The sequence below is a fragment of the Oncorhynchus clarkii genome, chromosome 3 (genome assembly GCF_045791955.1).
Source record: "Oncorhynchus clarkii lewisi isolate Uvic-CL-2024 chromosome 3, UVic_Ocla_1.0, whole genome shotgun sequence".
Lineage (NCBI taxonomy): Eukaryota > Metazoa > Chordata > Actinopteri > Salmoniformes > Salmonidae > Oncorhynchus > Oncorhynchus clarkii.
In genome coordinates this window covers 66,468,359-66,540,447 of record NC_092149.1, presented here as the reverse complement: position 1 = coordinate 66,540,447, position 72,089 = coordinate 66,468,359, and the positions used below count along the sequence as shown (strand labels likewise).

The 72,089-nt window shown below is 43.0% G+C and overlaps 1 protein-coding gene across 2 annotated transcripts; it reads right to left on the bottom strand.

Moving 5' to 3' along the window:
- Nucleotides 1-30,554: 30,554 nt before the first annotated feature.
- LOC139401668 (ubiquitin-conjugating enzyme E2 E3-like) lies at nucleotides 30,555-69,229 on the bottom strand. 2 transcript variants are annotated; one of them, XM_071145732.1, is made up of 6 exons: nucleotides 68,919-69,229; nucleotides 67,509-67,716; nucleotides 65,772-65,822; nucleotides 48,231-48,363; nucleotides 34,918-35,065; nucleotides 30,555-31,406 (listed from the first exon to the last, which is right to left on the bottom strand). In XM_071145732.1, the coding sequence occupies exons 2-6, from the start codon at nucleotides 67,703-67,705 to the stop codon at nucleotides 31,309-31,311; spliced, it is 627 nt and encodes a 208-aa protein (XP_071001833.1). In that variant the 5' UTR covers nucleotides 67,706-67,716; nucleotides 68,919-69,229; the 3' UTR covers nucleotides 30,555-31,308. The 2 variants fall into 2 exon arrangements, with proteins under 2 accessions (XP_071001833.1, XP_071001836.1); XM_071145735.1 differs by having other exon boundaries at nucleotides 68,722-69,028.
- Between the last annotated feature and the right edge of the window lie 2,860 nt (nucleotides 69,230-72,089).

Sequence of the window (72,089 nt, the reverse complement as noted above, 5' to 3'; positions counted from 1 at the left end):
CTTTTCCTATATCCCCTCTTCTTGCTTTTCCTATATCCCCTCTTCTTGCTTTTCCTATATCCCATCTTCTTGCTTTTCCTATATCACCTCTTCTTGCTTTTCCTATATCCCCTCTTCTTGCTTTTCCTATATCCCCTCTTCTTGCTTTTCCTATATCCCATCTTCTTGCTTTTCCTATATCACCTCTTCTTGCTTTTCCTATATCCCCTCTTCTTGCTTTTATCTTATAATCTTTTCAAAACAGCACATTTGATCCTTCAGTGTACCATATAGATATTTTATATAGTCTCATTTCAAACTCCTGGTTCTCCAGCTGTCAGATAACCTTTCATTCATTCCTTCTAAGAACACTTAAGCTTTGACAAACCTAGACATAATAAGGTTTTTCAGAGCATTTCTGAAATACACAGGAGTTTGGCATGTCAAATCGAGATTTTCCAGTGATGCTGAATTCCATTTCAGTGAGTCGGCTACTATCAGTATGTTTACTTTACAAAATGGTAATTTACTCCATCCCTCCCCTTTCTGCCATTGACAGAGAGCAGGATCTCTCTCTCTCTAATCATGGACTACAGGAAACGGAGGGCAGAGCACACCCCCCATTCACATTGACAGGGCTGTAGTGGAGCAGGTTGAGAGCTTCAAGTTCCTCCGTGTCCACATCACTAAGGACCTATCATGGTCCAAACACACCAACACAGTCTTCCCCCTCAGAAGGCTGAAAATATTTAGCATGGGCCTTCATCCAAAAGTTCTAGAGCTGCACCATTGTGAGCATCTTGACTTGCTGCATCAAATCAAATTGTATTCGTCACATGCTTTGTAAACAACAAGTGTAGACTAACAGTGAAACGCGTACTTACGGGCCCTTCCCAACAATGCAGAGAGAAAGAGAATAGAGAAATAATAGAGAAGTAAAACATGCAGTAATAATTAAAGTCATAATAAATGGTACATGCCTCGCTCAGGTAATACCTCCCATCCTTTCTAAGCATTGTTGTCGTACTGTTGCCTATACTGCCAGGGATGTCGTCAGTAATCTTGCACCCATTCATGTGAACTCCACTCTTAGATCTGCTATTGTTAGCTCAAAAAATAAGCCCACTGTGGTCTGCTCACCCAGTACATTTACTTGAAATGTGAATTCCATAAACTTGAAAACCCCCTCGATTTTCAAATCATGTAGAGGGCTTGGGCTGTTGCACGATAGCAATCAAAGCCCATGTAAGTCAGTTTATAAAATTCCATCATTGGTTCTTCTGAGTGCCAAAATTGAAAACTCCTTCTGACAGAGCTGGTATAATTGAGTCAGCTTTGTAGGCCTTGCTCGCACACGCTTTTTCAGTTCTGCCCACATATTTTCTATGGGATTGAGGTCAGGGCTTTACGATGGCCACTCCAATACCTTGACTTTGTTGTCCTTAAGTCATTTTGCCACAACTTTGGAAGTATGCTTGGGGTCATTGTCTATTTGGAATACCCATTTGCGACCAAGCTTTAACTTCCTGACTGATGTCTTGAGAAGTTGCTTCAAAATATCCACAATTTTCCTACCTCATGATGCCATCTATTTTGTGAAGTGCACCAGTCCCTCCTGCAACAAAGCACCCCCACAACATGATGCTTTCAAACCCGTGCTTGACAGTTGGGATGGTGTTCTTCGTCTTGCAACCATCCCCCTTTTTCCTCCAAACATAACAATGGTCATTATGGCCAAACAGTTCTATTTTTGTTTCATCAGACCAGAGGACATATCTCCAAAAAGCACAAACTTTGTCCCCATGTGTAGTTGCAAACTGTAGTCTGGCTTTTTTATGGCGGTTTTGGAGCAGTGGTTTCTTCCTTGCTGAGCGGCCTTTCAGGTTATGTCTACAGGTTGGTAATGGTTCACATCAACAACATTATTTCATAACCCTAGACCCACTCCAATTTGCATACCGCCCAAACAGATCCACAGATGATGAAATCTCTATTGCACTCCACACTGCCCTTTCCCACCTGGACAAATGTAATCAAATCAAATCAAATGTATTTATATAGCCCTTTGTACATCAGCTGATATCTCAAAGTGCTGTACAGAAACGCAGCCTAAAACCCCAAACAGCAAGCAATGCAGGTGTTGAAGCACGTTGGCTAGGAAAAACTCCCTAAAAAGGCCAAAACCTAGGAAGAAACCTGGAGAGGAACCAGGCTATGAGGGTTGGCCAGTTCTCTTCTGGCTGTGCCGGGTGGAGATTATAACAGCACATGGCCAAGATGTTCAAATGTTCATAAATGACCAGCATGGTCAAATAATAGGTCTGGGACAGGTAGCACGTCCGGTTAACAGGTCAGGATTCCATAGCCGCAGGCAGAACAGTTGAAACTGGAGCAGCAGCACGGCCAGGTGGACTGGGGACAGCAAGGAGTCATCATGCCAGGTAGTCCTGAGGCATGATCCTAGGGCTCAGGTCCTCCGAGAGAGAGAAAGAAAGAGAGAAAGAGAGAATTAGAGAGAGCATACTTAAATTCACACAGGACACCGGATAGGACAGGAGAAGTACTCCAGATATAACAAACTGATCCTAGCCCCCCGACACATAAACTACTGCAGCATAAATACTGGAGGCTGAGACAGGAGGGGTCAGGAGACACTGTGGCCCCATCCGATGAATCCCCAGGACAGGGCCAAACAGGAAGGATATAACCCCACCTACTTTGCCAAAGCACAGCCCCCACACCACTAGAGGGATATCTTCAACCACCAACTTACCATCCTGAGACAAGGCCGAGTATAGCCCACAAAGATCTCCGCCACGGCACAACCCAAGGGTGGGCCCCAACCCAGACAGGAAGATCACATCAGTGACTCAACCCACTCAAGTAACGCACCCCTCCTAGGGACGGCATGAAAGAGCACCAGTAAGCCAGTGACTCAGCCCCTGTAATAGGGTTAGAGGCAGAGAATCCCAGTGGAAAGAGGGGAACCGGCCAGGCAGAGACAGCAAGGGCGGTTCGTTGCTCCAGTGCCTTTCCGTTCACCTTCACACTCATGGGCCAGACTACACTCAATCATATGACCCACTGAAGAGATGAGTCTTCAGTAAAGACTTAAGGTTTGAGACCAAGTCTGCGTCTCTCACATGGGTAAGCAGACCATTCCATAAAAATGGGGCTCTATAGGAGAAAGCACTGCCTCCAGCTGTTTGCTTAGAAATTCTAGGGACAATTAGGAGGCCTGCGTCTTGTGACCGTAGCGTACGTGTAGGAGTGTACGGCAGGACCAAATCAGAGACATAGGTAAGAGCAAGCCAATGTAATGCTTTGTAGGTTAGCAGTAAAACCTTGAAATCATCCCTTGCATTGACAGGAAGCCAGTGTAGGGAGGCTAGCACTGGAGAAATATGATAAAAAATGTTGGTTCTAGTCAGGATTCTAGCAGCCGTATTTAACACTAACTGAAGTTTATTTAGTGCTTTATCCTGGAAGCCGGAAAGTAGAGAATTGCAGTAGTCTAACCTAGAAGTAACAAAAGCATGGATACATTTTTCTGCATCATTTTTGGACATAGTTTCAGATTTTTGCAATGTTACGTAGATGGAAAAAAGCTGTCCTTGAAACAGTCTTGATATGTTCGTCAAAAGAGAGATCAGGGTCCAGAGTAACGCCGAGGTCCTTCACAGTTTTATTTGAGACGACTGTACAACCGTTAAGATTAATTGTCAGATTCAACAGAAGATCTCTTTGTTTCTTGGGACCTAGAACAAGCATCTCTGTTTTGTCCGAGTTTAAAAGAAGAAAGTTTGCAGCCATCCACTTCCTTATGTCTGAAACAGAGGCTTCTAGTGAGGGCAATTTTGGGGCTTCACCATGTTTCATTGAAATGTACAGGTGTGTGTCATCCGCATAGCAGTGAAAGTTAACATTATGTTTTCAATTGACATCCCCAAGAGGTAAAAGGAACACTTATGTGAGAATGCTATTCATTGACTACAGCTCAGCGTTCAACACCATAGTACCCTCAAAGCTCATCACTAAGCTAAGGATCCTGGGACTTAACACCTCCCACTGCAACTGGATCCTGGACTTCCTGACGGGCCACCCTCAGGTGGTGAGGGTAGGTAACAACACATCTGCCATGCTGATCCTCAACACTGGAGCTCCCCAGGGGTGCGTGCTCAGTCCCCTCCTGTACTCCCTGTTCACCCACGACTGCATGGCCAGGCACGACTCCAACACCATCATTAAGTTTGCAGACAACACAACAGTGGTAGGCCTGATCACCGACAACGACGAGACAGCCTATAGGGAGGAAGTCAGAGACCTGGCCGTGTGGTGCCAGAATAACAACCTATCCCTCAACGTAACCAAGACTAAGGAGATGATTGTGGACTACAGGAAAAGTAGGACCTAGCACGCCCCCATTCTCATCGATGGGGCTGTAGTGGAGCAGGTTGAGAGCTTCAAGTTCCTTGGTGTCCACATCAACAACAAACTAGAATGGTCCAAACACACCAAGACAGTCGTGAAGAGGGCACGACAAAGCCTATTCCCCCTCGGGAAACCAGAAAGATTTGGCATGAATCCTGAGATCCTCAAAAGGTTCTATAGCTGCAACATCGAGAGCATCCTGACTGGTTGCATCACTGCCTGGTACGGCAATTGCTCGGCCTCTGACCGCAAGGCACTACAGAGGGTAGTGCGTCCGGCCTTGTACATCACTGGGGCTAAGCTGCCTGCCATCCAGGACCTCTACACCAGGCGGTGTCAGAGGAAGGCCCTAAAAATTGTCAAAGACCCCAGCCATAGACTGTTCTCTCTACTATTGCATGGCAAGTGGTAATGGAGTCTAGGACAAAATGCCTTCTCAACAGTTTTACCCCCAAGCCATAAGACTCCTGAACAGGTAATCAAATGGCTACACGGACTATTTGCATTGTGTGCCCCCCCCCAACCCCTCTTTTTATGCTTCTGCTACTCTCTGTTTATCATGTATGCATAGTCACTTTAACTATACATTCATGTACATACTACCTCAATTGGGCAGACCAACCAGTGCTCCCGCACATTGGCTAACGGGGCTATCTGCATTGTGTCCCGCCACCCGCCAACCACTCTTTTACGCTACTGCTACTCTCTGTTCATCATATATAGTCACTTTAACCATATCTACATGTACATACTACCTCAATCAGCCTGACTAACCGGTGTCTGTATGTAGTCTCGCTACTTTTATAGCCTTGCTACTGTATATAGTCTTTTTAATGTTTTTTTTTTCTTTACCTACCTATTGTTCACCTAATACCTTTTTGCACTATTGGTTAGAGCCTGTAAGTAAGCATTTCACTGTAAGGTTGTATTCAGCTCATGTCACAAATAAACTTTGATTTGATTTATAGGACTTGTTTTACTGTGGATATAGATACTTTTGTACCCGTTTCCTCCAGCATCTTCACAAGGTCCTTTGCTATTGTTCTGGGATGGATTTTCACTTTACACACCAAAGTACGTTCATCTCTAGGAGACAGAACGCGTCTCCTTCCTGAGCGGTATGACGGCTGAGTGGTACCATGCTGTTTATACTTGCATACTATTGTTTGTGTAGATGAAACAATCCAGGCGTTTGGAAATTGCTTCCAAGGATGAACCAGACTTGTGGAGGTCTACATTTTTTTCTGAGGTCTTGGCTGATTTCTTTTGATTGTCCCATGATGTCAAGCAAAGAGTCACTGAGTTTTAAGGTAGGCCTTGAAATACACCCACAGGTACACCTTCAATTGACTCAAATGATGTCAATTAGCCTATTAGAAGCTTCTAAAGCCATGCCATAATTATCTGTATTTTTTCAAGCTGTTTAAAGGCACAGTCAACTTAGTGTAACTTCTGACCCACTGGAATTGTGATACAGTGAATTATAAGTGAAATAATCTGTCTGTAAACAATTGTTGGAAAAATTGCTTGTTTCAAGCACAAAGTAGATGTCCTATCCGACTTTCCAAAACTATAGTTTGTTAACAAGTAATTTGTGGAGTGGTTGAAAAACTAGTTTTAATGACTCCAACCTAAGTGTATGTAAACTTCCGACTTCAACTGTATATTTGTGTGTATCTGTCCCTCCCTCTTCCCCTTTCTCAATCTAATAGGGAGATGACACAAACAAATGAAGCCTGCAGTGCGAGCAATAAATGCTGCCAATCGAGCACACGATGCCACAGCCCCAGTGGTCAGTAACAGCTGCGATAACGAGGGGAGGGCCGGGGGACAAACGTACATGTGCGTGTGTAAATGTTTGTGCGAGCGAGAGATTGAGAGAGAGAGAGAGAGAGAGAGGAGGAACATATGGACTCTGCCGCCAAACATCAAGCCTGCAAGCAGGGCAGAAAGGAGCATAGAACTCACACACAGACACACACACTGTACCAACAGCTGGATATTGTTAACCAATAAGCTAACTAATAAGCTACAGCTCCTTATCAAACCTAACAAAAAAAATCCATCTTCAAGCACAAAACTAGCTAGACGTAAAATATGTAAAGACTTGATCTAGAAAAAAACAATGTATTATGCTTTATTATTTTAGTTAGAAAAGGGGGTGAATTAGACAGGAAAAAAGTGCCCTCTTTGTTTTTATTTTTCTTGTCACTCCTGTCCTGTGCCACGTAGACGTTCGTGCTCTCTGATTGGCTAGAGTCAAGTTGTCGGCAGCTCCCGAGAATTGTGATTCTTCAAGCGGAAACGGCAGGTTCGTCGGTACAAGGTCAGTAAGCAGCAGGTACGTCTTTTTGTTCTAGCAAGAGAAGGCACTCCTACTGTGTGTGGTAAGTACCTATCAGCAGTCTATCGGCAGTCAGATTCTCTGTGTTTCAGGCTTTACAGCAGCACCCCCATGTCCAGCTACAGGAGTATGGATACAGGTCTTACAGTACCAACATTATCCTAACTAAACCCCTTACCTGAATTCACAGGTCTCAGTCACAAAGGACTTCCCAGGAACTGAGCGATCTGAGCTTTAGACACTTCTTGGTAAGCATTCTCAAAAATATACATTTGAACATGTGCATGTATTTCTACTGTAGTCTCGAAGTCATGTTGGAACAGGAAGTTGTACATTTAAAAAAAATGTTTAATCATAACTGAAAGATAGTATTTTTTTCCTTTATTGAACAAGGAAAATACCATAAACCTTAGCATGCCGCATCACTCCATATGGTTTCAGAATTAAGTATATTTAAGCACCTGCAAATGTAACATTCAAGAATGAGCTTTTTCATATATTACTGTTTCACTGTGTCACAGAAATACTTTTGATTAAACATTATTCTCCCAAAAATGGACAGCATCTGGAGAAGGATGAGATTGAGAACAAGTGAGAACCTTTAGCATTTACTAAATGAGGAAATGCAAACCAAATGTCAGTGTCCCTCTGCATTGCCTGCTTCTCTTCCTTTACACACACACACACACACACACAGTTCCATGGGTCTTAAGGCCAGACCCTAGCCAGAGGAGAGCGCCTCCAGTGTGGACTAATATCTGAAGAGTAGAGCCTCTCACATTGAGGGATGAATAAACTCACTGCCTGGGACTCCTGGGGCTCTGAGCAGCTCTAACAGCTCTAAACGTGGCTCTGTGGGCAATCGATTGACCACTCTCTTTGAAGAGACCCTTCCAGTGTTTCATTCACATGGACATGGAGCTGTTTAGATCAACATGGTCTCATTGGAATATGTTAAAAAATTGTGACATTTGACTATTGTTCTTATACTGTATGTCAATGGACCACTCCCCATTGAAAAAGTGATGCACTATTACTACTAGTAATGCAGTGTGAAGTTGGCTGAAATAGTCTGCTTTAGCCAGGTATCTGCAGGTCAGCATGTGTGCTAGTTCATATCATGATTGGTAATAGAATAGCCAGAGTTGATTCCATTTCAACAACGTCACTTAGGGCATTGAAATCAGGCATAAATAGCAGGTGTTTACTGCTGTAAGATTGCTGCATAGTTACAAAAAGCTCTCTTGAGGTTGATGTGGAGTGGATAACATTATTGTGTTAGATACAAGTTCTCTCAGCGTATACAAAGAATGTTCTCTGCTTTGATCTGCTTTTCATCAAATCTAGATTATACACCACATTTAAACGAGAAACAAATCAAATCAAATTTCATTTCTCACATGCGCCAAAAACAACAATACAACATTACAGTGAAATGCCTAGTTACAAGCCCTTAATCAACAATGCCGTTTTAAGAAAATAACAAAAAAAAGAAAGAGATAAAAGTAACAAATAATTAAAGAGCAGCAGTAAAATAACAATTGCCGGGCTTAGTCGAGGTAATTGAGGTAATATGTACATGTAGGTAGAGTTATTAAAGTGACCATGCATAGATAATAAACAGAGAGTAGCAGCAGCGTAGAAAAGGGGGGGAAGGGGCAATGCAAATAATCTAGGAAGCCTTTTGATTAGATGTTCAGGAGTCTTATGGCTTGGGGGTAGAAGCTGTTAAGAAACCTCTTGGACCTAAAGTTTGCGCTCCGGTACCGCTTGCTGTGCGGTAGCAGAGAGACAAGCAGTCTATCTTTAGGGTGAAGTGAGACAGTATTCCCCAGTACCCTTGGCCTTTTGAAAGACCTCACCCTCTGTCCTCTCTGACTAACTCTCACCTCCAAATTCCTTTTGTAAGGAGGCCGGGTCAGTAGGGCGACAAACACACAGACACACACATACTCACATACATACGCACACACACCTCACCCCAAATTCCTATTCTAAGAGGGCCTGTAGGACCAGTCAAAGGAGAGGACAGCCAGGACCTGTAGCTTCCCTCACAAATTCAGTTTGACAGGGAGATTGGTCTGTGAAATACAACCAGGCTCCGAAAGCACAGGCAGAAATATCTGATAAGTACTGATGGCCAGTCAGCAGAGACATTGAACAGGACAGAAGCTGCTGTTACGACAGAGAGGGGGAGGGAGAGAGAGAGAGAGATTCTACTACATTAACGCTACACAGACTGGACAGAGAATAATTGTAATCGTGTCCTCCTAATGTTAAGTTGCTTAAGACTAGTTGCTCAATATCACATTTGTTAGGTTAAGCCAAGGCATGCTAGCCCCTGTTGCTAGAGAAAGCAATGTGCAATAATCAGAGCCAGAACCTTCTTTCACTTTTCATACATTCCTTTGGTTAATTAACCAAAGAACACTCTGCCATAGGAGTCAATTTATGGAGACATGCTGCATGCTGTTCTTCTCTGTGTCAGAACGGCTCTAGCTCGAAGTGTTGTAAATGGCTGATATAGGCTGTGTGTGTGTGTGTGTGTGTGTGTGTGTGTGTGTGTGTGTGTGTGTGTGTGTGTGTGTGTGTGTGTGTGTGTGTGTGCGCGTGTGCATGTGTGTGTGTATGTTGCTATCTGTCTCTGAGTCTGGTAAGTAACTGACTGATAGAGCGTGTCTGCACATTACAGTATAAATAACTTCACTGGTACATTCATTACCACCTCTGACTAGACTTTGCCACGCAATCACACCACACACACAGCTAATGACAACCACAGCTAATGGTAAACCGTGTCAAAGCCTCGGCTTGATCGGCAGGATCCCTTTACACCTTCCTGTGAAGAGAAGGTGATGAGCTTGAGAACTGTAAGTATCACTAGAACAGAGAACTGAAGTGTGTAAATACACCGAAACGACAAGTCGAGGTGACAGTAGGTGTAAAACTTGCCACCTTACTCTGGTAGACATGTTAGCATTCATCTGTCATCGTTTCTGACATTTAGAGGAGTTAGAAAGAAAAGAGAAAACACTTTTTCTAGCCAAAGAATGCTCAGGGTATTAACACTAAGTATGGTCTTCCTGTCATCGTCTGATTAGCTATCACAGCTCAAACTCGTTGTAAGGAGCTTATAGATCAAATCAAATTATATTTGTCACATGCTTCGTAAACAAAATGTAACGATCCTCTTCGTCTGATGAAGAGTAGTCAAGATCGGACCAAAACGCAGCATGGTAAGTGTCCATGTTAATATTTATTTTAACTAAGAACACTAAGACAAAATAACAAAAATAGACCAACACGAAACAGTTCTGTCTGGTGCAGACACAGAGACAGAAAACAACTAACCACAAACACAGGTGGGAACAGGATACCTAAGTATGGTTCTCAATCAGAGACAACAATTGACAGCTGCCTCTGATTGGGCACCATACCAGGCCTAACACATAGAAGTACAAAACATAGAACAAAACATAGAATGCCCACCCCAACTCACGCCCTGACGGTGACGGTGGCTCTGGCGCCTTCGGACAGACGGCTGGCAGCTCCGGACAGGAGGGCGGCTCTGGCAGCTCCGGACAGGAGGGCGGCTCTGGCAGCTCCGGACAGGAGGGCGGCTCTGGCAGCTCCGGACAGGAGGGAGACTTGGTTCTAGGAGCAGGCACTGGACTCACCAGGCTAGGGAGACATGCAGGCGGCCTCTTCCTTGGCCGAGGCACCGGATGCACTGGGCCGTGGAGGCACACTGGAGGTCTCGAGCAACGAGCCTGCACAACCCGTCCTGGCTGGATACCCCCAAGCCCGGCAAGTGCGAAGAGTTGGAACATGCCGCACTGGGCTGTGCTGGCGAACCGGGGACACCGTGCGCAGGGCTGGTGCCATATAGCCCGGGCAAAAAATAGACCAACACAAAACAGTTCTGTCTGGTGCAGACACAGAGACAGAAAACAACTACCCACAACACAGGTGGGAACAGGCTACCTAAGTATGGTTCTCAATCAGAGACAACGATTGACAGCTGCCTCTGATTGGGAACCATACCAGGCCAAACACATAGAAGTACAAAACATAGAACAAAACATAGAATGCCCACCCCAACTCACGCCCTGACCAAACCAAAATAGAGACATAAAAAAGGAACTAAGGTCAGGACGTGACACAACAGGTGTAGACTAACTGTGAAATACTTACTTACAGTCCGTCCCTTCCCAACAATGCAGAGAGAAAAGTGGAAAAGGATTAGATTTTCTGAGGTCTAGGCTGAGTTCTTTTGATTTTCCCATGATGTCAGACAAAGAGGCACTGCATTTGAAGGTAGGCCTTGAAATACATCCACAGGTACACATCCAATTGACTCAAATGATGTCAAGTAGCCTATCAGAAGCTTCTAAAGCCATGACATAATTTTCTGGAATTTTCCAAGCTGTTTAAAGGCACAGTCAACTTAATTCATTTAAACTTCTGACCCACTGGAATTGTGATACAGTGAATTATAATTGAAATAATCTGTATGTAAAACCATTGTGTCATGCACAAAGTAGATCCTAAACAAAGTAGGTCCTAAACAACTTAGCAAAACTATAGCTTGTTAACAAGAAATTGGTGGAATGGTTGAAAAACAAGTTTTAATGACTCCAACCTAAGTGTATGTAATTTTCCGACTTCAACTGTATGTGTTGTATTGTCAGTGTAAGTATGTGTGAGTGTATGAGTAGAATCCAGTGTGTGCATAGAGTGAAGAGTTAGTCCAAAAAGGGTAAATACAGATAGCTATTTGGTTAACTATTTAGCAGTCTTATGGCTTGGGGGTAGACGCTGTTCAGGGTCCTGATGGTTACAGACCTGATGCTTTTCAGCCTCCTGAGGAGGAAGAGGTGTTGTCGTGCCGTCTTCAGAACTGTATTGGTGTATGTGGACCATGTTAATTCCTTAGTGATGTGGATACCGAGGAACTTAAGGCACTCGATCCACTCTACTACAGCCCCGTCGATGAGGATGGGGGCATGCGTTTCCTGTAGGCCATGATCCGCTCTTTTGCCTTTCTAACGTTGAGGGAGAGGTTGTTATCCTGGCACCACACTTCTAGGTCACTCATTATCATCGGTGATCAGGCTTACCACTGTCGTGTCGTCAGCAAACTTGATGATGGTGTTGGAGTCGTACGCGGCCACACAGTTGTGGGTGAACAGAGTAGTACAAGAGGGGACTAAGCACACACCCCTAAGGGGCCCCCGTATTGAGGGTCAGCGTGGTGGATGTTGTCTATCCTCACAACCTGGGGGTGGCCAGTCAGGAAGTCAAGGATCCAGTCGCAGAGGGAGGTGTTCAGTCCCAGGTTCCTGAGTTTAGCCATGAGCTTGGCGGGCAATATGGTGTTAAACGCTAAACTGTAGTCAATAGACAACATTCTCATGTACAGTACCAGTCAAAAGTTTGGAGACACCTACTCATTCAAGGGTTTTTATACATTTTTACTACTTTCTACAATAATAGTGAAGACATCAAAACTATGAAATAACACGTGGAATCATGTAGTAACCAAAAAAGTGTTTTAGATTTGAGATTTTTCTTTGCCTTTATGACATATTTGCACACTCTTGGCATTCAACCAGATTCACCTGGAATGCTTTTCCTACAATCTGTTGGAGTTCCCACATATGTGGAGCACTTATTGGATGCTTTTTCTTCACTCTGCTGTCCAACTCATCCCAAACCATCTCAATTGGGATGAGGTCGGGTGATTGTGAAGGCCAGGTCATCTGATGCAGCACTCCATCACTCTCCTTCTTGGTCAAATAGCCCTTACACAGCCTGGAGGTGTGTTGGGTCATTGTCCTGTTGAAAAATAAATGACAGTCCCACTAAGCGCAAACGTATCACTGATGGAGTATCGCTGCAGAATGATGTGGTAGCCATGCTGGTTAACTGTTCCTTGAATTCTAAATAAATCAATGACAGTGTCTCCAGTAAGATCCCCCACACCATCACACTTCCTCCTCCATGCTTCATGGTGGGAGCTACACATGTAGAGATCATCCGTTCACCTACTCTGCGTCTCACAAAGACACGGCAGTTGGAACCGAAAATCTCAGATTTGGACTCATAAGAGCAAAGAACAGATTTTCACCGGTGTAATGTCCATTGCTTGTGTTTCTTGGCCCAGCAAGTCTCTTCTTATTATTTGTGTCCTTTAGTAGTGGTTACTTTGCAGCAATTTGACCATGAAGGCCTGATTCACATAGTCTCCTCTGAACAGTTGATGTTGAGATGTGTCTGTTACTTGAACTCTGTAGCATTTATTTCTGCTGCAATTTCTGAGGCTGGTAACTCTAATGAACTTATCCTCTGCAGCAGGAAGACCAACCCTTCCTTTCCTGTGCGGTCTACATGAGAGACAGTTTCATCATAGATCTTGATGGTTTTTGTGACTGCACTTGAAGAAACGTTTAAAGTTCTTGAAATGTTCCTGATTGACTGACCTTCATATCTTAAAGTAATGATGGACTGTCATTTCCCTTTGTTTATTTGAGCTGTTCTTGCCATAATATGGACTTGGAGTTTTACCAAATACGGCTATCTTCTGTATACCAACCCTACCTTGTCACAACACAACTGATTGGCTCAAATGCATTAAAAACAAAGAAATACCACAAATATACTTTTAGCAATCCACACCTGTTAATTGAAATGCATTCCAGGTGACTATCTCATGAAGCTGGTCGAGAGAATGCCAAGAGTGTGCAAAGCTGTCATCAAGGCAAAGGGTGTTGACTTTGAAAAATCTAAAATATATTTTGATTTGTTTAACACTTTTTTGGTTACTCCATTGTCCAGGTGGGAGAGGGAGTGTGGAATGCAATAGAGATTGCGTCATCTGTGGATCTGTTGGGGCTGTATGCAATTTGGAGTGAGTCCAGGGTGTCTGGAATAATGGTGTTGATGTGAGCCATGACCAGTCTTTCAAAGCATTTCAGTGCTACGGCATGATAGTCATTTAGACAGGTTACATTGGCATTCTTGGGCACAGGGACTATGGTGGTCTGATTGGTACATGTACATTTTACAGACTGGGTCAGAGAGAGGTTGAAATTGTCAGTGTAGACACTTGCCAGCTGGAAAGCACATGCTCTGAGTATTCGTCCTGGTAATTAATCTGGCCTCACAGCCTTTTGAATGTTAACCTGTTTAAAAGTCTTAATTGGCAACGGATAGCGAGATCACACAGTCGTCCGGAACAGCTGATGCTCTCATGCATGGTTCAGTGTTGCTTGCCTCGAAGCGAGCATAGAAGGCATTTAGCTTGGCTAGTAGGCTCGCGTCACTGGGCAGCTCGCGGCTGGATTTCCCTTTATAATCTGTGATATATTGCAAGGCCTGCCACATCCGACGAGAGTCAGAGCTAGTAGTAGTAGTAGAGTTTGATCTTAGTCCTGTATTGACGCTTTTCCTGTTTGATGGCTTGTCTGAAATCGTAGCGGGTTTTCCTGCAAGTGTCTGGATTAGTGTCCCATTCCTTGAATGTGTCGGCTCTAACCTTTAGTTCAGTAGAGATGTTGCCCGTAATCCATGGCTTCTGGGATATGTACGTGTTGTACCTATTTTGCAGGTAAGCACCAATATTGAGTTAATAAAGCTTCATGCAAACTTGGTCTCTTTTTTGCTTTCTTGAGTAAGGCAGCTCAAAAAATGCAGGTGTTTCAGCCTAGCTCAGTGCTTTCTGTGGTGGTGGGGCAACCAGTGGAAATTATGGAGCGTATGTGTTGGTAATGTTCTCTAGTTGCACCATGATTAGCTCAGTGTTCTGTCCCTCAAGTGGACAGTCCGAGTTCCCGACTTACAATTCCAAGTCTAAGGGTAGACCTCGAAAATTCAAGCCCCTTGGGTGCTACCATAGAGTTACATTAGAAGTGCCCATCCAATAAGGCTCAAGGTCATTGGCCAAAGATAAAATGATGTCAAATCATGTTATATCTACAGTAGCTTTGATGATGTCAAAATCATACTTTCAAAATCTTAGCTAGCAGTCATCATCATGAATCAAGTCGACAATCCTTTTTAATCCTTGTCATATGAAGAGAAATAATGAAGAGAACTTATGGATAAAATGTATTTTGCTCACCTGCCATTAGACATTACACAACAAGTTGGAAATCGCAAACTCAACAATGAGTGGTTTGGTAGGAATCAGTAACAGTGGCTAACTGCAAGCATTGCAAAGCAATCGCTAGTGGTCCCAAATCTGTGGTCCCAAATCTTGGACTGTGTCTCTTTTCCAAGTTTAAAATGATAAACATTCAACATTGGCCATGCTGTCAATTAAGCATGATTTGTGCCGCGCTCAAAACAACTTAACTCGGAACTGCGAACATGAAGATCAAGGATGTCATCCTGATTCAACCTAGTTTTTTTCAGAGTTTCCAGTTCTCTTGAAAGCATCATAAATCCAGAAATTTACCCACGAAGGACCACCTTCCTGTACAAGTGAGTACAGCACAACAAGTTGAGTCCAAAAATGTATTGTATGCTGCTGCATAAATGATGTAATATACCAGGGAGCTATGTATACTGTAGATAAGAAAGTAACACTAAGTGTATGTTCTGTAGTAAGCTGTTAGTGGCCCATGTGCTTCACCCTAAAAATGTGGTCTATTTACCCCTCTTAATTTCACCTACTGTTCTGACTTGGTGGTGCACATGTTCTAGAGAATTGTAATCATCGAATTTTGTAAGAGCTTTCACTGTCTGCTTATATGCCCCCTTTATCCTACGGTTCTGACTTGGTTTACAGGGAGAACACTGTAAGAATGGCCCATGTTCTGAATTCTGTCGCTGTACATTTCAAAAGTGTTAAACAAATAGTTATATTGACTATGTCCGTCCTAGCTCGCTCATTAATGTCTTAATCGAAATCACAGATTGACTCTTATCCGCTTGTCGTCCTCTTATGCCATAGTTTGTACATCTCAATTGTCATTAGAAACCACATTTGTTTAAGCAAGTCAGCCATGTTTTTTTTAAAGGCAGTAAATGAGGCTGAATTAACTGTTTTGCTGCCAGACAAGGCTCCACTCATATCCAGGTGTAGCAGTAGTAAGATGTTGGGACTGCTGTTGGGACAGCTTTATGTAGGCACTAATAGTTTGTGGGCACCGTTTGTCACCATTATAGAGCAATTAATGTATTGTTGCTGGCATCCCACGTTTCATTATTTTTTTGCCCCACCAAGATGTACATGCAAAAATTGCAACTGCTCTCTCAGCCCTATCCCAACCTTGACTCTCTCTCCCAGCCCTATCCCAACCTTGACTCTCTCTCCCAGCCCTATCCCAACCTTGACTCTCTCTCCCAGCCCTATCCCAACCTTGACTCTCTCTCCCAGCCCTATCCCAACCTTGACCCGGTCTCTCCCAGCCCCATCCCAACCTTGACCCGGTCTCTCCCAGCCCCATCCCAACCTTGACCCTGTCTCTCCCAGCCCTATCCCAACCTTGACCCTGTCTCTCCCAGCCCTATCCCAACCTTGACTCTCTCTCCCAGCCCTATCCCAACCTTGACCCTGTCCAACCCAGCCATGTCTCAGTCCTGACTCTCTCTCTCCCACATTCTTCAACGCTGGGCCTGGGCCAAGCAGTAAGCAGCAGAAGTCAGAGTTCATGCCAGAGCCTCCCCACACCAAGCATCAACACCAGAGGCACTTTAAAGGGCTAAAACCAACAGGGGTCATGGTCTGAGAAAACATAAGATCAACACCTTCTCTAGACAAACACCACAATGGCATCAAATAGCCTTCCTACACGAGAGGCGTCTGAGCTTGCTACACCACAGGCATGATAAAGACCTTATACCAATAGGGTCACAGTGATAGAAAACACGAGAACCACACCTCACTCCATATTTACACCCTGTTGGGACATTTTTTTAACCTTTATTTAACTAGGCAAGTCAGTTAAGAACAAATTCTTATTTTCAATGATGGCCTAGGAACAAGTGGGTTAACTGCCCGTTCAGGGGCAGAAAGACAGATTTGTACCTTGTCAGCTTGGGGTTTGAACTTGCAACCTTCCGTTTACTAGTACAACAATCTAACCACTAGGCTACCCTGCCACCCCATTACTGCCTCTCCACACCACATACACTTTCAACGGCTGAAACCAATAGGGTTCATTGTCTGAGAAAAACCTTCTCTAGCCATTCACCCTCCCCATTGTGACAACTTCTTCTCTCTCCACAGTGTGCTTCCCTTTACCATCTCAGTCAATTAGACACAGTGTATTAATGTAGCACTACATACAGATGCAGGATCTCAATTTAATCCCCCTGTTGCAAGAGAACATTCCTGCAATGCAGGGCATTTAAAACCGGTATTGTTTTTGATGTTTAAGAAGGTGACAGAAGTTTGGAATTTCCACTTTGACATTTCACACTTGATTTTCCTTTAAGAAAAATGCATCAACCCCTGCAAAAATGTCCATTAATTACAATCCACATAATAATTCATATGTCCTGTTGCTGCAGGCTTATTTTCCTGCTGTAGAAAACGGGTTCAAATTAAGATCCGACATCTGTATGGAATCAGGTGCCATTTGAGATACACAGAGTGTAATAACAACAACAGATCTGATGCCCTGAGCCAGACTCTCTCCTGGCAGGAGTGTATCGGGGTCCTGGAAACAACAGAGCACCCCCTGGGTTGTCTCAGTCACCGTAAGGGGTACATTATGCTAATGTTAGCTACTAAAGAAGAGAAGCACTAATGTTTACACAGTCTAAAGCTGTAAAAGTACAACTCGTCAAGTCTCACAACTATTTACAATCGCTTCATAACCGCAATGTAACTGTTGAAGAAATACACCAGTGAAATGTTTAAGGGAGATCAGTGTTAAGTTTTGCAGGGAGATTTTCATTCATTTTCTGCTCTTTAAATCATTTGTCAATCAATGGGGTTTCCAGGTATTTTACTGGACCCATGTTACCTTGTGTGGTTGACACGCAAGCAAAATCTATGCAAATGTAGCATCTTTTCCAAGAACATCAGAAGTGTAAATCCCTATTTTTATGCAGTGTAAATCAGTGCAACACTTTATAAGTTTTAGATGTCTCTCTGGACGTCTTGCAGAATCACCCGTGTAGGTACCAACATACTTACTTGATTGTCATTCTTAACTGCAGCCAAGGGTCAAGAGGTTCTTATCACACACTCACTTTGACCGGAGCAAGGTGAAGTGATGTCACATTCTGTGAATTGGATGTGCTTTTATTTATTTCCTCGGTTGTAAAGATATCAGAGTTCCAGTGATGCCTCTCTGTGTTATTGGATGATTGAATGTTTAAGTGCAACTATAAATAACTTCTAGGCAAAGTACCTTTAACCTTTCGATTAAATTAAGTGTTCAGTGCTCCCCTTGTGAAAATGGGGTCCGGTCCGGCAGAAACTGGTTGGTTAAGGACTGGTTGTGGGAGACAAGAGACCTGGGTTTAAACACTATTTGAAATCTTTCAAATACTTTGAGCGTTTGTTCTATCCTGCCTGGAGTGACAAATGGATGGAGTTTGCAGTTTTGGGACTATTCTATTGGTCCATGAATCCAGGCAAGCTTAATCCCGCACAGATAAAGTCATTGAAAATATTTGAAATAGTATTTGAACCCAGGAAGCCAATGAGAAAGTTTGTCTTGCTGGAAGGAGACAGTAGGAATGTAACAGGAAGTCAAGGGGCTGAGAGCCTAAATAAAGGTTCCTTCCTTTTAAAAGCCATGTCATAAACATCTATAACCTCTCTTGATGTTTCCCAAATGTCACCCTTTTCCCTATATAGTGCACTGCTTTTGACCCATAGGACTCAAAAGTAGTCAAAGTAGTGCATTGTATGGGAATAGAGTGCCATTTGGGGTGCACACTGACTGTACAGGAAACTCATTTGTCACATCATGTCACAATTTTCTTGCTATTCCTTCCACATATTGTAACAGTACTGATGTTATTTGTGTGAGATACTTACTTGGAGTTTTCACTGATTTCCAGGGAGGGCCCCAGGCCCAAAAGTGTCCTGTAATTTACAGCTCTGGGCTCTGTTTCTCAGATAAGAAGGGGAAGACAAAGTATAGTGCTTACATTTGAGTCTCAAATTAAGCTGTCATTGGCGCACACACATTCACAGAAGTGTAGGAGGCCTGTTAAAAATGCCTCACTTCAAGGCAGGCAGAATATGGCCTCCAGATTGAACATCATCCCTGGGAACCTACAGCAAGTATTGAGGCAGTGTTGTGCCAATCAATCAATCCAATGTATTTATATAGCCCTTCTTACATCAGCCGATGTCACAAAGGGCTATACAGAAACCCAGCCGAAAACCCCAAACAGCAAGCAATGCAGATATAGAAGCACGGTGGCTAGGAAAAACTCCCTAGAAAGGCAGTAACCTAGGAAGAAATCTAGAGAGGAACCATGCTCTGAGGGGTGGCCAGTCCTCTTCTGGCTGTGCCGGGTGTAGATTATAACAGTACATGACCAATATGTTCAAAGTTCATAGATGACCAGCAGGATAATAATCACAGTGGTTGTAGAGGGTGCAACAGCACATCCGGTGAACAGGTCAGGGTTCTTAGATGCAGGCAGAACAGTTGAAACTGGAGCAGCAGCATGACCGGTGGACTAGGGATAGCAAGGAATCATCACGCCAGGTAGTCCCGAGGCATGGTCCCAAGGCTCAGGTCCTCCGGGAGGGGAGGGAGAGATACCCAAGGACAGGGCCAACCAGGCAGGATATAGCCCCACCCACTTTGCCAAAGCACAGCCCCCACACCACTAGAGGGATATCTTCAACCACCAACTTACTACCTTGAGACAAGGCTGAGTATAGTCCACGAAGATCTCCCCCATGGCACGAACCCTAGGGGGGCGTCAACCTGGAAAGGTAGATCACATCAGTGACTCAACCCACTCAAGTGACATACCCCTCCTAGGGACGGCATGGAAGAGCACCAGTAAGCCAGCCACAGTAATAGGGTTAGCGGCAGAGAATTCCAGTGGAAAGAGGGGAACCGGCCAGGCAGAGACAACAAGGGCGGATCGTCGCACCAGTACCTTTCCGTTCACCTTAACACCCCTGAGCCAGACTACACTCAATCACAGGACATACTGAAGAGATGAGTCTTCAATAAAGACTTAAAGGTTGAGACCGAGTCTGTGTCTCTCACATAGATAGGGAGACCATTCCATAAAAATTGAGCTCTATAGGAGAAAGCCCTGCCTCCGGCTGTTTGCTTAGAAATTCTAGGAACAAGAAGGAGGCTTGCGTCTTGTGACCGTAGCGTACGTGTAGGTATGTATGGCAGGACCAAATCGTAGAGATAGGTAGGAGCAAGCCCATGTAATGCTTTGTAGGTTAGCAGTAAAACCTTCAAATCAGCCCTAGCCTTAACAGGAAGCCAGTTCTAGTCAAGATATTGCAGCCGTGTTAAGCACTAAATTAAGTTTATTTAGTGCTTTATCCAGGTAGCCGGAAAGTAGACTGCATTGCAGTAGTCTAATCTAGAAGTGACAAAGGCATGGTTTAGTGTCACGCCCTGACCATAGAGAGCTTTTTATGTCTCTATTTTGGTTTGATCAGGGTGTGATTTGGGTGGGCATTCTATGTCCTTTTTCTATGTTTTGTATTTCTTTGTTTTGGCTGGGTATGGTTCTCAATCAGAAACAGCTGTCTATCGTTGTCTCTGATTGGGAACCATACTTAGGTAGCTTTTTCCCACATGGGTTTTGTGGATAGTTATTTTCTGTTTAGTGTATGCACCTTACGGGACTGTTTCGGTTTAATTTATTCTCTTGTTATTTTGTATTAGTGTCAGTTCAATAAACAAACATGAACACTTACCACGCTGCGCTTTGGTCCAACTACTCTTCCTCATCCGATGACGAAAGCCGTTACAATTAGCTTTTCTGCATCACTTTTCTGCATAATTTTTGGACAGAAAGTTTCAGATCTTTGCAATGTTATGTAAATGGAAAAAAGTTGTCCTTGAAATAGTCTTGATATGTTCATCCAAAGAGAGATCAGGGTCCAGAGTAACGACAAGGTCCTTCACAGTTTTATTTGAGACGACTGTAGAACCATTAAGATTAATTGGCAGATCCAACAGAAGATCTCTTTGATTCTTGGGACCTAGAACAAGCATCTCTGTTTTGTCCGAGTTTATATGTTAAAAAAATTGCCGCCATCCACTTGTCTGAAACACAGGCTTCTAGGGAGGGCAATTTTGGGGCTTCACCATGTTTCGTTGAAATGTACAGCTGTGTATCGTCTACATAGTGGTGAAAGTTAATATTATGTTTCCGAATGACATCACCAAGAGGTAAAATATATAGTGAAAACCATAGTGGTCCTAAAATGGAACCTTGAGGAACACCAAAACTTACAATTGATTTGTCAGAGGACAAACCGTCCACAGAGACAAACGGATATCTTTCCGACAGAGCTAAACCAGGCCGTGTAGACCAACGTTGTTTTCCAATTTCTCCCAAATAACACCCTATTTTCTATATGGTGCAGTACTTTTCACCAGAGACCTATGGGCCCTGGTCAAAAGTATTGCACTGCATAGGGAATAGGGTGCAATTTATTACACAACCGGTGTGTTGTAATGTACCAGTTTACGACGTACCATTGTTTTCAGGCGAGGAGAAGAGATACCCCAGGTGTGATTTGTACAGGACCAATTAGTGAAGGGGGATTCGCTCCCCAACAACCGCACATCCCCCTTCCCTCCCTCATCCCTCCTCTTCTCTCCCTCTATCCCTCCACTCACCCTCCCTCCTCCACACACTCATCCCATCCCCACAGTTGATGAATTACATGCTACACAAGTCATTTTCTCATACAACTGTTTTGAATTAGGCCTCTTCTCTTTATTTTGGATGAAACTAACTTTCTTTTAGCTTACTCATCTATCTCACACACAGACGCTCATTAATAAGGAGGTAGAAGTGTGCCCTCGACGTGTGCCCTTGTTCAACTAAACAAACTCATTATACCTGTCATCAACCAGCTTGTACTGTATTGTAAGCGGAGAGGAGAGCACCACTGTGTGTATGACAGTATGAGGGATCTAACGTCTGGGTTCTCGTGTTTGAGTGGAATGATTTATGAGCTTTGGATACAAACCCACACAGGGGTATTACAGATATTACATTTGGATTATTGTTCTGTTAGTGCACTCAACAATGTCGCGAGAGCACCGTGGTTACTGTACGTGCTTGCATTGTTTTGTTCTGTCCCTGCGGTACACATGTATAAAGAACAGACAGGATAATAAAGGGTTGTTGTCAGCGCAGCAGGTTTCTGCATCTTTCTAGCTCATCGTTGAGACCAAGGGGTCAGGTTTTCAGACCTAATTTCTCTATCCTGGGTAGCATTGGCTTTTCCTGCTCCGTTATAGCCTTTAAATCCTATTTCTGTATATCTGCAATTATATGCAGTATGGTACATTCCTCTTATTACTGGCTTGGTTAATGCAGCATAATCCACATCTCAGGTAGACTCTAAAAGTGTTTGTTATTCCAGGCTGTGGCTCATTTGAATGGCATCAATGTTAAGTGAATCTGTCCTGCTGGGGTTGCCTATGGTTCCCCATAGAGCAGGATCATACTCCAACCCAGTCATAAATCCTCTAACCCAAAGGTTTCACCTTAAATATAAGTCTACAAAGGAGAGTTGCCTCTGTCATTTGACTATGGGTTGGTGATTCATAATGATCAGGAAACACCCCCTCTCTAGCCTGTATCAATATGTGCAATTAAAGGTACAATCAGAAATATTTACATTTGATTGAGCTTGTCTGGGACAATGGAACCAATAGAATAGTCTCAAAACGGAAAAGCAGAATAAAGCAAATGCTCAAAGTATTTGAACGATTTCGAATAGTATTTGAACCCAGGTCTGCTGCTTTCTACACACTGATCTGATCTACACAGCTTTCAGCTGTCTGTCCTATGCCTTGCTCTTAGTAGGGTTTATGAGACACTTACTATTAAATGAACAGGCAAGCATGCCTCAAGTATTCAAGAGTAGGAACTTGCTAGTTCTCTTGTGAGATCATGTTGGTGTAAACAGTGCGGGGGAGAAATACCTTCAAGTCAAGAGGCTATATTGTGAAATCTCAAATTGAACTGAGATCCTGCTAAACATCATGTTAAATTCTCGACTTGACAGTATACAATTATTTTCTGAGGAAACTATGCTTTCTTTTAATAGTCATAGTTATGTCCCTCAGTCAGAACAAATCAGTTGTATTGAGTGTCTCAAAAAAAACTTTACATCTCATAATCAGCATCCTTTTCCAATTTCCACTTTATCTTCTGTTCTGGCGTTTTCTAGATGTTCAGTGATTCACTCTGTGAGTCATACATGCCTATTGACCCCTTCGATAAATCCCAAACACTCCAGACTGATTATAAAACCGCAATTTAGTTTCTCAACGATTCCCAATAAAAATGCCGATCATGTCAGTGAACAGTGTCACGTTTAGCTAGTTAACAGAAAACACATGTTGATGAAAAGCTGCTCAGTTAGCGTCATGGAAGGAAGGTTATATCCATTATCCAAAGCTGACTAACTGAAGTTTATATCCAAGGCTTACTAACTGCTTGTTCCCATCAGTTTTATGTCTTTGACTTGAGAAGACAAAAGAGCCAGCGTCTCAAATGGCACCATAGTCCCTATATAGTGCACTGGGAATAGGGTGCTATTTGGGGTACAACCAGACATGACTGAGTATACTGCCTGCTGCCCAAACCACATTGTACTCTTCAGCACACAAGAAGAAGTGGGAAACAGAACAGTCACACATTGTGACCTTATTTGGGCTTGTGGACAAACCCTATTCCTGTGTTTCCCTGTCTGTGTGAATGAATAAGACGTCTCAGAGTTCCAGAGGCACAACCTCTGCTCAGACACACACACACACGTGCACGCACACACACGGACACACACAGACACACACGGAGACACATGCAGGCACGCACGCACACACACAAACACACACACACACACACGTGCACGCACACACACACACACACACACACACACACACACACACACACACACACACACACACACACACACACACACACACACACACACACACACACACACACACACACACAACTCAGCTCTGAGCTCACTGTGGGGGCTAATCAGTGTGGTCACAGAGCTGATCTCACTGAGAATGACTATGACAGACAACTCTCGGGTGACTTTTGCCTGGCAGGCAGCTAGGCGCGTGGGTAGGGAGGCTTTCCCTCATATCCAGTACTGCTGGATGGGAAGGACAAGGGGTTTGTATTCAGTATTCAGCTGATCAGGAGCTGGAATGTTGTCTGAGAATAGGAGGTGTTCAGTGTGGTAGAAACCTGAGGACCTCGGGAGTAGCTCAGGGCTGCTAAAGCCCAAACCTGGTCATGTGAAAAAGCCTTTGCAACAGCCTTCTTAACTTTTGTCTCTGTTCTTCTTCAAATATGACATTCATGTCCATGTAAAAACCTGTTCTTTGGAACATTAATCCAACTGTTCTATCTAAACTATCAGACAGTTCCTGGGACAACAGGGTTATGTTTGATGGCCTGTGAAACACCTTGGTTTTAAAGACACGTTACAAGAAGTTTATAAACATGGCATCTTATGAGATTTCTGATGTCTTCTTCATGTTCTGCCCACGTTCCTAACTTATCTTTTATAAACTGACAGACAGGGATGCTGGATTCACTCAAGCCCCATACGGGAGGGCTGTATGAATCAAACAAGCCTAAAATAGAGTAGGAGTGATCGTAATCATAACTTTTTAAGGGAAAATAATCAACCTAAGGTGCTGGAGCTGGCTGGAGGTACTGACAGACTCCGCAGTGGAGCGGAGCAGAGTAGAGGCCAGGTTAGGGGTCTATATAGGGAATAGGGTGCCATTTGGGACGCATACCCACTTTGTTGCGTCATGTAAGACCTTGTGTTTAGGATATCACCATGGAGAATAAACACACAGGCTAGTCCTGTAAACCCAGAACTGGGTTCAATGGAGATGCAGTGTTTTCTTCAATCAAGTCAATCAAGTCAGTACTGAAGCAATATCACCAAGGAGAGTAAACACAGTTTGCATCCCAAATGGCAAATGGTACCTTTGTAGCGCACTACTTCGTTTTGACCAGAGCACTAAAGGGAATATGTGTAAAAAAACAGTGTAAAAAAAACCCTACAGCACTCAGATGTCCCTGGTTGCAGCTTTGAGTTTGAAGAAGAACTGAAGAGGGGTACACACGGTCTAGTCCTGAGCCCTGTAGCAGGAGCAGACACCCAGAAGTGGTCCTCTTACTGCATGCAATAAAACATACAAACACAGGGATATTTCTGAAGACTAGTCTCTTGTTTTGAATTCTAAAATAATCACGAGAGTCTCCATCTGCTGACTAGTACACAACAACCATCCCCCACTTTACTGTGTGTGTGTGTGTGTGTGTGTGTGTGTGTGTGTGTGTGTGTGTGTGTGTGTGTGTGTGTGTGTGTGTGTGTGTGTGTGTGTGTGTGTGTGTGTGTGTGTAGATCAGATGAGACATTTCAAATTCTCTGACTACTTACTTAAGGAGTCATTGTTTGAGTTACCCCTCAAATCCACTATATCTAATTCAAAACATACACTTGTCGACATGGAATACAGGAGGCTTGAACCACACATAGTTTATTTAACATAGTCACTGTATTGTCTTTCACATGCACCTCTGTGCTGGCTGAAACTGCCGTCAGCTGTACTTGTCATTTTTGTTCAAACAGGATAGACAGATTTGCAGGTGGGCGGTTTGTGTGTGTATTCTTTGATTAGCACCTCACCCATTTCCTCCTCTCACAGGGTTACAGTGTGAATGTAATCTGAAAGTACCGTAACTTTCCTTTCTGTAGCACTGACTGTGGCACTAGTGACGCCCAAACATGTTTGACATATAGAACACTTCATGTAAATATCCCAAGCTGTATACAGGAAATGGTGAAAGAGGATGTCGTCAAGATCAAAACTGACCAAGGATAAAAATCCTACAAATCTTAATCCAGACAGGTTCATAGTACTCTGGGTTGCTGCAGTTCACTCAAACGATCTAAATTCAACCCATTTAACCTAATCTAAAATCACCCAAAATAGGTCAGTCATCATAGCCTATCAGAGCCCTTGCTGATAAGCTGAATGCCCATACAGCTTCTTGAATCTTGAGCAGCACCAAGAGGTGAAAATGAAGAAACCTCAAAAAGAGGAACTACGTAACGTACTCTCCCCTCTTCTCCACAGTGACATGGTAAGGGGCCAATGATCCAGGCAGCAGCAGTAGCAGCAGCAGCAGCTGTGGTTTGTGAGAGGAGAGCATCTCATGTTGGAGACTGATTGGCTGGCTGGCTAGTTGGCTGACTGCTAAGCTGCAATCACAACAGAATCCCAGAGGACATACTTAGCCACCATGAAGACAAAGCAACTTCAATCTCTGTGTCTAGCTGGATGCAGCACAGCCAGAAATTAAAGTGTGGCTACAGCGCCATCTGTTGGTCACATACACTAGCACGCATACAGTACTATGCCCTGAGTTGAATACTAGAGGTGAAAATAAAAACTTCCATTTGGAGATTAGGTTTGCTAGATTGAATTTAATGGAGATAGAGATTCTTCCAAGGAATAGTGGCTGAGTGAATGTGATACGATATAGTACGTGCTTGGAAAGTGTGTCCTTGAGTGATAACTTCGACACTACATTCTTTACAAAGAAGAAAAAAACATCTCAGAAAGAGAACCAATGCAATTTTGCATCTAATTAAAATTTGATTCGTTTTTGTGATTTCATTATGACCATGCCGGCCTAGTGAAAAGTGTTTCAGCTGAAAGGAGAGGTTAAACTGCCTGCCATTGAAAACACATAGTCCTTGAGAAACAACCGAGAAGGCTTGAGCACACACACACACACACACACACACACACACACACACACACACACACACACACACACACACACACACACACACACACACACACACACACACACACACACACACACACACCATCAGAGGGCTTCTATTGTGGCTTAGGCTTATGGCATTTAGGAGAGCTGTGATCGCAGCACAGAGCACAGCAGACCACAGGTCACAATTAACTCATTGTGTCTGCCACTTATAATGGCTCTAAACCCACGGGAGAGGAGAGCGGGGTCAGGTGTGATCATGCTGACAGAGAGGGGTCAGGTGTGATTATGCTGACAGAGAGGGGTCAGGTCTGATCATGCTGACAGAGTGGGGTCGGGTGTGATCATGCTGACAGAGTGGAGTCAGGTGTGATCCTGCTGACAGAGAGGGGTCGGGTGTGATCATGCTGGCAGAGAGGGGTCGGGTGTGATCATGCTGACAGAGAGGGGTCGGGTGTGATCATGCTGGCAGAGAGGGGTCGGGTGTGATCATGCTGACAGAGTGGGGTCAGGTGTGATCCTGCTGACAGAGAGGGGTCGGGTTTGATCATGCTGACAGAGAGGGGTCGGGTGTATTCATGCTGACAGAGAGGGGTCAGGTGTGATCGTGCTGACAGAGAGGTGTCTGCTCTGCTGTATCCCTGCCCACTGGGCTCCATCACCACAAGAAAGGAGGGAAGGTGCCCCTGCCCACTGGAGTCTGTTCTCAACCCACCTATATCTACTCTAGCAGTCTGGAGTTAGGACTAGAAATATGCTCCATTTAATGTAAATTATAATTTGAAATGGTTCTAATGTGTCACTTAATCAAATAAATACCGCACAAAACATGAACCTTATCTCTAATATTAATGCCTTAACACATAAAACAACTAGGTGAGATTCAGATGTCCATCATGATCCCTTACGGATACAGTCAGTAATACAACTGTCTGCGTTTCAGCACTAGATTGGAACAGTTTGTCCAGCTCTCATCTATCACGCTGACAGACCATCCAGTATTTCCCACATCTACATTAATCACTGTTCTGCCTATTAGCTCTGAAGGGTATGTTCTCCGACAAAAGGCCTCACTCACTCTCCGCTGAATACATACAGACATGCACGCTCACTTGTAGGCATGCACACACACACAGAGAAACACACATACACGCACGAGAGAGGAATACCACACACTCACACAAAGAGGTGGGAAAGGCCACACTCTCCGCTGAATACATACAGACATGCACACTCGCTTGTAGGCATGCACACACAAAAAGAGAGACACACACACACACACACACACGAGGCATACCACACACTCTCCATTGAATTCCTCTGAGAGAGCAGGACTGATGCCTCACTGCCGAGCCTTACGGCATGCCCTGTCCTCTGCTGCCTACCAGCCATATAGATTATTTCAGTCTGTGTGTGTATTCATGTGTGTGTAACTAATATACACTGAGTGTACAAAACATTAGGAACACCTTCTGAATATTGAGTTGCACTCGTTTTTTCCCTCAGAACAGCCTCAATTAGTCAGGGCATGGACTCCACAAGGTGTTGAAAGCATTTCACAGGGATGATGGCTCATTTTGGCTCCAATGCTTCTTACAGTTGTGTCAAGTTGGATGTCCTTTGGGTGGTGGACCATTCTTGATACACAAGGGAAACTGTGGAGTGTGAAAAGCCCAGCAGCTTTGCAGTTCTTAACACACTTAAACTTTACAAATAGAATGATTTACTCTCTTCTCAGGATTCACATTTATGTTACTATCTCCCTTGTGTGGTTATTCCAGTCATAATTCCTGAAATACACAGCGTAATTCATTGTTATACACAATGTGAAAACTAGTTAAGATTTTCAACTAGCCATTAATCTGATGAGCATATTTTCCCATAGAAAGTCAGATAAATCATACAGACTCAGACTCAGTCATACAAACAATTTGAGCAATTATCTACAAAATATAAAAACATTTTGTGTCATATTTGATACAGTAGACAATCACACAGCAAGAAATCAGTAAGTTTCTCAGAGCATCATATCAACACCTCTTCATTAAACCAGCAACATACCATAGATATATGATCATAGAGGGTACTCAATATAGGACAAGACCATTATATGATACAGTATTATAATACAGTATTGGTCTCTCCCAGATACAGTGCCTTCGAAAAGTATTTAGACCCCTTGACCTTTTCCACATTGATAGGTTACAGCCTTATTATGTAATAAGGCAGTAATTCTTCAATTTAAGAACGATGGAGGCCACTGTGTTCTTGGGGACCTTCATTGGTGCAGAAATGTTTTGGTACCCTTCCCCAGATCTATGCATCGACACAATCCTGTCTCTGAGCTCTACGGACAATTCCTTCAACCTCATGGCTTGGTTTTTGCTCTGACGTGCACTGTCAACTGTGGGACCTTATATAGACAGGTGTGTGCCTTCCAAATCATGTCCAATCAATTGAATTTACCACAGGTGGGCTTCAATCAAGTTGTAGAAACAGCTCAAGGACGATCAATGGAAACAGGATGCACCTGAGCTGTTTCGAGTCTCATAGCAAACAGTCTGAATACTTATATAAATAAGGTATTTCTGTTTTTTTGTATTTCACTTTGTCATTATGGGGTATTGTGTGTAGATTGCTGAGGATTTTTTTTATTAATCAATTTTAGAATAAGGCTGTAATGTAACAAAATGTGGAGAAAGTCAAGGGGTCTGAATACTTTCCAACGGAACTGTATGTGTGTAGTTCAAAGAAACAACCACAAGGGGGAGGTCTAACTTTGAGTGGGGTAAAGCGCCGCCGTGGGGTGAAGCTGCCTCTCGATACAAATCTAGGATCAGCTTGCCCTACCCACATCCTAACCTCAACCATTGAGGCAAAACACACAACTGACCCCAGACCAGCATCTAGGGTTAACTTGGCCTTACTCCTACAGCACTCATAAAAGGAATTCTTCCATCCATCTCCAGAATATCAATATGACACATTATACTCAAGACCAGAGGACATCGACCTCTCACTGCACTGTTGAGGTTAGACCGCGAAAAGAGGAAAATTTGCCTGAACACTGACAGCAGCTACTCTTCAAAGACCATCTCTCAAACCACACATCAAACAAGTCTGAGATCGAGAGAGAATACAGAAAAAACACAGATAAATAAACCAGAAACCTGTGTCTTTGTGTATAGAGTGAAGAGACTGATAGCTAATATACAGATAACAGTATATCTACAGTTACATTCTAAATCTACTATAGCTACTAACGTCTACTTCAATTGCAGTTATCAGTTTCTCTCTCTTTCCAGCCCCAAATGTATTTATTTTTTATCCTCATAGGATGGACTTCAAGCGAGAGCTGCGTCTGTTCCCCACCGATGTGAATCTGCTATTTTAGCTGCACTTTAAGTCTGGGTCGATTTGAGCACTGTCTTTTCCTACACACACCAGTCCTCGTAGGGCAAAAGGAGTATAATCACTATGGCATTATACACCCCAAGAGATAACAAGACGGCAGTTTGCATATCAGTAGTTCTGAGTGACTACTGTATCTCTATGCAACATAATGACAATGTCCTGTTCATTTCCCGGGGGACGGGTCCTCTCATTATGCATACTGGGCCTGAACAAATTGAGCTTTTGTCTGCATCCCAAATGGCACCCTTTTCCCTTATGTAGTTCACTTATTTTTTTTACCAGGGCACATAGGGCTTTGGTCAAAAGAAGTGTGCTATTTAGGGAATATGGTGCCATTCTGGATGCACCCCAGGTTATTGAATGCCAGCTGCCAAGTCGATCATCCAATAGTTTACACTGTACAACTCAACCCTTGGGACAAGTTTATTGTGTTTTGGGGATGTTACAGTGGTGGCTCATCTTTTGCTGCACTACAAAAAGGTTGAAATTAAATCTTGTTTTCATTACAAATTGACAAAGGTAAAACAGTCACAACAGTATAATGTTTCTACATAAGTGGAAATGGGTGTCTGGCGTTCATATAAATGACATCATCTTCTCTAATAATCTACAACAGCTAGTTGTTTTTTCTTCTTTAACTTCATACAGATAATGGAGAAGGCTAAAATGCACCATAATATTTGGTTGAGGAATAGTTTCCTTTATTACATCACAAAATACATTTTATTTTTTAATATCCCAAAGAAGCAAGACTTGCAAGTAGAGGCATTTAAACATAGCTAAAATCTACAGCTACAAAATTCTACTCCAATATACATTTACCTGTTGTTGGGCATTGTCTTCCGACAGATGGCGTCATTCTAACGCCCTGTGTTGCCATGAACTATCAGCAGTGCAGACGGAGACGCAGCTGCGCTATCTGACGTGAGACAATGCCTGTTGGGGTCTGCTTATCTTTCGGTCTCTCTTCAGACCCAGTCCTCATAGCAGGGTAAAATGTGGAGGAGTAGAATCAGTAATCAGACAGATACACAGAAGTCCATATTGTAAAGGCTATAAAGATTTGTTGCACAATGTGACGTCGCCTCCGGGACCTTCACACTGCAGGCAGAGGGGCTGGGGGGACGGGGGGTCAGACAGGACGGGGTCGGGAGTCGTGACCTCTATGTGGCGTATCTCTTGGTCCACTGTCGGGCTATCCTGTCATGCTCGGCTCTGTTGGTCAGGTACTGAGTGGCAATGCTACCAACCAGAGGGTCCGCTGAGGAGAGGAGAAGACAGGAAGAGAGATGAGCAATGCATTAGTAAGAGTGCTGCCTAAGTCTAACATTTTATTTTATTGAACATTTATTTTTACAGGTTTTAAAGGAAAGGCTGCCGCATGCAAGTATAAGCAGTGGCGGTTCTGGCTCGTATGGCCAGGGACCCCCCCCCATAAAGTATACACAAAAATAAGACTCATTAAAATCAACAGAAAGTAACAAAGACAAATAGAAACAGATTTGTGTTGATTTGGCACTCGAGCATCAATACATCACCCATCCCCCAACACTGTCAACTAAGAGTCAAGACTACATTACCCATCCCCCAACACTGTCAACTAAGAGTCAAGACTACATTACCCATCCCCCAACACTGTCAACTAAGAGTCAAGACTACATTACCCATCCCCCAACACTGTCAACCAAGAGTCAAAACCAAACCAATTCACCTTGGTGATGTGCAGACTGGTTTTATATTATTCTTAACCATTTCGCACAAACCAGAAAAGAATGCAACAATATGTCTGTGAAACTATATATTCACAGTATTATGAATGAATTGTGGTTTATTTGGTAGCATTTCGAAGTCTGACAGATTTTTCTAATTGCATTAGTAAATGCAAACTACAATCAGGGCGCCCACTTCGACCCACAATAATTGACCCACAATCCCACATGGTGACGTGATGTGCAAATGAGCGATAGAAAACCGATTGTGAAAATGTCGCCATTCCAACATTTTTTGTGCGGGTGCCCGGTGCCACCCTCGGCAAGATGCCACCCAGGGCGGCTGCCCATGACTCCTATACCTAAACCCGCCACTGGGGAGAAGTGTTGCTTGAACAATCTTCCTTCTACTTTCCAAAGTGAGGCAGGATTTATTTCTATAAAAGAAACCAACTTGCTCAATTTGGGCTCCCTTCAATGTGCAAATATGCAGGTCCTTAGGGTCAATATTACGAGGCCTAGAAAACAACACACTTCATTTTATTAGCATTTAGGACTAAAAAGCCATGACAGGGAGACATAGTGGAGTGGTAACGCACGTGCAAGCAGTTGCTTCCGGCGCCACTTGTTACACTGCAGCATCCACCGAGAGGCTCTTGCTACCAAGGGAATGTCTGACAGCTTGAAAGATGTTTTGGACACTACAGTGAAAATGGTTAACTTTGTTAAAGCAAGGCCCCTGAACTCCCGTGTATTTTTTGCATTATGCAATGATATGGGAAGTGACCATGTAACACTTTTACAACATACAGAAGTACGCTGGTTAACGAGGGGCAAAGTCTTGACACGCTTTTTTGAATTAAGAGACGAGCTTAAAGTTTTCTTTACTGACCATCATTTTCACTTGTCTGACCGCTTGCATGTTGACGAGTTTCTCACACAACTGGCCTATCTGGGTGATGTTTATTCTCACCTGAATTATCTGAATCTAGGATTACAGGGACTCTCCGCAACTATATTCAATGTGGGGGACAAAATTGAGGCTATGAATAAGAAGTTGGAGCTGTTCTCTGTCTGCATTAGCAAGGAAAACACACAGGTCTTTCCATCATTGTATGATTTTTTGTGTGCAAATGAACTCAAGCTTACGGACAATGTCAAATGTGATATAGCGAAGCACCTGAGTGAGTTGGGTGCGCAATTACGCAGGTACTTTCCCGAAACGGATGACACAAACAACTGGATTCATTATTCCTTCCATGCCCTGCCTCCAGTCTTACCTTATCTGTACAAGAGAGCCTCATCGAAATTGCAACAAGCGGTTCTGTGATAATGTTATTTAATCAGAAGCCACTGCCAGATTTCTAGTTAAGGCTGCGCTCAGAGTTTCTTGCCTTGGCAAATCGTGCTGTTAAGACACTGATGCCCTTTGCAACCATGTACCTATGTGAGAGTGGATTCTCGGCCCTCACTAGCATGAAAACTAAATACAGGCACAGACTGTGTGTGGAAAATGATTTAAAACTGAGACTCTCTCCAATACAACCCAACATTGCAGAGTTATGTGCATCCTTTCAAGCATACCCTTCTCATTTTTGATGAACAAATAAGGTTTTATATGCAAGATCGCTAAATAAAGTGCAAAATTATTGATTATTATTATATTACTATTTGTGCCCTGGACCTATAAGAGCTCTTTGTCACTTCCCATGAGCCGAGTTGTGACAAAAACTCACACTCATTCTTCTGTTTAATAAATGTATCGTACAGTGTGTGTGGCAGGCTTACAATGATGGCAAAAAACAACATTTGAGAGTGTGCTGACCTTAGTGCTAGACGGAGTACACAGATGTAGGTTGAAGGTTTGAAGGGGTACGGGACTATAAAAAGTTTGGGAACCACTGTTCTAAACAACATAGCACATCATCTTAGACAAGTATAGCCGCTGAAACAGTGCTATGTCCAGGTCTTAAACCAGACTGGTGCAGTGCTATGTCCTGGTCTTAAACCAGACTGGTGCAGTGCTATGTCCAGGTCTTAAACCAGACTGGTGCAGTGCTATGTCCTGGTCTTAAACCAGACTGCTGCAGTGCTATGTCCAGGTCTTAAACCAGACTGGTGCAGTGCTATGTCCAGGTCTTAAACCAGACTGGTGCAGTGCTATGTCCTGGTCTTAAACCAGACTGGTGCAGTGCTATGTCCAGGTCTTAAACCAGACTGGTGTAGTGCTATGTCCTGGTCTAAAACCAGACTGGTGCAGTGCTATGTCCTGGTCTTAAACCAGACTGGTGTAGTGCTATGTCCTGGTCTAAAACCCGACTGGTGCAGTGCTATGTCCAGGTCTTAAACCAGACTGGTGCAGTGCTATGTCCTGGTCTTAAACCAGACTGGTGCAGTGCTATGTCCTGGTATTAAACCAGACTGGTGCAGTGCTATGTCCAGATCTTAAACCAGACTGGTGCAGTGCTATGTCCAGGTCTTAAACCTGATTGGTGCTCATTAAGAATAGAATGAGAAGTTAAAAAAGTTCTAAGCTGAAAATTAGCCAAGGACTCTAAAACTTTGTAACCTGGACTCCATCACTTCCTTGATTACCTGCCCTATATATGTCATTCCCTTTGGTTCCTTCCCCAGGCATCATTGGTTCTGTTTCTGTGTCATGTCTGTGCTTTGTTCGTGGTTTCTTGTTTTGTATTATGGTACGTTTATTTATTAAAACACTCACTCCCTGAACTTGCTTCCCGACTCTCAGCGCACTCGTTACAGGTAAGAGGGTGACCTTAGATAACCAAGTCTCTCAAGGCAGGCAAACAGGATTACTTAGTTAGAAAATGTTTAGAAACGACTTCATTCAAGTAGAAATTAAAGCATGCATCAAGGTAGAATAACATTTTCTGGCTGTCCACGTCTGACACAGCACAAGCATTCTAAAAGTCAATTGCAGTGTAATGTATTTGGTTTGACTCCCTGCCATAGAGAACCCGTGTCACTCACCAGGGTTAGAGTCTAACGTGTACAGTATATCTACTGTATGTCTGATTGGTTGACCGTTGCGTCACTCACCAGGGTTGCAGTCTGTGAGCAGGGAGCAGATGGACAGCAGCACCTTGGAGATGGTGAGGGCGGGGCTCCAGTTGTCTTTCAGGATATCCAGGCAGATCACCCCCTGGCTGTTGATGTTACAGTGGTAGATCCTGGTGCGGAACGTCACCTAGGAAAAAGCAAAAAGTAGATCTAACATCACCTAGGAAACAACACAAAGTAGATCAAGATCACAGACAGATCACCCCGACTGTTGATTCTATGGTCGTAGAACCTAGTGTGGGACGTAACCTAAGAGACCACAGGAAGTAGATCTTGGCTAGGAAACAACCCAGACAGACAGCTCAGTACTCCCTGATTGGTGTTTTACTGTTGTAAATCCTTGAATGGAAATTGACCTGTGGAAAAGGAAGAAATCATGAAACACATTCAGGCTTTATCAGCCAGCCAGGCAGATAAAATAAGCTACAGTGTTAACAATGGGGTCAACGATACAGCATGCAAGGATTACGGTTACTGTAATTCACCAGCAAAACCTTTAACTGTTTCCAGTCGACAAGAAGCATTGTGTCAAAGGAGCTAGAACATTGCCAATCCACACCTCCCAGTCTGCAGATTTTTTTATTTAACCTTCATTTAACTAGGCAAGTCAGTTAAGAACAAATTCTTATTTACAATGACGACCTACCCCGGCCAAACCCGGACGACGCTGGGCCAATTGTGCGCCGCCCTATGGGACTTCCAATCATGGCCGGTTGTGATACAGATACTATACTCACCTAAACCTCACAAAGCTAAACCTCACATCCTTAACCTTTCACCATGTCCCAACATTTGCCCTTATAAACAGAAAAACATCATTAAGACACCATAGATGAGAGACAGGGAGACCACAGGCCAGGAGCAAATGGTGTGTGAACATCTATTAAAAACCTTTTTTTGAAACCTTTTCCTTTCATCTCTCTCATACAAGTAGGGCCATGGTCGGTGACATATGCTTAAACTTGGACTCTTAACATCCCATTGAAGCCTTCTCCCTCTGAGCAGACCTTATGCATCCCAAATAAAATAACACCTTATATAGTGCACTACTTGTCAATAGTAGTGCTTTATATAGGGAATAGGGTGCCATTTGGGACAAAGTCCTTAATGCAAGGAAAACCAATTAGACCAGGCACGGAGGATGATCTTAATGATACCACTGGCTGTGGTTATGCCTTTGACATGAGAGAGAGAGAGAGAGAGAGAGAGAGAGAGAGAGAGAGAGAGAGAGAAGAGAGAGAAGAGAGAGAGGAGAGAGAGGAGAGAGAGAGAGAGTGTGTGTGAGAGAGAGTGTGTGTGAGAGAGAGTGAGAGTGAGAGTGAGAGAGAGAGAGAGAGAGAGAGAGAGAGAGAGAGAGAGAGAGAGAGAGAGAGAGAGAGAGAGAGAGAGAGAGAGAATATACAAGGTCTGAAGTCATCTGCCTTTGGCCTAAAGAGCAGGAACCCAGACTTCATCAAAGAAATTGGAAATACAGCCATTGTCATCCTACAAGAAACCTGGTATAAAGGAGACGGGCCCACTGGTTGCCTTTTAGGTTACAGAGAGCTGGTAGTCCCATCCACCAAACTACCAGGTGTGAAACAGGGAAGAGACCTAACCCACTCTATTAAATTAGTCAAAACAGGAACATTTTACATATGGCTTGAAATTAATATAGAAATGATCTCAACAGAGAAAAATGTCCTCATGTGTCCTACATATATACCCAAAATAGAATACCCATTATTTAATAATGACAGCTTCTCCATCCTAGAGGGGGAGATAAACAATTGCCTGGCCCAGGGACATGTACTAGTCTGTGGCGACATAAATGCCAGAACTGGACAAGAACCTGACACCCTCAGCACACAGGGGAACAAACACTTAGTTGGAGGTGACAGCATTCCCTCACCCATATGCCCCCCTAGACACAACTATGACAACATAACCAACAAAAAATGGGTCACAACTCCTGCAGCTCTGTCGGACGCTGGGTATGTACATAGTCAATGGTAGGCTTCAAGGGGACTCCTATGGTAGGTACACCTATAACTAATCTCTTGGCAATAGTAATGTAGACTACTTTATCGCTTAGAGCGTTCACAGTCAGTCCATAGATTACAGCAAAATCACACTCTTCTTAAACAAAGCTATGCTCAATCATGAGGCTTCAAAGCCAAAGGAACTGAATAATATTAAGAAATGGTATAGATGGAAGGAAAGTAGTGCTGAAATCTACCAAAACACTATTAGGCAACAACAAATTCAATCCCTTCTAGACAATTTCCTAGACAAAATGTTTCACTGTAATAGTGAAGGTGTAAACTTAGCAGTAGAAAACCTAAACAGTATATTTGACCTTTCAGCTTCCTATCAAATCTACAAATGTCAAGCAGACAACCCAAGAAAACGAACAACAATGACAAATGGCTTGATGAAGAATGCAAAAAGCTAAGTCATTTTTTTAGAAACCTATCCAACCAAAAACAGAGACCCAGAAATCCTGAGCCAGAATCACTAAAACAATACAGAAATACATGGAAAAGAAAGAACAGCAAGTCAGAAATCAGCTCAACGTAATTGAAGAATCCATAGAATCTAACCACCTCTGGGAAAATTGGAAAACTCTAAACAAAGAACAACACGAAGAGTTATCTAACCAAAACAGAGATATATGGATAAACCACTTCTCCAATCTTTTTGGCTCTAAAACAAAGAACAAACAGCAAAAACATAGACATGATCAAATACATATCTTAGAATCAATTATTAACCTCTTGAACCTCTGGGGGCAGTATTTCATTTTTGGATGAAAAGCGTTCCCGTTTTAAACAAGATATTTTGTCACGAAAAGATGCTTGACTATGCATATAATTGACAGTTTGGAAAGAAAACACTCTCAAAACTGCAAAGATATTGTCTGTGAGTGCCACAGAACTAATGCTACAGGCGAAACCAAGATGAAATTTCATACAGGAAATGAGCCAGATTTTGAATGCGCTGTGTTCCAATGTCTCCTTACGGTGCCTTGCGAAAGTATTCGGCCCCCTTGAACTTTGCGACCTTTTGCCACAGTTCAGGCTTCAAACATAAAGATATAAAACTGTATTTTTTTGTGAAGAATCAACAACAAGTGGGACACAATCATGAAGTGGAACGACATTTATTGGATATTTCAAACTTTTTTAACAAATCAAAAACTGAAAAATTGGGCATGCAAAATTATTCAGCCCCCTTAAGTTAATACTTTGTAGCACCACCTTTTGCTGTGATTACAGCTGTAAGTCGCTTGGGGTATGTCTCTATCAGTTTTGCACATCGAGAGACTGAAATGTTTTCCCATTCCTCCTTGCAAAACAGCTCGAGCTCAGTGAGGTTGGATGGAGAGCATTTGTGAACAGCAGGTTTCAGTTCTTTCCACAGATTCTCAATTGGATTCAGGTCTGGACTTTGACTTGGCCATTCTAACACCTGGATATGTTTATTTTTGAACCATTCCATTGTAGATTTTGCTTTATGTTTTGGATCATTGTCTTGTTGGAAGACAAATCTCCGTCCCAGTCTCAGGTCTTTTGCAGACTCCATCAGGTTTTCTTCCAGAATGGTCCTGTATTTGGCTCCATCCATCTTCCCATCAATTTTAACCATCTTCCCTGTCCCTGCTGAAGAAATGCAGGCCCAAACCATGATGCTGCCACCACCATGTTTGACAGTGGGGATGGTGTGTTCAGGGTGATGAGCTGTGTTGCTTTTACGCCAAACATAACGTTTTGCATTGTTGCCAAAAAGTTCAATTTTGGTTTCATCTGACCAGAGCACCTTCTTCCACATGTTTGGTGTGTCTCCCAGGTGGCTTGTGGCAAACTTTAAACAACACTTTTTATGGATATCTTTAAGAAATGGCTTTCTTCTTGCCACTCTTCCATAAAGGCCAGATTTGTGCAATATACGACTGATTGTTGTCCTATGGACAGAGTCCCACCTCAGCTGTAGATCTCTGCAGTTCATCCAGAGTGATCATGGGCCTCTTGGCTGCATCTCTGATCAGTCTTCTCCTTGTATGAGCTGAAAGTTTAGAGGGACGGCCAGGTCTTGGTAGATTTGCAGTGGTCTGATACTCCTTCCATTTCAATATTATCGCTTGCACAGTGCTCCTTGGGATGTTTAAAGCTTGGGAAATCTTTTTGTGTCCAAATCTGGCTTTAAACTTCTTCACAACAGTATCTCGGACCTGCCTGGTGTGTTCCTTGTTCTTCATGATGCTCTCTGCGCTATTAACGGACCTCTGAGACTATCACAGTGCAGGTGCATTTATACGGAGACTTTTACACACAGGTGGATTGTATTTATCATCATTAGTCATTTAGGTCAACATTGGATCATTCAGAGATCCTCACTGAACTTCTGGAGAGAGTTTGCTGCACTGAAAGTAAAGGGGCTGAATAATTTTGCACGCCCAATTTTTCAGTTTTTGATTTGTTAAAAAAGTTTGAAATATCCAATAAATGTCGTTCCACTTCATGATTGTGTCCCACTTGTTGTTGATTCTTCACAAAAAAATACAGTTTTATATCTTTATGTTTGAAGCCTGAAATGTGGCAAAAGGTCGCAAAGTTCAAGGGGGCCGAATACTTTCGCAAGGCACTGTATATGGCTGTGAATGCGCAAGGAATGAGCCTACACTTTCTGTTGTTTCCCCAAGGTGTCTGCAGCATTGTGACGTATTTGTAGGCATATCATTGGAAAATTGACCATAAGAGACTACATTTACCACGTGTCCGCTCGGTGTCCTCCGTCGAAACTATTGCGTAATCTCCAGGTGCGTGCATTTTTCAATTTGGTTCAGAGGAGAAACCCAACTGCCTCGAGTGATTTATCATCGAATAGATATGTGAAAACACCTTGAGGATTGATTCTAAACAACGTTTGCCATGTTTCTGTCGATATTATGGAGTTAATTTGGAAAAAAGTTTGCCGTTGTAATGACTGAATTTTCTGTTTTTTTTCTCAGCCAAACGTGATGAACAAAACGGAGCGATTTCTCCTACACAAATAATATTTTTGGAAAAACGTAACATTTGCTATCTAACTGAGAGTCTCCTCATTGAAAACATCCGAAGTTCTTCAAAGGTAAATTATTTTATTTGAATGCTTTTCTTGTTTTTGTGAAAATGTTGCCTGTTGAATGCTAGGCTTAATGCTATGCTAGCTATCAATACTCTTACACAAATGCTTGTGTAGCTATGGTTGAAAAGCATTTTTAGAAAATCTGAGATGACAGTGTTGTTAACAAAAGGCTAAGCTTGTCAGCTAATATATTTATTTCATTTCATTTGCGATTTTCATGAATAGTTAACGTTGCGTTATGGTAATGAGCTTGAGGCTATAATTACGCTCCCGGATACGGGTTTGCTCGTCGCAACAGGTTAAAGACTACCAGAACCCACTGGATTCTCCAATTACATTGAATTCAACTACAGGACAAAATACAAACCCTGATTGATGGTATCCTGAATGAAATAATAAAATATACAGAGCACAAATTCCTATTGGCCATACTTAAACTCTTTAGCATCATCCTCTGCTCTGGCATATTACGGCAAATTTTGGAACCAAGGATTGATCACCTCAATCCACAAAAGTGGAGACAAATTTGACCCCACTACCATGGGATATGCGTCAACAGTAACCTTGGGAAAATCCTCTGCATTATCATTAACAGCAGACTCATACATATCCTCAGCGAAAACAATGTATTGAGCAAATGTCAAATTACTGTGACAGACCACACATTCATCATGCACACCCTAATTGACAAACAAAGAAACAAAACAAAACAAAACAAAGTCTTCTCATGCTTTGTTGATTTCAAAAAAGCTTTCGACTCAATTTGGCATGAAGGCCTGCTATACAAATTGCTGGAAATTGGTGTTGGGGGAAAAATATTATAAAATCCATGTACACAAACAACAAGTGTGCGGTTCAAATTGGCAAAAACACACACCAATTTCTTTCCACAGGGCCGGGGGGTGAGACTAGGATGCAGCTTAAGCCCCACCCTCTTCAACATAATCCACAAATTGTCGAGTGCTGCAGCACCCGGCCTCACCCTACTAGAATCTGAAGTCAAATGTCTACTGTTTGCTGATGATCTGGTGCGTCTGTCCCCAACAGTAGCACCTAGATATTCTGCACAGATTCTGTCAGACCTGGGCCCTGACAATAAATCTCAGTAAGACAAAAATAACGGTGTTCCAAAAAAGGTCCAGTTGCCAAGACCACAAATACAAATTCCATCTACACCGTTGCCCTAGAGCGCACAAAAAAACAATACATACCTCGGCCTAAACATCAGCGCCACAGGTAAATTCCACAAAGCTATCAACGATCTGAGAGACCAGGCAAGAAGGGCATTCCTTGCCATCAAAAGGGACATAAAATTTGACACTGCAATTAGAATCTGGCTAAAAATACTTGAGTGATAGAACCCATTGCCCTTCACAGTTGCGAGGTCTGGGTTTCGCTCACCAACCAAGAATTCACAAAATGGGACAAACACCAAATTGAGACTCGGCATGCAGAATTCTGCAAAAATATCCTCAGTGTATGACGTAAAACACAAAATAATGCATGCAGAGCAGAATTAGGCTGATACCCGCAAATTCTAGAAAAGAGCCGTTAAATTCTACAACCGCCCTAAAAGGAAGCGATTCCCAAACCTACCATAACAAAGCCATCACCTACAGAAACATGTACCTGGAGCTCCTGTGGCTCTGAGACCAAACCAAATCATGAGAAAACAAAAAAAGAATTACTTGACACATTGAAAATGATTGACAAAAAAACTGAGCAAACTAGAATGCTATTTGGCCCTAAACAGAGAGTACACAGTGGCAGAATACCTAACTACTGTGACTGACCAAAAATTAAGGAAATCTTTGACTATGTACAGACTCAGTGAGCATAGCCTTGCTATTGAGAAAGGCCGCTGAAGGCAGACCTGGCTCTCAAGAGAAGACAGGCTATGTGCACACTGCCCACAGAATGAGGGGGAAACTGAACTGCACTTCCTAACCCCCTGCCAAATGTATGACCATATTAGAGACACATATTTCCCTCAGAATACAGACCCACAAATAATTTGAAAACAAATCGAATGTCTTCATTCTTTTGGAACTTTTGTGAGTGTAACGTTTACTGTGAATTTTGTATTGTTTATTTCAGTTTTATTTATTATCTATTTCACTTGCTTTGGCAAGTAAACATATATTCCCCATGCCAATAAAGACCTTTAAATTGAATTGAAAGACAGAGATAGAGAGGAGGGTAATCAGTAGCTCTCTCTCTCTCTAAACTGTTTGTGCCACCTATATGGCATGTTAATAAAGAATGTATTTTATTCCCATAACCACTGTAAAGGCTAATCCCATCACTGTGTTTAGTACTATAACTGCTGGACAGAGCAAACATATCATGACCAGTGTAGAGTGGTAAAACATTAAGTTCCGTGGCTAATTTGTTTTTATGTGAAATGGGGTAGAACTAACCATAGTAGCTAGTTCCCCTCCACCCCCAGAAAGCAATTATGATCCAGATTAAATCCAGATTCTGTAAAGTTTTTTCAGAAAAATAATAAACAGTAAAGCCTTCTGTTAGAAGTCTGTATTAACCCTTTGACATGTATGTGGTCCCTGCAGCGAACCATCGCATATATTTGATTGGAACAGTAGTAACAACTCATTCCATAAACCAGTCTAAAAAACAGGTTGCGCTGACAAAAAACAAAACATAAGTTAGCGACCTAACATCTCCAACTTGAGACTTCAGTGCGTTCAAGATAACTGGGAACTCAGAAAAAACGAGCTTAGACTGTAAAAAAATCCTACAGCTCGGGAACTGGGGCCTCTTTCTAGAGCTCTGACTTTCCGACCTGAAGATCACTGACATCATGATTTGACCTCGTATTTTTCAGAGTTCTCAATTGTCTTGAAAGCGTGCTCGCGTCGTGTGCGCAAGCAATGCAAAATAAATGTGCACATATGTTATTCAATCACTGCACCCACACTGCTCGCAAGCGTCTGCGTAGCCAGGCGCTAAAATATAACTCGATTCTATTTGTGACGCTTGACGCGCTGCAAGTCCTGCCTCTTCCATCTCTTCATTGGTTTTTGGAGCATATACCCACGTGGGTGATTGAAAGATGAACTGAGGTCCACACTCCAGTCCAATTGGAAGTGGTAATGCAGCTTAAAGTTTGTTGCCTACCGCTATAGAAAGTCAAAAGAAGAAGCCTGAAGGAGGAGCGATTACTAGGATCTAACTGGGTTTACCGTTTTATCTGTGGATTAATTGTCGGAGTAGAGGACCTTGTGCATTTCAGGTAAAATAGCATCCCAATGTTTATATACCAGGACAAATTAGCTAGCAACAGCAAGCTAGCTAAATTTCCACGAATGTTTAATGCTTTTCAAGCTGTCCCCAAGTGAATACAGTTGGTTCAGAGTTTATTTTGATGGGTGGACAAAATCAACATGCGCGCGATGGCGGGCGCGTGTGCGGTCTGGTCAGCGTGTGAGTCAGTCGGGTATCCCTTCACCTCCCTTTGTTATAACATCTTAGGTCTGACAGATGCTTACTAGACAACCAGAATGCATTGTATGATGTCAACAAACATGGCGCCACACATAGCTGGCAAATAGCTTAGCATTATCTCATCATAATCAGTACAACCTTCAAAAAAGTATTTTACACACATCATATGTGTCCATTACAATATATGCAAGAATAGGAATACATGGTTTGTCAACAGTACTTGAAAACATGTGAATAAAACAGTAAATACATTATGCTCCATATATACATACGGTATGCTACAGTAGAAACAACAACAAGATATACAGAAAATAAGGGTCTTACTTTGATAGGAAAATGCACATGTCCAAAGTTATTATTTGTAAGAAAAACATCAATGAAGGCCAGGGGGAAAGGGTTTGCGCAAGGCCTGTTCTGACTAGAGATGCACAATGTCTTCCGGCGCCGACAGAGAACGGTTCGCGTTCCTAGGAAACTATGCAGTATTTTGTTTTTTTTAACGTGTTATTTCTTACATTGGTACCCAAGGTAATCTTAGGTTTCATTACATAGTCGGGAGGAACTACTGAATATAAGAGCAACGTCAACTCACCATCATTACGACCAGGAATATGACTTTCCCGAAGCGGATCCTGTGTTTTGCCTTACACCCAGGACAATGGATCGGATCCCAGCCAGCAAGCCTAAACAACGTCGCCGTAAAAGGGGCAAACGAAGCGGTCTTCTGGTCAGGCTCCGGAGACGGGCACATCGCGCACCACTCCCTAGCATACCACTCGCCAATGTCCAGTCTCTTGACAACAAGGTTGATGAAATCTGAGCAAGGGTAGCATTCTAGAGAGACATCAGAGACTGTAACGTTCTTTGCTTCACGGAAACATGGCTCACTCGAGAGACGCTATCGGAGTCGGTGCAGCCAGCTGGTTTCTTCACGCATCGTGCCGACAGAAACAAGCATCTTTCTGGTAAGAAGAGGGGCGGGGGGGTATGCCTTATGATTAACGAGACGTGGTGTGATCATAACAACATACAGGAACTCAAGTCCTTCTGTTTACATGACTTAGAATTCCGCACAATCAAATGTCGACCGCATTATCTACCAAGGGAATTCTCTTCGATGACAATCATAGCCGTATATATTCCCCCCCAAGTAGACACATCGATTGCCCTGAACAAACTTTATTTGACTCTATGTAAACTGGAAACCACATATCCTGAGGCTGCATTCATTGTAGCTGGGAATTTTAACAAGGCTAATCTGAAAACAAGACTCCCTAAATTCTATCAGCATATTGATTGTGCAACCAGAGCTGGTAAAATCCTGGATCATTGTTATTCTAACTTCCGCGACGCTTATAAGGCCCACCCCCGCCCTCCTTTCGGAAAAGCTGACCACGACTCCATTTTGTTGCATCTAGCCTACAGACAGTAACTAAAACAAGAAGCTCCTGCGCTCAGGTCTGTTCAACGCTGGTCCGACCAATCTGATTCCACGCTTCAAGACTGCTTCGATCATGTGGATTAAGATATGTTCCACATTGCATCCAACAACAACATTGACGAATATGCTGATTCGGTGAGCGAGTTCATTAGAAAGTGTATCGGCGATGTCCTACCCACAGCAACTATTAAAACAGTCCCAAACCAGAAACTGTGGATTGATGGCAGCATTCGCGCGAAACTGAAAGTGTGAACCACTGCTTTTAACCTGGGCAAGGTGACTGGAAACATGACCTAATATAAACAGTGTAGCTATTCCCTCCGCAAGGCAATCAAACAAGCTAAGCGTCAGTATAGAGACAATGTAGAATCGCAATTCAACGGCTCAGACACAAGAGGTATATGGCAGGGTCTACAGTCAATCACGGACTACAAAAAGAAAACCAGTCCCATCGCGGACCAGGATGTCTTGCTCCTAGACAGACTAAATAACTTCTTTGCTCGCTTTGAGGACAATACAGTGCCACTGACATGGCACTACCAAAACCTGCGGACTCTCCTTCACTGCAGCCGAAGTGAATGAAACATTTAAACGTGTTAACCCTCGCAAGGCTGCAGGCCCAGACGGCACCCACAGCCGCGTCCTCAGAGCATGCGCAGACCAGCTGGCTGGGGTGTTTACGGACATATTCAATCAATCCTTATCCCAGTCTGCTGTTCCCACATGCTTCAAGAGGGCCACCATTGTTCCTGTTCCCAAGAAAGCTAAGGTAACTGAGCAAAACGACTACCGCCCCGTAGCACTCACTTCCGTCATCATGAAGTGCTTTGCGAGACTAGTCAAGGACCATATCACCTCCACCCTACCTGACACCCTAGGCCCACTCCAATTTGCTTACCGCCCCAATCTCGACCCCGCCCTGTGCAACTGGGTACTGGACTTCCTGGCGGGCCGCCCTCAGGTGGTGAGGGTAGGTAACAACATCTCCAACCAGCTGATCCTCAACACTGGGGCCCCACAAGGTGCGTTCTGAGCCCTCTCCTGTACTCCCTGTTCACCCATGACTGCGTGGCCATGCACACCACCAACTCAATAATCAAGTTTGCGGACGACACTACAGTGGTAGGCTTGATTACCAACAACGACGAGACGGCCTACAGGGAGGAGGTGAGGGCCCTCGGAGTGTGGTGTCAGGAAAATAACCTCACACTCAACGTCAACAAAACAAAGGAGATGATCGTGGACTTCAGGAAACAGCAGAGGGAGCCCCCCTATCCACATCGACGGGACAGTAGTGGAGAGGGTAGTAAGTTTAAAGTTCCTCGCCGTACACATCACGGACAAACTGAATTGGTCCACCCACACAGACAGCGTTGTGAAGAAGGCACAGCAGCGCCTTTTCAACCTCAAGAGGCTGAAGAAATTCGGCTTGTCACCAAAAGCACTCACAAACTTCTACAAATGCACAATCGAGAGCATCCTGTCGGGCTGTATCACCGCCTGGTACGGCAACTGCTCCGCCCACAAACGTAAGGCTCTCCAGAGGGTAGTGAGGTCTGCACAACGCATCACCATGGGGGAACACTACCTGCCCTCCAGGACACCTACACCACCCGATGTCACAGGAAGGCCATAAAGATCATCAAGGACAACAACCACCCGAGCCACTGTCTGTTCACCCCGCTATCATCCAGAAGGCGAGGTCAGTACAGGTGCATCAAAGTAGGGACCGCAAAACTGAAAAACAGCTTCCATCTCAAGGACATCAGACTGTTAAACAGCCACCACTAACATTGAGTGGCTGCTGCCAACATACTGACTCAACTCCAGCTCACTTTAATAATGTATCACTAGCCACTTTAAACAATGCCACTTAATATAATGTTTACATACCCTACATTACTCATCTCATATGTATATGTATATACTGTACTCTATATCTACTGCATCTTGCCATCTTTATGTAATACATGTATCACTAGCCACTTTAAACAATGCCACTTAATTTAATGTTTACATACCCTACACTACTCATGTCATATGTATATACTGTACTCGATACCATCTACTGCATCTTGCCTATGCCGTTCTGTACCATCACTCATTCATATATCTTTATTTACATGTTCTTTATCCCTTTACACTTGTGTGTATAAGGTAGTAGTTGTGGAATTGTTAGGTTAGATTACTCGTTGTTTATTTCTGCATTGTCGGAACTAGAAGCACAAGCATTTCGCTACACTAGCATTAACATCTGCTAACCATGTGTATGTGACAAATAGAGAAGTTTGTCTGACTCAAACATAAATTGTCCACAACAGTGAAATGGGCTACATTTTATGTGAATTAATGAGGAGGCAGAACACATCTTAATTCAAATTGTTAGAAAATAATTTAAAATTGACAAATTGAAACATAATTAGCAGGCAGCATGCCTAGGTTTGAGGACAGAGCGGGTTAACTGTCCTGTTGTGTAACAATCACATTTTGGAACATTGAGTGCATTCTGACATTACGCGCATAAAATAACTCACGCTGGGGCGACCGTTAGAGATATTTGGAACTCAAGTGTGAAAAGGTTAATGAAAATGTATACGGTAAACTCAGTAAATAGCTCTAAAAAAGAAGAGCCCCTGCAGTGCCTATAACACACAGAGTCTACATCCCAAACAGCACCCTATTCCCTAAATAGTACACTACGTTTGACCTGAGCCCTATGGGCTCTGGTCAAAAGTAGTGAACTATGTAGGAAATAGGGTGCCATTTGGGGGACCCATTCAAGCTTTGCTGTCCTTCTCCCTTAGTGCCCAGTATCACACAGCCACAAAGCCACGTCTGACCGAGACTGAAACCACCACTGCTGCCTGTCTCTCTCTCAATAACAGCATTGTGTTAAATGGTTCAGGGTTATTCTGGTCCCCTCGTCTCCACAGTCATATGACAGTAGCGCAGAGTGCTGTAGTGTTATTGCTACTGTGTCGTGCATAATAGCCTCAAGGAGATGATGGCCGGGCGCCGCCACAGTTAGTCAACAAACACAAGACAAGACATCATGTTTATCAGCTTCAAGGTTTCAACTGATGACCTCAGCAAACTGCTCTACCTCCATGAATAACGATAGAGGACTAGCTGCAGACAGAGGCAGCCTACCAAATTACACCCTATTCCCTACTTAGTGCACTACTTTTGAAAAGAGCCATGTGGGCCATGTTACTGAGCTGTTAACAGTTAATACTCCGACCTCTAAACCTATAAAGCAAGTGATTAAAGCATTCAGTACCTTTGGTGGCTTGAAGGGGTAGTCGGATGAGAAGGTGATATCTAAGAAGAAGACCCCTCCCTCGTACACCGAGCCTGGTGGTCCCAGGATGGTGGATCTCCATTCATAGATGTTGTCTCCCTTGGGTCCCGCACTGCAAACAAACAAAGACAACAGAACAGAGGGAGTGAAACACCACTCAACACAGAATAACAGCATGTGCGCACTCCCTCAAATCACTTGGAGAAAATGTCCTTTCTATTTTATTCAGCTTTGTTCAATTGTATTCTTCATACTATAAAATAATGCCACAGAATTCTAAGCAAATCTTGTCTGCTAAATGAACTAGTGCAGCCCACAACCATACGGCATTGCCAGAACAGGGCTTAACATAAGGATAACTTAGAGTATACTATTCTGTCCTTCTGAAATAGACAACATTTTCTTCATATGTTTCTTCAGAACTGTCTAAAATAAATAATGGATTTTTTTGTGAAGGTGTAGGCTATATTACATGGATTTATTAGACTTAAAATGTTGATGTTCCAAAGGTCAGCATCATCGGCTTGTAGGCTATGCATGGAAGCCAGGAGATGCTAAATGTGTGTTAATTAACAGGCAAGTACCGTGAGACTGTGAGTTATTTGCTTGACAATCACCGGCTTACAAAATGTCATGACCACCACAGCCCTAGTGGATGCTGCCTTGAGCTGGCAGACACTTATCTACACTGTCCTCACTCCTCACCCTCAGCTCCATTACCAGGTGATAAAAAGACCACACACAAGCACGCTCTCACATACACATGCACACACACACTCAACCAACATGTCTGTCAGTAGCCTTGAGATATATAGATATACAATTGAAGTCGGAAGTTTAAAAACGCTTAGGTTGGAGTCATTAAAACTCGTTTTTCAACCACTGCACAAATTTCATGTTAACAAACTATAGTTTTGGCAAGTCGGTTCGGACATCTACTTTGTGCATGACACAAGTAATTTTTCCAACAATTGTTTACAGACAGATTATTTCACTTATAATTCACTGTATCACATTTCCAGTGTGTCAGAAGATTACATACACTAAGATGACTGTGCCTTTAAAAAGCTTAGAAAATTACAGATAACGGTGTCATGGCTTTAGAAGCCTCTGATAGGCTAAGAAAAAAAAGTTGAAATAAATCATTCTTTCTACTATTATTCTGACATTTCACAATCTTAAAATGAAGTGGTGATCCTAACTGACCTAAAACAGGGATTATTATTTTTTATATACAGCTGAAGTCGGAAGTTTACATACACCTTAGCCAAGTACATTTACACCTAATTCCTGACATTTAATCAGAGTAAAAATTCCCTGTCTTAGGTCAGTTAGGATCACCACTTTATTTTAAGAATGTGAAATGTCAGAATAATAGTAGAGAAAATTATTTATTTCAGCTTTTATTTCTTTCATCACATTCCCAGCGGGTCAGAAGTTTACATACACTCAATTTGTACTTGGTAGCATTGTCTTCAAATTGTTTAACTTGGGTCAAACATTTTGGGTAGCCTTCCACAAGCTTCCCACAATAAGTTGGGTGAATTTTGGCCCATTCCTCCAGACAAAGCTGGTGTAACTGAGTCAGGTTTGTAGGCCTCCTTGCTCGCACACACATTTTCAGTTCTGCCAACAAATGTTCTATAGGATTGAGGTCAGGGCTTTGTGATGGCCACTCCAATACCTTGACTCTGTTGTCCCTAAGCCATTTTGCCACAACTTTGGAAGTATGCTTGGGGTCATTGTCCATTTGGAAGACCCACTTGCGACCAAGCATTTATCTTCCTGCATGATGTCTTGAGATGTTGCTTCAATATATCCACAATTTTCCTACCACATGATGCCATCTATTTTGTGAAGTGCACCAGTCCCTCTTGCAGCAAAGCACCCCCACAACATGATGCTGCCACCCCTGTGCTTCACGGTTGGGATGGTGTTCTTCGGCTTACAAGCCTCCCCTCTCCTTGCTGAGCGGCCTTTCAGGTTATGTCGATATACGACTCGTTTTACTATTGGATATCGATACTTTCGTATCTGTTTCCTCCAGCATCTTCACAAGGTCCTTTGCTGTTGTTCTGGGATTGATTTTCACTTTTTGCAGCAAAGTACATTCATTTTTAGGAGACAGAACGCCTCCTTCCTGAGTGGTATGACGGCTGCGTGGTCCCATGGTGTTTATACTTGCGTACTATTGTTTGTACAGTTAAACGTGGTACCTTCAGGCGTTTGGAAATTGCTCCCAAGGATGAACCAGACGAGGAGGTCTACAATTTTCAGAGGTCTTGGCTGATTTCTTTTGATTTTCCCATGATGTCAAGCAAAGAGGCAGTGAGTTTGAAGGTAGGCCTTGAAATACATCCACAGGTACGCCTCCAATTGACTCAAATGATGTCAAATAGCCTATCAGAAGCTTCTAAAGCCATGACATCATTTTCTGGAATTTTCCAAACCTTTTAAAGGCACAGTCAACTTAGTGTATGTAATCTTCTGACACACTGGAAATGTGATACAGTGAATTATAAGTGAAATAATCTGTCTGTAAACAATTGTTGGAAAAATGTCTTGTGTCATGCACAAAGTAGATGTCCTAACCGACTTGCCTAAACTATAGTTTTTAATTATTATTATTTTTTTTTAACAGGGTGGATCAGCTTAATATTGAGGAAAGATTGTTACTTCCATCAATGTAATTGTCTGCATCATTTCCAATCCACCACAAATTTTTGGGATAAATATATGAATCCATATACATACACATATGCATACACACACCTATATAGATATACATACTTTTTAAAGAATATACCTTTATTATTCCCCACAAACCCTACCACACTTCCCCCAATTGGAGTAAATTAATAAACACTTAGGCTTCTAACTTCAGTTTAAACATCTTATACACATTTTACAGACACAATCTATTTTACAATAGTTATATTTTGTTTGTTTTTAGTCCTTCCTCTATTTCTGATGTCCATTCAGTTAGATTTTTATTTGTAACTGTGCTATTTCACAGAATTTCTGAACCTATATACATTTTACAGACCCCGTGTGTTTTACATTGGTTGTCTTGTTATTAGTCCCACCCTTCAGCTCCATTCAACCTCTCCCATCTATCTCTCAACATCATCCATTTTGAATTTCTATTTGCCATTTATTTTTCAACTGTGCTGCTTCACAAAAGTACTGAACCTTTCTACTCTCATAGCTTCTACAGATTGTAAATAAATAAAAAAAATGTTGCTAAAATAATTATTATATTATTGATTGACTATGGCTTTTCAAATCACCCAGTATTGCTATCTGCAGCGTTAGTTCTAGGCTAATGTTGCAATTCTTCAGACATTCCTGGACCTGTGACCAAAAACGAGCTACAAATGGGCAATACCAAAATAAATGATCTAATGACTCTGCCTCCTCACAGCAAAATCTGCAGAGCTGGGAAGATTGTATCCCCCATATATATAACATTCTATTGGTTGCAAGAATTCTGTATAGTAATTTAAATTGAAGAATTAGAAGTTTTGAATCCAGCATCGTTTTGCGTATCAACTCATAAACCATGTGCCATGGAATGGGTACATTGAAAATCTCTTCCCAACTATTTTGCAATTTATATGGCACAGCTGTCAGATTTTTGGTCCTTAAATGAAATTGGTATATGTTTTTATTTATCACACTTTTCTTTAACCAGTTATCTTCTTTAATACAGGGCCGACATACAAGTTGCTTACTTTTTCCCCTTCTACTTGCCTCTTCCATTTTGGTGGTAATGCTGCAATTAATTGGTTGTAATTTTGGGTAGAGCAGACATTTCCATATGTCTGTGTTAGCTGCATGTGTGACATAACTCCACCTGTCCTATTTATGATATCATTCACTAAAATTATACCTTTTTTATGAAGAATGTCTTCTTTCTTTTGGAATTTTGTATTGTTTATTTCACTTTTATTTATTATCTATTTCACTTGCTTTGGCAATGTAAACATATGCCAATAAAGCCCCTTGAATTGAAAGAGAGATATAGAGAGGAGGGAGTCAGACACACCACCCTGGGCGCTCTCTCTCTCTCTCTCTCTCTCTCTCTCTCTCTCTCTCTCTCTCTCTCTCTCTCTCTCTCTCTCTCTCTCTCTCTCTCTCTCTCTCTCTCTCTCTCTCTCTCTCTCTCTCTCTCTCTCTCTCTCTCTCTCTCTCTCTCTCTCTCTCTCTCTCTCTCTCTCTCTCTCTCTCTCTCTCTCTCTCTCTCTCTCTCTCTCTCTCTCTCTCTCTACACTTTAAAGCTGGCGCATGCTTCATAACGACTGGACTGGTCATACAGATCCATGGTTAGTGATTTTTGATGCATCAATATATTTCATACATAAAGCCTCTCCAACCCTGTTTTCATACATACTTTCCTAACCCTAAAATGTGCCTAAATAATCTACAAAATCAGATAATTATTTTAATCTAGCAGTTGGTACTGAAACAGAGACGAGTATCCATGTATTTAGATGGCTTTCATTCAGTGAAACTTTCAGTATTCTGAACCCGCAGGGATCTAATTAAAGGTACATGTACTGAAAACCTTATTGAAAATCTGTTGGCCAGCAAGTTGGAGGGTTTTCAGCGGTTGAAATAAATGTATTCAGCCTGCAAAGTCCGTTATGCACCATCATAAGGTACGTCTGAGTACTAACTGCTGAGAAGTGCGTAGGAAAGGTGTCAATTCTGAATTGGGTCTTAGGGGAATTCTTCAGGCATAGTCATTCTTATAAAACATGGTGCAAAATCTCTGTTATTACCTCTAACACTTTGCTCTACAACCCAGATCCTTCCAGTTACAAACATGGTGAATGAGCAACACTGTCTGGTGCTATTCTGAAACACAATGCAGGAAGTGGTTTCTGAGGTGGCTGTCTCTCTGCAGTGACAGAGTATTTAGTGCAGAGAGAGAAAAATAAGCATTGTATGTGGTGTATTATAGTAGAGCTTTAAGTTATGCTGAGAGCATCATGCCAGCCCAGATCAACACGATACAGTACAATCACACACTAGTCAACAAACACAACACAGTTTCATGCTTTTAAGCAAACATTAACCCGTTTTAAAAAGCCCTGGGAGAGTAATACATTCATGATTATGTTTACTACAAGGTAAACCAACACACAATCAAATCACACCATTACATTTACATTTTAGCTAACGCTCTTATCCAGAGCGACTTACAGGAGCAATTAAGACGAAGTGCCTTGCTCAAGGGCACACCGGCAGATTTCCGCCTAGCCGGCTCCAGGATTCAAATCAGCAACCTTTTGGTTACTGGCCCAACGCTTTTAACCACTAGGCAACCAGGACATTGAAGACTAGGATAGCAGTGCTTCTATAATATATGTCCCAGGGGAGGACTGAGGAGGTGGGATCTGCGGAGGAGACCAACTGAGAGATGAATCATCCCTGACGAGGTATCGCCTTTGTGTGTGTGTGTTTGTGTGTGTGTGTGTGTGTGCATGCATGTGTAGCTGGGCTACAAAGCTGCTCTTTCTCTCTCTCTCTGGCAAGACCTGTTGCTAAGGGATATGCCAAGACATTTAATTGTGGATTATGACAAGGCAGACAGTCATGAAAGAGAGCAGCCCTATTCATCTCCTCTGACTATGATACAACGGGAGAGAGAGAGTGACAGTGATACTACAAAGTGGAGAGACGCAGCACTTCAAAACACTGTTCTGTTTGAGGCCTGACATGGATGTTTACACAAATGAAACGCTTCCTGTGGTGTTGTGTTTATAAAGTCCTAATTAAACTCTGATTTCAACAAAGAAGGTGGAGGACAACCCACAATGTATCCTGTAACAGCTCTTCTCTCCTCTCCACCATCTATGAAGATGTACATTTATGTTAGGAGGAACATTTCTACTTGTTACAACTCGCATGAAAACATTTTAAAATCAGTAAGCAAGCTGTGACATTTCTGTTTCTGACAGATGCCAAGTCCATTTTCAAACCTGGCCCTGCTCTTCATCCAAAATAGACACAATAACATGAACAGAAAAGTTTACACAGAGTACTGTATCTGTTGTGAATGAGATGCTTTTCTGTAAGACAAGGTCATTTCTGACTCATGAGATATTGCTAGAATAACATGTCTCATGCACTCTTAACAGGAAAACAGCACAGAGAAGATACAGCTCATGAACACAGGGAGAGGGGGTGAGTTTCCAAACCAGTGTTTGCAAACATCAGGAATGACAGATAAACAGAAGCTCTGTTTGTTGGGCACAGCACAGAGCGCGTGTCATACAAGACAAACCACTGCTGATTAAAATACAAACAACCCCACCACCACATCCCAGGTCTATTGACGGGTACACTGTGATGAGACAGACGCGGCCCACAGGCCTGCATCCCTACTGGGGGTCTGTGATTAGAGTCAGCTAGCTCAGCATCTCCTGGGCAAGGGGCAGAGACGGAGGAGGCTGTGTCCCAAATGGGCCCAGGTCAAAAGTTGTGCACTACATAGGGAATAGGGTGCTATTTGGGACGCATGAGAAGAGAAATGCTAATCTAGGAAACGGGCAGGCTTTGCTGACAAAAACAAGTGCCTGATGTGGAGAGCAGCTTGTTGACAGGCCACTTTGATGACAGGATGAGGACTCTTTTGTCTGGTTCAAAGGGACCGAGGCAGTAAAAAAACAGTTAACCAAATTGGACTGGCACGTTGTGTAGCTGGTCTTCCCTTTGTGTGTATCTGGCGCATTGTGTAGCTGGTCTTCCCTTTGTGTGTATCTGGCGCATTGTGTAGCTGATCTTCCCTTTGTGTGTGTGTGTGTGTGTGTGTGTGTGTGTGTGTGTGTGTGTGTGTGTGTGTGTGTGTGTGTCTAGTAGAAGGGCAGGTGGCTTAAGGGTCTGTAGGGTCTGGTGTCTTATGTTCTGGAGATGTAGTGAGACAAGACTCCCTCCAGAACCCTTGGCTTCCTATTCTCTCCACTACCCGGGCTGCGGCTAGCGTGAAAGTAAGTGGTGTGGCTTTGTGCTCCGTGTTACAGTGATGAGCTAGTGACCGGAGACTAGGTCTGTGATCGAAGAATAGGTATGTGTCCCAAATGGCACCCTATTCCCTATGTAGTGCACTACTTTTCTATTCCCTATATAGTGCACTACTTTCAATCAAAGCACTGTGGGGCCTCGTCAAAAGTAGTGCATTATATAGGAAATAGGGAGCCATTTGGGACTCAAAGCAGGTGGATTCGTCAGGCAGACATAGTGTGAACTCTCTGACAGCCTGAGCCTTATCAGAGCACAGCAACACAGTCAGTAGAAGTATAAAGCAGATCTGAGCCCATACTCATAAAGCGTCTCAGAGTATGAATGCTGATCTAGGATCAGGTCCTCCATGTCTATTTAATCATATTTATTATGATCTGAAAGACAAAACTAATCCTGGATCAGCCCTCCTACTCTGAGATGCTGTGGACCATGATTACAGAAGAAAAATCCCAGTGAGTGAAACATTCTACCACAAATCAACAACAGAACATTACCAAGTGCTGTGTGGCCTGACCTCTAAACCCAAACTAATAGGCTAACAAGGTTGGGCTTCCATGGAAGCAGCCGAGAGGGGGGAGAGTGATTATAAAAGGAACACAATGTTTTGCCTTGATAGTCCCTTTAACAGTCCCTTTAAATGAAAATGAGACACGCCACAAGGTGAAGGTGGGAAAATCAGCTGTGATCAAAGTGATGAGCGTTTTATCCTTCCTATTCCTCACATAGTGGCATTGTGACATGAAGGGGCACTGTGGTGGTGTGTGTGTGTGTGTGTGTGTGTGTGTGTGTGTGTGTGTGTGTGTGCGTGCGTGCGTGCGGTCTAGGCCAAACGGCCGCACGCACGCACGCACGCACGCACGCACGCACACACACACACACACACACACACACACACACACACACACACACACACACACACACACACACACACACACACACACACACACACACACACACACACACACACACACACACACACACACACACACACTTCTATTCCGTGTTTTATCAGAGTAATGGGCTCTGAGCAGAGGAGGGGGGAGGGAATCATACTGGGACAGCAAGCTCACTCAGGAGACCCTGTAAAGGGGGTAGGGAGGGAGGAGGGAGAGGAGCAGCCAGGAACAGCCAGCCAAAAGCCTACTCCTGAGACACTGGATTCAGACAGAGCAAGGGGCCAGCAGCCTAGCAAATTACATTAGGGATATACTCCCTTGAGATTAAAGGCCGGGGGAGCACAAGCATGATAGAGATAAAGAATCATTATCTATATTTACCATGTCTGGGGGAACTAATGCAGGACCGGCTTCACATACCATCCAAGGCAATTGTAAGAATATATCTTTAAGAAAGACCCAGGCTTTCATATCACATTCCCCAAACAGCCATCAGGATTCACTCATTTATATTATGCAGGTTAGATCATCTCTTTTTGTAAGCCTTTAAAACAGGACGTCATCCAGTAACACTAACAAGAGAGATAGAGGTTGGTGAGCTACTGCAAGTGACTGACCCAGGCTAGGTCCTCATACCACACCCTTCCCCTGAAGTGTGCAGTTGCACACTCTCTCCCCATCATCGATTTAAAAGCATAGGATTGGTGTAAGTATTGGCTGGAAGGAGTTTCCACCATTTGTAAGTCAATGAGAGGAAGTGTGTGTAGGTGCCCACTTTAGAAGACATGTGGATAATAGGGATCCAGCTTGTAGTCCTGTCCAGTGTCCAGTCACAGTCAGGCTCAGACTACAGGACATTCGCCAGAAGGTCAGACCGTAATCTAAAACACCCTCGTTCCCCTGTGGGACAAGCTAAGTGTAATTAATTCACAAACAATTAATTACAGGCAAAGCAAGGCCTCACACAGGTGACGCTAATACGTTGAATGAATCACTCAGAACAGAGGCAACAAACACAACATTACACACTTCAATAACACATCAAGTGTGTGATAATTAATGGGGGAGGTGGAGAAATGTCCTATAGAGAGGTGTGGGAAGGGCAGAGGGCGGTTTAATGGGGCACAGGGGCAAACAGGGTGTGTGTGTGTTTCAGCTGGGTCATTTTGTGCCACAGCAAACCCCAGTGGGACTCTGATTGCAGCCAGCCAGGGCAGGTCCAGCCAGATAAATACTATTACTGTCATCTCAGGAGTAAATGTGTGTTTGAAAGGCAGCCAGCACAGAGAATGTAGAAAGACTACAGAGAGGAAGGAAGAACCGGGACTGGAGTAGACAGCAGTTTTACCCCTCGGAAGGGACTGGAGTGGACAGCAGTTTTACCTTAAGAAGGGACTGGAGTAGACAGCAGTTTTACCTTAAGAAGGGACTGGAGTGGACAGCAGTTTTACCCCTCGGAAGGGACTGGAGTAGACAGCAGTTTTACCCCTCGGAAGGGACTGGAGTAGACAGCAGTTTTACCCCTCGGAAGGGACTGGAGTGGACAGCAGTTTTACCTTAAGAAGGGACTGGAGTAGACAGCAGTTTTACCCCTCGGAAGGGACTGGAGTGGACAGCAGTTTTACCTTAAGAAGGGACTGGAGTAGACAGCAGTTTTACCTTAAGAAGGGACTGGAGTAGACAGCAGTTTTACCTTAAGAAGGGACTGGAGTAGACAGCAGTTTTACCTTAAGAAGGGACTGGAGTAGACAGCAGTTTTACCCCTCGGAAGGGACTGAAGTGGACAGCAGTTTTACCCCTCGGAGGGGACTGGAGTGGACAGCAGTTTTACCTTAAGAAGGGACTGGAGTAGACAGCAGTTTTACCTTAAGAAGGGACTGGAGTGGGCAGCAGTTTTACCCCTCGGAAGGGACTAGAGTGGACAGCAGTTTTACCTTAAGAAGGGACTGGAGTAGACAGCAGTTTTACCTTAAGAAGGGACTGGAGTGGACAGCAGTTTTACCTTAAGAAGGGACTGGAGTGGACAGCAGTTTTACCCCTCGGAAGGGACTAGAGTGGACAGCAGTTTTACCCCTCGGAAGGGACTGTAGTAGACAGCAGTTTTACCTTAAGAAGGGACTGGAGTGGACAGCAGTTTTACCTTAAGAAGGGACTGGAGTGGACAGCAGTTTTACCCCTCGGAAGGGACTGGAGTGGACAGCAGTTTTACCCCTCGGAAGGGACTGGAGTGGACAGCAGTTTATCCCCTCGGAAGGGACTGGAGTGGACAGCAGTTTTACCCCTCGGAAGGGACTGGAGTAGACAGCAGTTTACCCCTCGGAAGGGACTGGAGTAGACAGCAGTTTTACCCCTCGGAAGGGACTGGAGTGGACAGCAGTTTTACCCCTCGGAAGGGACTGGAGTGGACAGCAGTTTTACCTTAAGAAGGGACTGGAGTAGACAGCAGTTTTACCTTAAGAAGGGACTGGAGTGGACAGCAGTTTTACCCCTCGGAAGAGACTAGAGTGGACAGCAGTTTTACCCCTCGGAAGGGACTGGAGTAGACAGCAGTTTTACCTTAAGAAGGGACTGGAGTGGACAGCAGTTTTACCCCTCGGAAGGGACTGGAGTGGACAGCAGTTTTACCCCTCGGAAGGGACTGGAGTGGACAGCAGTTTTACCCCTCGGAAGGGACTGGAGTAGACAGCAGTTTTACCTTAAGAAGGGACTGGAGTGGACAGCAGTTTTACCCCTCGGAAGGGACTGGAGTGGACAGCAGTTTTACCTTAAGAAGGGACTGGAGTAGACAGCAGTTTTACCTTAAGAAGGGACTGAAGTGGACAGCAGTTTTACCTTTAGAAGGGACTGGAGTGGACAGCAGTTTTACCTTAAGAAGGGACTGGAGTAGACAGCAGTTTTACCCCTCGGAAGGGACTGGAGTGGACAGCAGTTTTACCTTAAGAAGGGACTGGAGTGGACAGCAGTTTTACCTTAAGAAGGGACTGGAGTAGACAGCAGTTTTACCTTAAGAAGGGACTGAAGTGGACAGCAGTTTTACCTTAAGAAGGGACTGAAGTGGACAGCAGTTTTACATTATAAAGGGACTAAAGTGGACAGCAGTTTTACCTTAAGAAGGGACTGGAGTGGACAGCAGTTTTACCTTAAGAAGGGACTGAAGTGGACAGCAGTTTTACCTTAAGAAGGGACTGAAGTGGACAGCAGTTTTACATTATAAAGGGACTAAAGTGGACAGCAGTTATACCTTAGGAAGGGACTGGAGTGGACAGCAGTTTTACCTTAAGAAGGGACTGAAGTGGACAGCAGTTTTACCTTAAGAAGGGACTGAAGTGGACAGCAGTTTTACCTTAAGAAGGGACTGAAGTGGACAGCAGTTTTACATTATAAAGGGACTAAAGTGGACAGCAGTTTTACCTTAAGAAGGGACTGGAGTGGACAGCAGTTTTACCTTAAGAAGGGACTGAAGTGGACAGCAGTTTTACCTTAAGAAGGGACTGAAGTGGACAGCAGTTTTACATTATAAAGGGACTAAAGTGGACAGCAGTTATACCTTAGGAAGGGACTGGAGTGGACAGCAGTTTTACCTTAAGAAGGGACTGAAGTGGACAGCAGTTTTACATTATAAAGGGACTAAAGTGGACAGCAGTTTTACCTTAGGAAGGGACCGGAGTGGACAGCATTTTTACCTTAAGAAGGAAGTGGACAACAGTTTAACCTTAATAACCTCTTTGGGCTAGGGGGTAGTATTTTGACGTCCGGATGAAAAGCGTGCCCAAAGTAAACTGTCTGTTACTCAGGCCCAGAAGCTACGATATGCATATAATTGGTAGATTTGGATAGAAAACACTCTGCTGTTAGGACAGCAGTTTTACCTTAAGAAGGACGTGGACAGCAGTTTTTCCTTAAGAAGGGAGTGGACAGCAGTTTTACCTTAAGAAGGGAGTGGACAGCAGTTTTACCTTAAGAAGGGAGTGGACAGTAGTTTTACCTTAAGAAGGGAGTGGACAGTAGTTTAACCATAAGAAGGGAGTGGTCAGCAGTTTTACCTTAAGAAGGAAGTGGACAGTAGTTTACCTTAAGAAGGAAGTGGACAGCAGTTTTACCTTAAGAAGGGAGTGGACAGCAGTTTTACCTTAAGAAGGGACTGGACAGCAGTTTTATCTTAAGAAGGGAGTGGACAGTAGTTTAACCATAAGAAGGGAGTGGTCAGCAGTTTTACCTTAAGAAGGAAGTGGACAGTAGTTTAACCATAAGAAGGGAGTGGACAGCAGTTTTACCTTAAGAAGGGAGTGGACAGCAGTTTTACCTTAAGAAGGGAGTGGACAGTAGTTTTACCTTAAGAAGGGAGTGGACAGTAGTTTAACCATAAGAAGGGAGTGGTCAGCAGTTTTACCTTAAGAAGGAAGTGGACAGCAGTTTTACCTTAAGGAGGGAGTGGACAGCAGTTTTACCTTAAGAAGGGAGTGGACAGTAGTTTTACCTTAAGAAGGGAGTGGACAGTAGTTTAACCATAAGAAGGGAGTGGTCAGCAGTTTTACCTTAAGAAGGAAGTGGACAGTAGTTTACCTTAAGAAGGGAGTGGTCAGCAGTTTTACCTTAAGAAGGGAGTGGACAGCAGTTTTACCTTAAGAAGGGAGTGGTCAGCAGTTTTACCTTAAGAAGGGAGTGGACAGCAGTTTAACCTTAAGAAGGGAGTGGTCAGCAGTTTTACCTTAAGAAGGAAGTGGACAGCAGTTGTACCTTAAGAAGGGAGTGGACAGCAGTTTTACCTTAAGAAGGGAGTGGACAGCAGTTTTAACTTAAGAAGGGAGTGGACAGCAGTTTTAACTTAAGAAGGAACTGGTGGTACTGACAGATAATAATAATAAACTAACAACACATGCCACAGCTTCTATTGAAATATGAGTATACGATCCCTGAGGGGATTGAACACATAAAGCCACACAAAGCATGACAGGTATAGAGTGCAGGTTGACATCTATTGTCATGAGTCTTGTCCTGGGGGCAGAACTCTTAGATAGGCCAACTGCAAAGTCAAAATTGGCTATATTGTAAAAATTCCTGAAAACTAAAATTAGCCTGTTGGTCTAAATTTACGTTCGGGCCAGGCATTAGGGTTAGCAGTGTGGCTAAGGTTAGGGTTAGGTTTAAAATCAGATTTGAGTAATTTGTCTGTGCCAACTAGTGATCACTCTGCAGAGTTGCTTCCAGAATAAGAAAAATGCTAACCTGCGTGCTATGACAGGACAGAACAACCTTTTCACTGTCCTGGGGGTGAGGGGGTGAGGGAGACAGGGGGGAGTGAAACAAGGAGGGGGGATTGAAGGGGTGAGAAGGGGGATAGAGGGGGTTACTCTTTGGCCTATGTGTACGTGGCAGTGGGGACTGTCTTACACTGTGTGACCCCACAGTAATGCAGGGTAGAATGTCCAAGACGCCTACCACAGCTGACACAGACCAGGCAGTAACTGACGGACTGCCAGCAGCAGGCGATTACCAACTAACTCTGGTTCATATCAGATCTGTGCATCAAACCTTAATGACACGTTCCAGCGTAAAGGGTTCCAAAAGGGTTCTTCAGCTGTCCCCATAGGAGAACCCTTCTTGGTTTCAGGTAGAACCATTTTGGGTTCCAAGTAGAACCCTCTTTGGAAAGGGTTCTTTCTACCTGGATCCCAAAAGGTTCTAAGGGTTCTCCTATGGGGACAGCCAAAGATAGCACCTTTTCTTCTAAGAGTGTAGAGCTTTCTTTAAACGTTTATTCAGGGTAGATCAGATTGGATGAACAGGGCAGAGAAATCAGCATTATATTTCATCATAGACCATTCTACATGCACTGCTTGCTTTAAGTGTAATAATGACAAGATACATAGAATACAGCTGAGTTTCTCTGGTTGAGCCTGTTCTATAGTGATACACACTAACATTGCTTTTTTCCTGATCTGTTTCTGAACTAGACTATATGCAGAGAGGAATCACCAATTACTGAACTAATCTACCAATTATCTACAAATGAGAATGTTTGAATAAATGAATGGAACACAGATAAATAAGTATTTTCATAATTTGTCTAAATTATTCTTCAACTGTATCCCTCTAGAAACCAGATGATGAAAAGGATGAATTCCAGACGCTGTCTTCTAACAGGAGTAGAGGTAGGGGCGGCCAGACGGTGAAATGTATCCTGCCATGCAGAATAAACTATCAATACACAATGCAAGCTAACAAGAAGAACGGCTCCAATGTATACACAATTGTATCTTGTATCTAACTATTTTCAATGATTATGTATCCTTCTATACATAATACATATATAACAAGGGAAGTCACATTGAGATTGACATGTCTTTTTCAAGTGAGCTGGATATGCAGTGCAGATGCAGAAGTCCTCTGCTACAATGTGTTCACTCTCACTAGAAATTCCATGGCTATTAGCACTTTGTCCTTTCAAAGAAGAAGTGAGCAGAGTGCACGTTGTAAACCAATACCAGGAAGACTGGCACGGGAAGGATTGCATGTCAAGGTACATTACAAACAGAGCAGACTAGACTATACAGTTGATGTGCTTTATAGTAGCTTTATTTCGTTTAGTCATGTCGTCATTTAGATGTTTTTCCTTTTCTAAAGGAGTATACATCCCCATATATGTCCTTTGCTCATAAACATGCGTGTTTATGTCTGGTCAGACAGGTCTGCATGGTGGCGTTGGTGTTTCATCAATAGCAGTGCTTCTCTGCATTACTATCCAATAGCCTCGGCATAAACATTAAAACCATCATCGATCAGGTTACTGAATATGAATAGACTAGAGGGAACATCACTACACTGGGTGGACCAGCAACACAGAGGTAATGTTTTAATTCATCTGTTTAAGAATGGCATTCAGGTCCATTAAGTCTGTAATTCTTAGCATCAAATTGCAGGAGAGCTTGCCCTTGGATTAGTGTAGTAGTGTGTGTGTGTGTGTGTGTGTGTGTGTGTGTGTGTGTGTGTGTGTGTGTGTGTGTGTGTGTGTGTGTGTGTGTGTGTGTGTTACTGTGTCAATTTGGAGTGCACAAGGGCCTAAGGTGAAAGAACAAGGAAAATATTTGATAGTTGCAACCAAAACTGCAACCAAAACCAACAGCAATGAACTAGGCTATCTAAACCAACTGACAGTAGAGCCGAGTTGTGGGCCACGGCACTATCAAGGCAGTGAGCCGAAATGTGACGCATTACCATCAAACCACTGTAATGTCCCAGGCAGCCTCCAGGTAAATGCACGGGCCACTGGGGATGTGTGTCCCAGGCAGCCTCCAGGTAAATGTGTGCACTGTATAGGGAACAGCGTGCTATTTGGAACACAACCAGAGACTGACTGTCCAATTGACTGAAAGGTGATTCATGAGCCACGCATGCACACACCATGACAGCAGTGCTGATCAAGGATCAGGTCGCCCTTGTCCATTTAATCATATTTGTTATAATCTAAAAGGAAAAACTGATCCTATATCAGCACTCCTACTCAAAGTGCACAGCACAGAGTGAAGGATAAGACCGAGAAAGGTCCTGCATTGTCAATTACCATTATCAAAGGTTGTCTCGGGAATGCCCTAGTTGTGCCAGGGCAGGATATCGATCCCGTTTCAATTCAGAAGACACACGGTGTGGGCTGGAGCTCACCACTACAGCATCAACACAACAGGCAGAGGAGGAGCACATATTCACTCACATCATGCTGATCTGTGGTCCATGATCCACAACCACATGTTCACAGGGACACAGTGATCCAATCTACATCTCAGTGAGGCAGTCTTGCATGTCGAAGGTTAACTTGACCTATGCATACATGCAACATCAGCATCTTAGAAAACAGGGGTGTATTCACTAGGAACCAAACAGAACCAAACAGAAGCAAACGGAACGATATAGGGAGGCACCAACCGGAATTTTTCCAATAGAAACTCTTTACGTTTGGAGTAAACCGTTTCCGTTGCGAAATGTTTTGGGCTAATTACACCCCAGAATGTTTGTCCCAAGACATTTCTTATAAATGTCTCTTGACTAAAGGTAGCAGCCTCTACATCAACCCCTATGACACCACAGTAACTGATTCTATTCTAAAACCACAAACCTGGAGTCAAAGGAATTCATGTCGGAGGTTAGTGTGAAGTTTAGTTTATTAGGATCCACATTTGCTGTCACACATGCAGCAGCTACTCTTACTGGGGTCCACTTAAACGTAAAATACATGACAGTGAAATATTGGTGTAACGTGAATCGTCTCTATATAAGAGAGGGGCTTTCAAAGAGGCAGTGGGCACAGTGAGGTTTGTTTAGCAGGAAAAAAATAATGGTTGCAGCCCAATAGAGGGGTGAAGGGGCTAGTCTGAAGAATGCCAGTACCCCCCTTTAAGTCCTGGGTCTAGAGAGCAAAACAAAGACCATATGTCATAGTGCTGCTTCATGAATATGTTCTAGAAGGACATTCCCGGGCTGGGGTCAAAGTCATTAGAGCTAATACACTTAATGACAGAATGAAACCCAATTTCAGAGGCATAACTCAAACTCTGTCTGTAATTTCTCCTTGGTTGAAGACATTTAAAACGCAACAACAACCAAAAATGATGAAAGTACAACTGTCGGTATCTGTGCAATAGTGGTTTGGATAAAGAACATTTACACACCCCAGTAAGCAAAGTATTGTAAGTTTATCAAATCGCATGACTGCAATTGAATTTCAGAAGACTCAAGGGTGACAAAAGGGCATTCAAGAATCTAAACAGATCATTTTTTCTCCCTCTAAAAGACTTGTTTAACAGCAAACAGTAAGACGTGTTTAACAGCTAAAAAGTATGAAGCTAAATGACTCAGCGCTCATCCAGAAACATAAAATCATACATTCTCTAATTAAACTGAATCTGCAGCATCCCATCTGCTTTTCAAAAACATATCCATGTCAACTCTGTTATAGACACATATCTATGTCAACTCTGTTATAGACACATATCCATGTCAACTCTGTTATAGACACATATCTATGTCAACTCTGTTATAGACACATATCCATGTCAACTCTGTTATAGACACATATCCATGTCAACTCTGTTATAGACACATATCCATGTCAACTCTGTTATAGACACATATCCATGTCAACGCTGTTATAGACACATATCTATGTCAACTCTGTCATAAACGCGTATTTGTGTCAACTCCGTTATAAAGGCATTTCTATGTCAACCTCGTTACAGCAGATGGAATCTAAATGGACAGAGATCAACAGCATGTAGGATGCAATCAAAGACAGTCTGCAGAAATGCAGCATCTGTTGCATTATTGAAAACATGACAGGGCAAAAACCACAGCTACAAATCAATTATTTAACACGTCAAAAACCATCAAACCAGACCATCCTCTTCGTCTCTGCTTTGAAGCCAGGCATTGAAATAATATGAATGTCCTAATAAAACACTTTAATATGACAAGTAATACAACAAGTTAAAATAAATATCTGCAACAGTTTTGTGTGACAGCAGAACACATAACAGACAGCCTTCAGCCTCATCCTAAAACGAGCATAAACAGAATACAAATGAATATGAAATCTTTGCGATACCTGCAGTTAGGTGGTGGATCCAGAGTGATCTCAGCAAGCTCCTTCTGGATTCTGTGGGAAATAAAGGATACATGTATTGAAACTATGAGAAGAGGGCTGTGAGAGACTCAACAGCACTAGACTAGAGCAGCCCTACAGGGATGAACAATACACACATAAACAATCATCAAGGATAAAAACACAGCAAAGTCAACAGACTTGTTTCTATTGTGGACCTCGCTGTCAGAGAGAGAGAGAGAAATGAGAGAGGAGAAGAGAAGAGATTTTACAGCACTAAACTAGAGTAGCCATGTAGACTAGGGACTTACACTGCCCTCTACCAATGTAGCTCTAACTGCACGGCTCTCTCTCTCTCTATATATCTCTCCCTCTCTCTCTCTCTCTCTCTCTCTCTCTGCTCAGCACAGCTAACATGGCTGCTTCCTCTTTGTTCTCCCAGGCAGAACCCGAAGCCCAAAACAGCAAAACTTTCTCTCCTTCGTTTCTTCCCATCCATTCACCCCAAAACAACACTCTCACCCCCAGCACAAAGCTAGCTCCCCTCACCTCCAACCTCGCCACTCATCCACCCGTTCCAGTCACATTAAGCACAAAAGATTTTATTTTAAAGCTTATATGCAAATGAGGGAAAGAGGGAGAGGGAGGGGGGAGGACCTCGGGTATATTTGACAAGGGCTTTAAACCAGAGAGAGCTGCGTAGGGGGCTGTTACTAAAGCATTATTAACAGTTCGTAAGGGAGAAAAAGGGGAGGATTTTGACATACTTGCCTTTAAATACATTTCTATTCTGGTCTACCGTTAGTATTTGATACATATATTAAAAGGGGCAATCTGCAGTTGCTACATCCATTTTAGGACTTTTAAATTAATGATATGTACCCAACGATTCTTGAAGAATACAACTCCATTGTTTGTAAACAACTTAAATGTAAACAAACCCTATATAGCCTTAACACATGGTTGAAACTATCATTTCAATATCATGAATGGTCAGTCCGTGTGCATCCATAGCGCTGTCCATGAATTTGAAAGTGATTGCATTTCTCCAGCCCCATTCCTCAGCTTTTGAATGAAACAGGGGCGGGGTTAAGGCTTGGTTATTGTGTTTTTTATTTATTTTACCTTTATTTAACTAGGCAAGTCAGTTAAGAACAAATTCTTATTTTCAATGACGGCCTAGGAACAATGGGTTAACTGCCTTGTTCAGGGGCAGAACGACAGATTTTTACCTTGTCAGCTCAGGGATCCTTTCAGTTACTAGTCCAACGCTCTAACCACTAGGCTACCTGCCGCGGTTGCAACTGCTGATTGACACTTTAAGGGCTATTGTGTAGATCATTCTGTTTATTTTTGAAGTTCAGATAAGATTGAAAACTGCTAAACATGTATGTATGTGACTATCTTCCTCTCACACAACATTAAATATTGTGACATGATGAGAAGAATAGGTCACTATCAATACTTCACGAAACCTTTATCAAACAACTTAATAATAAAGCCTTTACTACATATGATAATGTAGTACAATGGCTGTAGTTTTTAATAATCATATTTGGCACATGAATAATAGATTAAAAGAAATGGCTCCTATCATAATAGGATTTGTGACTCAAAGGATTAAAGCATTATAAATGAACCACAATTCTTATATTAGGCTACTCAGTTTAGCAGGATGTCGGCTACAGTAATTATGAATTATTCCAAATTGGAAGAAGACAGTGATAATGAAGACATTACCTTTTAGCACTAGTGGACAACTTGGCGGTAGTCTTGCTGGATAATTTGGTAGGTTTCTTCTGTTGCTGAGGTGGTGTGGCGGGCTGCTGTTTTCTCTCGGGCTCCGGCACTGCCGGGTCTCTCTGGTCCGCATCAGAACTCCCACTGCTGGTGCTTGGACTCTCATCATCTGACCGCCCTTGTCTTTCACTGGACATGTTGATTCCCCCTATGAAGAATGAACAGAAAAGTTATGCACTGTTTCAATAACTGGGATACCTACATCATAACTTTGGATAATAACATGGTCATAGGCTACAGCTAATCGATAACTGCATTGAATCTACGCATGATGTTATTGCAGCTGAGATTATTGATATCCAGCCGAGAGAGACAGGTGTTGCTCATCATCAGACATGTAGGTTACCTCCTCAACTTTACATAACTCACTGGACTGGTAGACCCCTTTGTGGGTTGGTCTGTGGTTTGTAACCTAATTGAGTAGGCCTATTCAGGCCTATGTCCTGTCTGTCAATTTGATGGTTAGATGTTGAGCATTACTGAGTATTCATCAAAAGTTATTTATAAACAAAAGCTAAAACTATTTATACATAATATCCATTAGAGTACTTTATTTAAATCACTGTAATTTTGATGGACAAACGATGTTCTTTATGATTCCATAATCCATAATGGTCACACCACACGTCTATATCAAGCTATATGGTTAGATAGGGTCACCAAATAATTCCATTAGCTCGATCCAATTGGCTTTTAATAATCCCCTTATAGACCCATAACACGCGTGCAAATATTGTTACATTATCGCAGTGTATTTGAAGCCTTGTGGTCGGTAATAAAAGAAGGCTCGGATTCCATCCTTGTGACTAATGACTAGGGTACTATACCTTCGTTTTGGGGTGAGTTCCCGAATGATTTACCTGTCAAAAGCCAAGCAATAGAAAACAATGATACAAAACACTCCTAGCCTACAACATAGCCACCATCACACAAATATTGGTTTGGAGAATACGAATGAAGAGCTGCAAGGAAAGCATAATTGCACCTATTTGCAGCAAGGGGGCTCGCAGACAGGCAGGCGAGCTAAATAAAACATAGCATGTTTCTCTCACTTTAGGAGACCATTATTATACGTCTACCCCAACGAATAGGAGCATATCGACTATAAGTCAATTGACGCATTCTAAGGAACAGTACATGTTTCGAATCCGACCTTAGAGTCCCTTGTAGATCGGCAAGGTTTGTTATGGTAGGAGACTCCAGTATCAGCATGGTGTACCAAGTCAACTGATGCATGAAGTCAGTTCTGAGCAAGCTCCCTCTAACACGACAGCGCTGAAAAAAACAAGAAAGGACGATCTTTCTCCGCCTAAACTAGACTCTCCCGGGTCCTTGGAGCTTGTTCTTTACCTTTAGCGTGGTCTCGTCCTGATTTAGGCCGGGTAGGAGTGTTTAAAATCCGGTGGAATTGTAGCCGGGAAGACGACGAGCTCCGGCCAAGCTGTGAACATTGGAGAATCGGAAGGAGAGGAGGTGCTGCATTACTGGCTTAGAAGAGACAGGTGGCGCTGGATAGCGAGTGAGTCAATCGGTGCTTTGGGTCCATTGAGATTGAGACAGGGAGATCTGTTTCACTCTCACTTCCAAACGATGGTCATGGAGCAAACAGCAGGAAATGTACCGTCTATCACTACTTGCAGTCCTCTGATATTCATTCGAGTGAAGGAGCATATGTAGGACTATTATTTTGTTGTTTTTGGGGCTTCAAAACAGCGGAGGGGAATACAGAATACAGGTTTGAACAACGCTTGTTATGTGTCACTACAGTTGGATACAATGTTGCCTTGTGGAAGTTTTCTGTGATGATTGCCTTGACTGCAGCTGTGCACGGAACGAGAACGGATCCATTGTACATAGACAAAGCTATAATGTATCCCTTTGGGAACAAGTTGAAGATTGCCAAATACTTCTGAATTTATAACATATGTATTACCTTCTGCATTTGTTTTTCTATAACGGAATAGGTATATATTTTACATTATATGTTAATAATTCATATCCTATAATATCTTCATTGAATGAATTTGAAAGGTTTATCATAATTGGATAATTGAATTGAACTGATCTTATTTGAATAGGCTTGCAGTAGGTACAGTTCTATTGATTGCTTCTCACAGCACTTTATTGGTGCTGTATTCATTCTTTCATTCATCCATCCATTAGTTATTTGATTCATTAATTCAAAGGCAAACAAAGCACCTGTTTTAACTGTGTGATATAGTAAACTATTGCTGGGTCTTGAATGGGTACTGTCTCCAAGGCCAGGTTACCCAGGTGTAGTATGAGATACTTAAAGGTTGACGGTGGAAGGATGAAATAATTATTCTGGCTGACACCTAACTTGAAGTCCTCCTGGCTTTCACGTGAGTCGAGACAGCCAGGCTATGCAAGAATATCCAACAACCTCAAACATTTGCTTATGAACTGGCCTACCTCTCTGCACTACACACATTCAAAGGAATGCCATGACAGCTTGACAGGGTGTTAACATGAAGAACACAGGAGTCAGAAATAAGTCGTAAACTGTTGTGGCAGGTTGGAATGTACAGATGCCAGCCACTTACTCAGAGGGAAAAGAGTTGAATCTGTTGCTACTTCAGCAGCTTCCACAGGATACATGTGCAAACAGGAGGATTAGCTGCAACTGTTTGACACCCAGCAGATAACCACATAGTTGATTGATCGAGGGGGGAAAACATTATCAGTAAATTATTTGCCAAGTTCTTGTCACACCATTGTGATAAAAAGATTGTAGAAATGCCACCATTGATTAGTGTAGGATTCAGAATCAGCTACAATACGTTTTGATGGCTCCTTCACAGAATCTAGAGGTGAAATCAGAAAGGAAGATCGTTTAGTTTGGCTGTGTGGCTAGCTCCCCGGAGGAGAGGAGAGGAGAGGAGAGGAGAGGAGAGGAGAGGAGAGGAGAGGAGAGGAGAGAGGGAGCAAGTGCCTGACGTCTGGGCCTTATCGTCTGTGACAGCTCACTGACAGCAGGGAAAGGAAAGGAAAACAGAGTTTTCCAATAGATGTGATGAAATGAATTACAAGGCTGTATTCAGCCATGATATGAATCAAATGTACAGTAGGGAGAGAATAGATACATCTCTGGAGGGTATATATCAACAGAGTGAAAAATGGGTTGGTATTCATTATTGTGTAGAATATAAAAGCAAAAGGAAGTAGGGCAGTAAGTCCTTGGTTTATTGTATCTTTGTTGTAATCGCTTCCCTTCCCCTTAGCGAGAGGAATATGTGCAAGTCAATTATTTATGAATAATACCTCAAGGTAAATGAAGGTAGGAATGTCTTTGAAGGAATCAGTAGGTCAACTGATACAATTATCTGCAATGTTATCATTCGTGTTTGTCTACATCCGACTTCCAGTTGATTTAACTCTTTTAAGCTTAACTGAAGCGGTCAAGCTCCTTTTTCAAAAGTATGCAAAGTAATGGAACATAATGCACCTACCTTTTACTGAAAGCTGCAGGATGTCCTTCATCACTCATCCATGATATGAGTGTAGTAGCACTTTATTGCCACCTGAAAAAACCCTTATGAGAAAAACCACTGTACCGCTATATATTTCTGATCATAATCAGCCAACTGCATTTTTCAAACCATAAAATGCTATACTCAAGTGTTTTAAGGCCTTTGGTGTGAACGATAGGAAGATGGACTAAAGTTACTCATAGAAACTAATATGAGAGCTACTCTAAAGACAATGGGTTTGCATTTACAAGAGAGCCAGTAATTCATTCGCCCACATACACACACAGGCACGCGAATACACACACACACAGGCACACACACACACACACACACACACACACACACACACACACACACACACACACACACACACACACACACACACACACACACACACACACGCACGCACACACACACACGCACACACACACACACACACACAGAGAGTTACAAAGCCACTATAAATAAAAGTAATGTACCTTGTGGCTCTTTTAAATGATAGTACATTTAGGAATTGTCAGAACCCTAAAACGATTGTCCTGCCTTAATATTAATAATGGGTTCTTAATTAGACTCAGTACACAGAAAACAGAGGAAATTGACATTAATATTTCATCACACAGATGTCTGTCTGTCTGTCTGTCTGTCTGTCTGTCTGTCTGTCTGTCTGTCTGTCTGTGTCTGTCTGTCTGTCTGTCTGTCTGTCTGTGTCTGTCTGTCTGTCTGTCTGTCTGTCTGTCTGTCTGTCTGTGTCTGTGTGTGTCTGTCTGTCTGTCTGTCTGTCTCTTTTTCCTTCCACCCCATGGAAACAGCTACAGTAGACAGGGCAGAGATTCACAACAAGCACTTCAAGTGCAGACCGACTGTGTCTGGACTGGAACAATGCTCTTAAAAACTTCCCCTTCCAGTGCTTTCTGTGTGTATTTTTGGTGGTAGTGGTTTGTCCAAAGGTAGGACCTGATGTTTGTTTGTTTTTTATTCCTGATATTTACTAAGAGTGTTTGTGTATCGGGGATGTCTATATTTGAAG

Excerpts from the sequence above, each read along its gene's own strand:
- LOC139401668 (XM_071145732.1), bottom strand. The coding sequence starts at position 67,705 with ATGTCCAGTGAAAGACAAGGGCGGTCAGATGATGAGAGTCCAAGCACC. Across the intron at positions 65,823-67,508 it reads TTGTCCACTAGTGCTAAAAG|AATCCAGAAGGAGCTTGCTG; the intron begins GTAATGTCTTCA and ends TATTTCCCACAG. Across the intron at positions 48,364-65,771 it reads GATCCACCACCTAACTGCAG|TGCGGGACCCAAGGGAGACA; the intron begins GTATCGCAAAGA and ends GTTTGTTTGCAG.